This window comes from Oncorhynchus gorbuscha, linkage group LG17 (assembly GCF_021184085.1).
Source record: "Oncorhynchus gorbuscha isolate QuinsamMale2020 ecotype Even-year linkage group LG17, OgorEven_v1.0, whole genome shotgun sequence".
NCBI lineage: Eukaryota > Metazoa > Chordata > Actinopteri > Salmoniformes > Salmonidae > Oncorhynchus > Oncorhynchus gorbuscha.
Genome location: NC_060189.1, coordinates 58,690,541 through 58,762,629, shown reverse-complemented (window position 1 = coordinate 58,762,629; position 72,089 = coordinate 58,690,541). Strand labels below are relative to the sequence as shown.

The 72,089-nt window shown below is 43.8% G+C and overlaps 2 protein-coding genes, 1 non-coding gene and 2 pseudogenes across 3 annotated transcripts; 2 read left to right on the top strand and 3 right to left on the bottom strand.

The window, feature by feature from the left end:
- Window positions 1-11,941: 11,941 nt before the first annotated feature.
- On the bottom strand, window positions 11,942-41,452 carry LOC124001177 (annotated as a pseudogene).
- On the bottom strand, window positions 13,571-15,467 carry LOC124001180. The gene is made up of 7 exons (XM_046307784.1): window positions 15,324-15,467; window positions 14,926-15,123; window positions 14,685-14,867; window positions 14,529-14,627; window positions 14,224-14,421; window positions 13,935-14,132; window positions 13,571-13,825 (listed from the first exon to the last, which is right to left on the bottom strand). Exons 1-7 carry the CDS (start codon window positions 15,332-15,334, stop codon window positions 13,693-13,695), a joined length of 1,020 nt encoding a protein of 339 aa, XP_046163740.1. The 5' UTR covers window positions 15,335-15,467; the 3' UTR covers window positions 13,571-13,692.
- A 916-nt stretch (window positions 41,453-42,368) lies between the features above and the next one.
- Window positions 42,369-66,194, top strand: LOC124001179 (phosphatidylcholine:ceramide cholinephosphotransferase 2-like). Its single transcript, XM_046307783.1, has 6 exons — window positions 42,369-42,571; window positions 56,469-57,074; window positions 57,479-57,596; window positions 59,782-59,935; window positions 60,631-60,797; window positions 65,363-66,194. The coding sequence occupies exons 2-6, from the start codon at window positions 56,620-56,622 to the stop codon at window positions 65,546-65,548; spliced, it is 1,080 nt and encodes a 359-aa protein (XP_046163739.1). The 5' UTR covers window positions 42,369-42,571; window positions 56,469-56,619; the 3' UTR covers window positions 65,549-66,194.
- On the bottom strand, window positions 59,545-59,619 carry trnaa-ugc. The gene has a single exon. It is a non-coding gene; the product is annotated as a tRNA-Ala (tRNA).
- Window positions 66,195-66,304: 110 nt separating the features above from the next.
- Window positions 66,305-71,178, top strand: LOC124001181 (annotated as a pseudogene).
- Window positions 71,179-72,089: the final 911 nt, after the last annotated feature.

Below are 72,089 nucleotides of genomic sequence, written 5' to 3'. Positions count from 1 at the left end.
TCTCTTGAAAAACCTGAAAATAGTTGTGCAGCAATGCTCCCCATCCAACCTGACAGAGCTTGAGAGGATCTGCAGAGAAGAATGGGAGAAACTCCCCAAATACAGGTGTGCTAAGCTTGCAGCATCATACCCAAGAAGAGTCAAGGCTGTAATCACTGCCAAAGGTGCTTCAACAAAGTACTGAGTAAAGGGTCTGAATACTTATGTAAATGTGATATTTTGGTTTTTATTTTTAATACATTTGCAAAAAATGTCTAGAGACCTGTTTTGTCTTTGTCATTAAGGGGTATTGTGTGTAGATTGATGAGGGGAATAAGGCTGTAACGTAATAATAGAATAAGGCTGTAACGTAATAATAGAATAAGGCTGTAACGTAATAATAGAATAAGGCTGTAAACGTAATAATAGAATAAGGCTGTAACGTAATAATAGAATAAGGCTGTAACGTAATAATAGAATAAGGCTGTAACGTAATAATAGAATAAGGCTGTAACGTAATAATAGAATAAGGCTGTAACGTAATAATAGAATAAGGCTGTAACGTAATAATAGAATAAGGCTGAATAAGGCTGTAACGTAATAATAGAATAAGGCTGTAACGTGATAATAGAATAATAAGGCTGTAACGTAATAATAGAATAAGGCTGTAACGTAATAATAGAATAAGGCTGTAAGGCTGTAATAATAGAATAAGGCTGTAACGTAATAATAGAATAAGGCTGTAACGTAATAATAGAATAAGGCTGTAACGTAATAATAGAATAAGGCTGTAACGTAATAATAGAATAAGGCTGTAACGTAATAATAGAATAAGGCTGTAACGTAATAATAGAATCGTAATAATAGAATAAGGCTGTAACGTAATAATAGAATAAGGCTGTAACGTAATAAAATGTGTAAAAAGTCACAGGGTCTGTATACTTTCCGAATGCACTGTACATGGTTTCCATTCAGTCCGCTTCGGCCATTATTATGGGCCGTCCTGCCCTCAGAAGCCTCCTGTGATATGTACCTAGAGCAAAGGGTTGACTGGCTGACACAAGGCACCCAGGGAAGCGTCTTTGAGACTGGTGAATCCTTTGTGGATGGCATCTGATTCTGAACATACCACATCATAAAGTAATGACCTCCCGGAGGATGTATATCTGATACTGTTGACGGGTCTATATTTTCATTACTGTTACCAAGACGATTCCCATAAATAAATGCCACGGTAAAGAAACTGGAACCATGTTATTTAGCAATATGCACAATGTTCAAACTCAAAGACAGAGCATTTCTACAAAGTAAAGAAACCAGCTGTTGCATTTCATAATTGTTGTGGGCGCCGAGGTCCCTTTTGAAATTGCAGAAAGTAAGGTTTTCAATTAACATCAGTTATTTTTTGGGACAAACTACGAGAGAAGTTTCGTCCCCGGCAACCAGAATGCATTTTCAGAGAATTCTGCTTTTGTAGAAATGTATGAATCATTGTGCTGTGCAGTAAGGATGAACATTCTGCAGGCCTACAGGCCAGAAAAAGCTGTTTCGTATTAGTCTTGGATATGAGAAATCATCTCTTCTGTGTTGTATTTTACTACCATACATCAAGAGAGGTCATACATTTGGACAAAAAAAGTACAACTTCTTTTAATCCTTTCCAACACATTCAACTGATGATAACACTTACCATTTCAACGTAATTACAGGCCCAGTCCAAGTCATATTTGTTATACTAGATCAGGGCATGTCTCATAATATTGCCTTTTTCGGTAAGTGGCTGAGAATGAAAAGACTGAGAGAAAAATAACATTGGAGATCAATTTGAGCCTGGGACAGTGTTCCGTTCCAAACTGTGATTTTCACCATCTTGTTGTCTATGTGCCACACCATGTCTCTCCTTTTCTCAGTTAGTCATCGGCGGTTTAAATCCTGCGGATCAAAATTGAATTTGCTTTTACACTTAACCTTGAAAATTGGCTTACGTTAACTGTGTTATAGTGTAAACATCAAAATTTCTGCTCAGCTCGTCTGTGGGCTCCAGTCCTCTATGGAGACGAGTGATTAACTAACTGTGAGGGATGAGGGACTTTCTGGACAACGGAAACGAAAACATGCGTAATACAGCCGGCGGACGTGGCCTGTGTATTGCTAAAGAGGAGGACGACGGTATAGGACCTTTTGTTGATGATCAGTAATGAGCCAGTCAAGATGTAACGGATGTGAAACGGCTAGCTTAGTTAGCGGTGTGTGCTAAATAGCGTTTCAATCGGTTACGTCACTTGCTCTGAGACCTTGAAGTAGTAGTTCCCCTTGCTCTGCAAGGGCCGCGGCTTTTGTGGAGAGATGGGTAACGATGCTTCGTGGGTGACTGTTGTCGATGTGTGCAGAAGGTCCCTGGTTCGCGCCCGGGTATGGGCGAGGGGACGGTTTAAAATTATACTGTTACATTGATGCTGTTGACCCGGATTACTGGTTGCTGCGGAAAAAGGAGGAAGGTCAAAAGGAGGGTGAGTGTAACGGATGTGAAACGGCTAGCTTAGTTAGCGGTGTGCGCTAAATAGCGTTTCAATCGGTTATGTTACTTGCTCTGCGACCTTGAAGTAGTAGTTCCCCTTGCTCTGCAAGGGCCGCGGCTTTTGTGGAGCGATGGGTAACGATGCTTCGAGGGTGACTGTTGTCGATGTGTGCAGAGGGTCCCTGGTTCGCGCCCGGGTATGGGCGAGGGGACGGACGTAAAGTTATTCTGTTACAAAGACAGCTGGGCTACTTCAGGAGCTGCTCAGACAGTCATTCAACCTGCAGCCACGAGTCCCAGTGGGGAGCGATCAGAATGGCTGTACCACAGGGAGGCTGCATGCACTGTCTCTCCAAGGAACAGTGAAAAGGGAATCCCATCATTCTCACAGCAATAAAACCTTTTTATGGGAAAAAATAGAGAATCACTGGAATTTCTCTCTCCATATTTCTGGATAACCACACTGACTGAACAGACCAAGTCTTAGTGCTTTAACGACCAGAAAACAATGCCAGTAAGTGGTCTGCAATAAATGTCTGATGGAAATAAATGACGGTCTAACTGGGAAAATATTTCAGCGACATGCAAATTATAAACATATCACTGATGCTGTGAATTCGTACATGTTTGTTGCATATAATAACAAGTTAAGAAAGGGTAACGCATCGTGCCGAACAACAGCTCTTAGCTGTGGTACATTCACAATATGTTATGCCCCCTTGGGTCTCATTGCTTACATTTTTATTTCACCTTTATTTCACCTTTATTTAACCAGGTAGGCTGGTTGAGAACAAGTTCTCATTTACAACTGTGACCTGGCCAAGATAAAGCAAAGCAGTTTCGACACATACTGTACAACAACAAAGAGTTACACATGGAATAAACAAACATACAGTCAATAACACAATATAAAAAGTCTATATACAGTGTGTGCAAATGAGGTAAGATAAGGGAGGTAAGACAATAAATAGGCCATAGTGGCAAAATAATTACAATATAGCAATTAAACACTGGAGTGATAGATGGATGTTTGCATTGTGTACAAGTAGTGATAGGGGGAAAAGTTGCTAGTTACATAGTGTGATATTATTTTGGATGATATGAACCGGAGGGGGCTGAAAGGGGGGCCGAAACTGTGGACATATTTTAAAGAGATCTTCAAACACATATCTTTTGCGTTGCTTTTCCTCAGGGTGCTTTTTAGTGTCAGTTTGTGTCATTCTTTTGTTTTTTAATCTTATGTTTGTTGAGTAGTAAATATTTCACCTTTTATTTTCACCCCCCTGTAAAACATATTGCATTGCATGTCTGAAATGTGATGTATAAATAAAGCTTGATTTTACAATATCACAATATTATTTTTACACAAGTTGGCTGTACCTGCAAACTCCAGTATTTTTCCTTCATAGCTCGTTCTCCATCTTTTTTAAATAAGGAGCCAATTTATTTTCAGCACTTTTATTTCCATGACTGATCCAAACTTGATTTCTCATGTCTCTCTATTGTCCCTCTGCAATAGACATATGGAGAGCAATATGTTTGGAGCATCGAATCGCACTAACATTTCAGTATCAAATCATAATACATATAGAATCGTGAGAATCGCAATACCTATCGTATCGGGAACAAGGTATCGTGATAATATCGTGTCGTGAGGTCCTTGGCAAATCCCAGCCATATATACAAGAGGGTAGAAGAAAGACAAGCGACACAGTAGCCCATGTGATTATGGTAAGGTGTGGGCTGTGGGCACTCTAGGGTTAAGTGTGTGTGTGTCACTATTAAAAGCCAAATGAGTCAGTCAAACACCCCCAATTTAAGTCCTGATTTCTCCTGTTTTCCGGAAACCGCAAATGAACAATTCCCTGCATTCACCTCTCAGGTTCTCTTCATTTATTTATTTGTGTTTCGGAGATGAAAGAAAAATAGGAGAATGGAGTGAGGGAGGAGGTAGAGAAAAAAAAGCTGGTTCAATTTCACCCTCGGTTCGTTTACACATCCGGACTCAGTCATGAAGAGCCTGAGAGACGACGCCGCACAATAGCAGCAGCAGCAGCAGCAGCGAGAGCTGCAAAGTGCATTGCTGATGAAAAACATAAAAGACGCATTTAATTGGGCCCATTTATCCAGTCAGGTAGGCCACTCCCCTTTCCCCCGCTGTGCTTGTGTACTGTACAACTACCACAGCACCGGCTTCTCCTGTTCCATGAATTGTGTTTCTTACGGGAAGTAGGCTGGAAAGTATAGGCCACCGGAATAATTACGGCAATTTATGATCAAAGCTAGAACAATGTCCAAGACAAGTACAAGGTGACATCGGATAGCAGCACATCTGATGATACGCGGGGAATCTGAGATTGCCAAAAGGTGCCCTGCCAAGGTAGAGGCTGCTGAGAGCTGAAACCGCATCACTACACTTTATTACTGAAAAACAAGCGTCTGGAAGTCACTCACACAGGTAGGTACCAATTATGCCATACGACGTGAGTATTACCTTGTGAACTTGGAGTGAACTCAGGTGCCTGTGTTGAGTGATCTACGTCGCACAGGATATGATATGGGGTCAACACACAGATGTTGTATAAGGAGCTATTGTATAGCGGCTGTATGGCGGTAAAGTGGATTATTAAAAACACTAAAAACATGTGGTCGGGTTGATTTATTTCCAGGTGCAAAGATGTAGTAGGGATCATGTCAAAAGACACGTGTGTTATCTCAATGTGGATAGATTGGATTGACATTCATTATACTATAGCTTGATCACGTGACCTGGGCCTATACTTCAACATTCTTTCCCCCATATTCTATGCATCAAAATGACCCATTCACTCTCTCTCTCTCTCCAAACCTTTTTAAACTTTGAGACAATAACAGGCTGACTGCTGTAGCAACCCTATCTCTCCTGTACCCCTCAGGCATACGGTATGTCCACTCTCTACAGTCTGACTACAGTTCTGAGATTGGTTTAGGAAAGATATATGTTCAGATCCTACACTACTTATGCATTGGCTGTGGTTTCTTGAGAGAGAATTAGGAAGATATATATATACACACACACACACACACACACACATATATACAGTTGAAGTCGGAAGTTTACATACACATAGGTTGGAGTCATTAAAACTCGTTTTTCAACCACTCCACAAATGTCTTGTGAAACTATAGTTTTGGCAAGTCGGTCTGGACATCTACTTTGTTCATGACACAAGTCATTTTTCCAACAATTGCTAACAGACAGATTATTTCACATATAATTCACTGTATCACAATTCCAGTGGGTCAGAAGCTTACATATGCTAAGTTGACTGTGCCTTTAAACACCTTGGAAAATTCCAGAAAATGATGCCATGGCATTGGAAGCTTCTAATAAGCTAATTGACATCATTTGAGTCAATTGGAGGTGTACCTGTGGATGTATTTCAAGGCCTACCTTCAAACTCAGTGCCTCTTTGCTTGACATCATAGGAAAATCAAAAGAAATCAGCCAAGACCTCAGAAAAATAATTATTGACCTCCACAAGTCTGAGTCACCCTTGGGAGCAATTTCCAAATGCCTGAAGGTACCACATTAATCTGTACAAACAATAGTACACAAGTATAAACACCATGGGATCATGCAGCTGTCATACAGCTCAAGGAAGGAGGCGCGTTCTGTCTCCTAGAGATGAACGTACTTTGGTGCGAAAAGTGCAAATCAATCCCAGAACAACAGCAAAGGACCTTGTGAAGATGCTAGAGGAAACCAGTACAAAGTATCTATATCCACAGTAAAACAAGTCCTATATCGATAAACCCTGAAAGGCCGCTCAGCAAGGAAGAAGCCACTGCTCCAAAACCGCCATAAAAAAGTCAGACTACAGTTTGCAACTGCACATGGGGACAAAGATCGTACTTTTTGAGAAATGTCCTCTTGCCTGATGAAACAAAAATAGAACTGTTTGGCCTTAATGACCATTGTTATGTTTGGAGGAAAAAGGGGGAGGCTTGCAAGCCGAAGAACACCATCCCAACCGTGAAGCACGGGGGTGGCAGCATCATGTTGTGGGGGTGCTTTGCTGCTGGAGGGACTTGTGCACTTCACAAAATAGATGGCATCATGAGGTAGGAAGATTATGTAGATATATTGAAGCAACAGCTCAAGACAGTCAGGAAGTTAAAGCTTGGTCACAAATGGGTCTTCCAAATGGACAATGACCCCAAGCATATTTCCAAAGTTGTGGCAAAATGGCTTAAGGACAACAAAGTCAAGGTATTGGAGTGGCCATCACAAAGCCCTGACCTCAATCCCATAGAAAATGTGTGGGCAGAACTGACAAAGCATGTGTGAGCAAGGAGGCCTACAAACCTGACTCAGTTACACCAGCTCTGTCAGGAGGAATGGGACAGAATTCATCCAACTTATTGTGGGAAGCTTGTGGAAGTCTACCTGAAACGTTTGACCCAAGTTAAACAATTTAAAAGCAATGCTACCAAATAATTGAGTGTATGTAAACTTCTGACCCACTGGGAATGTGATGAAAGAAATAAAAGCTGAAATAAATCACTCTACTATTATTCTGACATTTCACAGATGTCAGAGATGAGAGACAGAGAAAGAGCATGACAGAGAAAGAGAGACTGACCCTTCTTGGCATGTGGACAACAGTAGAGGAGTACACTATGTGTCAAGGTGTGAAGTTTTGGGGAACCCCAGCAGACAGGAGATATCATGCAGACAGAGGCACTGTGCAGTGGGGAACAATCCATGTGTTGTCGTCCTCTTATGTGTCCAGGTGCTTTAAGTCTATTCATTCATGCCATTCAAATGCACCTGCAAACAGTACAGTGGATTGAATGGTTCTCTTGTTAGGGCTTGTGTTGTTTCAGAGGCGTGGTACTATGGTGCAGGTGTGAAATACGCAGGAGGTCATTGGACATGGGCCTAGACTAGAGACAAAGCTAAATTATTCGATATTGAGAGCTAGGAGCCAATGACAATAGTTAGCAGTCACAGCGAGCCAAGTTTGCTTACTATAGAGCATGATAAACTATAGTTTTAAACATTCAGGTTTCTATTCTATTTCATTCAGATACTCACCTTTCAAAAGTCCTCCGTTGCTCGCCTTAGTAGCATCCCTTCACTGCACAACTTCCAAGTATCAATAGTAACAGTAGTGAAATCAAGTGAAATCACAACTCCAAGTATCAATAGTAACAAGTCACAACTCCAAGTATCAATAGTAACAGTAGTGAAATCAAGTTCACAACTCCAAGTATCAATAGTAACAGTAGTGAAATCAAGTTCACAACTCCAAGTATCAATAGTAACAGTAGTGAAATCAAGAAATCAAGTTCAATAGTAACAACTTCCAAGTATCAATAGTAACAGTAGTGAAATCAAGTTCACAACTCCAAGTATCAATAGTAACAGTAGTGAAATCAAGTTCACAACTCCAAGTATCAATAGTAACAGTAGTGAAATCAAGTTCACAACTCCAAGTATCAATAGTAACAGTAGTGAAATCAAGTTCACAACTCCAAGTATCAATAGTAACAGTAGTGAAATCAAGTTCACCCAGAACAGCTTCAGTGCATCTTGGCAGAGATTCTACAAGTGTCTGGAACTCTATTGGAGGGATGCGACACCATTCTTCCATGAGAAATTCCATCATTTGGTGTTTTGTTGATGGTGGTGGAAAACACTGTCTCAGGCACCGCTCCAGAATCTCCCCATCAGTGTTCAATTTGGTTGATGTCTGGTGACTGAGACACACACACACCCTCTAAGCTCCTTTGAGACCCTCTTTCAAAGGCACTGAGATCTCTTCTTCTAGACATGGTAGATAAAATAATGGGCCATTGGGCATTTTTCTACATGACCCTCAGCATGATGGGATGTTAAATTCTTAATTAACATTTGTGCTTAAACCGTTCAATATACTTTGTTTCCCTCATTTACGGAGGCCTTTCCTTTATTCTGGCGGCTACATGTGGTCCGTTGTTCAACATGAGAGGCGTGTGGGGAGATTGATAGAGATTATGAGCGGGAATTCTTCACAATGACTACCGGTGTGCCAGCCTATCACGGTCATCCCCTCTGTGTGGCAGTGTCATAAACGGTGTCATGCTATCAAAGGCTACTTACTATCAACGATTCATTCATCTTTGAGTGAATCATGTTTGTTAATAGGCAGTTGACAACTTGCATTCAGCAAGGCTCATTGAAAACCTGCCATTATAAACAACCAAAGAGAGAGAGAGAGAGAGAGACAGAGAGAGAGACAGAGAGAGAGACAGAGAGAGAGAGAGAGAGAGAGAGAGAGAGAGAGAGAGAGAGAGAGAGAGAGAGAGAGAGAGAGAGAGAGAGAGAGAGAGAGAGAGAGAGAGAGCAGAGAGAGAGACAGAGATCCAGAAAGAGAGAGAGAGAGAGAGAGAGAGAGAGAGAGAGAGAGAGAGAGAGAGAGAGAGAGAGGAGACTGGAGAGACAGAGGAGAGAGAGACAGAGAGAAAACCAGAGAGAGAGAGACAGAGCCAGAGAGAGATGTTGGTTAGAATGGCAATGTTGTTAGAACTAGGCCCCAGCATGCTTAGGACTGCACCCAGCAGTGTCATCATGAAAGTCCCCATTTCTCCCAACTTGTTGTCCCCATACCAGGCGTTCTATGACATCACATGTAGGGACTGCACCCAGCAGTGACATCATGAAAGTCCCTCATTTCTTTCCTCCAGGTAGGTGGTAGGCAGGCATACCAGGCAGGTGGAATGTACCCATTGTTAGACAGCTAGTGCTCAGTAGGTAGGACTGTAGGGGGAAGGCGATTGGCTGGGTAGATACAGCAGGCTGAAGCTGGCCTGGAGCTAGGCTGGTCTCAAAGCCCACCTCAGTACGTGCCTGTCAGGCAGCTTACCCCTGTGTGGTAAAACAGCCTGGAAGAATTCCTCCTTGGTCCTCCCCTCGTTCCCTGCCTGAAACAGATGCATATCCTTTTGATGTGCGGCGGGCCAATGCAGGATCATTTGATGAATGATATTCTCCTCTTCATATGTTCTAGTCTTCCCCCTCTACTGAGGTAATGGTCTCCCGGCCTGTCCCATCTCACTCTGACACGACGAACAGACAGGATATCATAATGAACCTTCATGGATTTATCCCAGCCGAGATGTTGTAGTAATAACATGTCTTCAGTATCATATATCAACAGCGAATAGAAATAGCAAGGCTACACGATGTGTGTTTACATGACAGCGGCCAATCATTTGTCATTAACCCCCAGGCTGATGTTATCAAGTCTTTTCATAGCGATTTATGTCCACTTTGGATGACATCACTACACTAATTCATGACGGGAGCCAAAAAAAGTAATAGGATCACATAGCTACAGTGTAAACACCGTGGTGACGATACTCCGATAAAGAGAAACGATCATTACACAACTACAGCTGTCTCCACAACACCCCTTAATGGACCGCCAAGCTCCAAGACTTACTTTGTATACTGTATTTAGCCTGGATCCTGATCGTTGTCATGCAAATGACCATAGGAGTTGGCTACACAGCAGAAACAGATCTGGAGCCAGGCTAGCCTACTGTACTATGCTGTTATTATATAGTCATCTCTCTAGACCATGTGACCAGGATGCTATGGAGTCAGTATGGACTTGATCTGGGAACAGAGACATAAGGATGACAATCCCCCCTGTCCCATTTTATGACAGGCTGGAGTTGGCTTTGCTTTGATTCATCTGTCCAGAGTCCCCAGACATCCTGGTGTATATACCAATGTATTGCATTTTGCAGAGAAGAAGAAGAAGCCTATTTTTATAATGGCTGGCTTTGAATGGGAACTAGAACCAGATGGGGGGAAATTGAAGTTAAATGCAGCTGGAATCCATGTAAGTGGCAGAATCTTTTGGCGATGGAGAGGGGTGTGAGGTCATCATATGTGCCACGCATGGGTCACTGTGCATTTCTATGGACTGGAGAATCTCTGGGATAGCAGAGATATTGGTGTCAAGTCTAGCATTTATGGAAATCTCAAACTGTATTGTACATAAAACTGTCTGGAAACAGTTTCAGCAAAGTTGTTCTACAGTTTTAGCCAAGATAACAAAAAGTAAAATGGTGAGACTGTCCTGTCGATGTGAGACTGTAATTCAAGTCAATATGAATAAGTGATATAGGTGAGTAGAGTAGACAGACAGGTGAGGTGAGTAGACAGACAGGTGAGGTGAGTAGACAGACAGGTGAGTAGACAGACGGGTACATGGCACAGTAACATTAGTAGAAGCATTAGCATCTTTCTAGTAGTATATTTGGGGCTGGCAGCCAGCCATGTTGTAAAGGAATACTCTTTGGCAAATTTGATGAAATCAGAGATGACAAAAGTTCAAAGCCACATCTGATTAAAGGTAGAGCCATCTGAAAAATGGTCTCGATTCTTCATACAGATGAAAAGGAGTGATAGATGGTATAATCACCTCTTATACAATGTGTGTGATCCATCTAGAACATCACAAGGGTTGAAGGGAATCTGCAGTATAACTCTGCACACCTGACCCCCCCCCCAGAGAACTACACCCCCTCATTCCCTCAGAGAAAGTTAAAAGGACAACCAAAATGTAAGGCAAGCTTCCCAATCCCTACAGCATTCCTTCATTTACAGCTAAAAAAACAACAGCACTCCCTTTGAAGAGGTATCGAGGTCCGAGCTTGATTACCATTTGAGATTGAACAAGGTCTGGCAACGCGGTGTAGAAAAATGACTGCTGGCAGGCAGGTCTATTGGTTACGGAGGTCTCCATGAGGTGGCTTAGATGGAATATCCAGGGTCCTCCTGTCTGAGAGGGGCGACTTAAGGCCATGCATTTACACTGTGTGTTCCACTTTCACAGGGCCCGCGCATCTGGGCCACAGCTGGGACTGTGTGTGTGTGTGTGTGTGTGTGTGTGTGTGTGTGTGTGTGTGTGTGTGTGTGTGTGTGTGTGTGTGTGTGTGTGTGTGTGTGTGTGTGTCAGAAACAGAGACGGGGGGATAGACAGAAGGAGAGATTGAGCACGAGGGGGCTCTTTACCATGATTGAGCAGTGAGCACAATGTACCGGGTCTGAGAATATTAAAAACGAATGGAAATTCCTATATAAAAGGTGTGGACATGAGGCACTGAGACGTACAACAGGACCAGTTGAAACATTACAGGTTGTCACACATACGTCAGCACTATATGTGCCTGATGGGAGATGGCAGGGTATTTTAACGGTATACATTGGGAATGAGATCACCTACTCTGGTTTAAGTCAGTAAAAGCTCATCAATGGTAGTTCTTTTTGAAGCAAATTAGATTTCGTTCTGAGTTAAACATGAATTCTTTGATGACACAATATTTTTGAGAGTCTGGAAGCATTTTATTTATATGTATCTATCATGGCCTGTGGCTAACCAACAAAAAAATAAAATACAAAATATATCCATTTGCTAAAAATGCTTTATTGGAGAACATGGACAATAATATATAAACCGATCTCTTTTCTTCCGGCCATACTGGCAGAGCAGACCCATGTTTGTACAGTAGTAACCAAATGGAAAATATCATAACTCAGTACAAAGAATATTAAAACAAGCAAACAAACTAAAATATATATAGTGACAGACCACAGGGGGCTGCCGAGGGAGGACAGCTCATAATAATGGCTGGAACAGAAGAAATGGAATACCATTCCACCTATCCTGCTCTAGTCTCTATCACCAGCCTGTCCTCCCCAAGTAAGATGCCACCAACCTCCTGTGTGATAAACATCAACTAAAAAAATAAATACTGATAGTTCACTAAAACAGTCATAGGTGGTAAACACTTCACTACATGCTACATCAAGGTGAAAAGAGAACATCATTTATCAGTATGGAGAAATAAAGCTAATGGTAAAACAGGAAGGTTTTCTAAAGGTTTAGTCATTAGTTCGGTTCTCATCTGCTTTGCAGATCACTTCCTGGATCTATTGGACCGCTTTAATGTAACAGAGGCAAGTGGGAGTATGAACAGGTGTGTGTGTGTGTGTGTGTGTGGGGGGGGGGGTGCAATGTCTCTGTGTGAGAACGATTGACAAAGACAAGGCACTCAACTTGACCGCAAACTCCAATTCAAACCACAGTTCCAGTCAGGTCAACAACCTCAGATGACAGTTACCCACATACTGCAGCTACACGGCGATGGCTTGTTTTCAGATTACTAAATGAGTCTACGCTTTCCACTGACTTATTTGAAGTGTGCATGGGGACAAAGGGACAAAGCCAAACACTCAAAAGAATCAATATGATCACGTTAGCCATGGACACGGTAAGAGTTCTAGGAAACAGTACTAAGAGGTGCATTGACTTCCTACATGTATCATGTTTTCATCCTCAACTAAACCACATCTTGTCACATCATGAGGAAACTTTAAGCATCGTTCTCTAAAAACAACAATCTTTGCCTCTTCACACCTTTTAAAATGAACATTTGAACCCAGTTTAAAACACATTTAAAAATACTGATAGTTGCACAATTAGAGAAACCAATTTGTAATGGTGAGTTGAAATAAAGTACATACTCAGTGTGGTAAGACTGAAGCCCAGTGGCAGTAGCAGCAGAACGAGAGAGAGGAGAGGAGAAAATACAGGAGAAGGGGAGAATAGAGAGGTGTGTGCGTTGGAGAGGGACATCTAGCTGTTGAGTGGTCCTCGTATTAATCTTTTAACTGTTTTAGAGGAGATAGCTGTGTCGTATTCATTAGGCACCAAACAGAGGGAAACAGACTGAAGCAGGCAGGGACTATCTGGACTTGTCCAATGACAACCGCTTGTTTTCGTTTTTCCTGGTGGAAAACATTTGAAAAAGTTTTACTATGGTGTGCCCTAATGAATACGACCCGGATGTTCCCCATTTTGACCTTTGACCACATTTGACCTTAGGTAGCCTTGTCCAGGGACTGATAGTACTCCACCAGGACAGCCCAGGCTTTGGGGGCCATGAAGCCTTCCGGAGGGTTCTGTCCTTCGCGAGCCATCTTACGCATCCGTGTCCCTGAGATGAAGTCATAGTCTTGATGGCTGAAAGAAAACGAAGAAGAAAACAAACATGTAGAAAGCACCGTCTCATTTCAACAGCCTGACCCTGAAACGCTGTCTGGTAAGTGAGGAACAAACTTCTAACTTACTGTGTGGATGAATGGCATGACCAACTCAATTCAAGGACACTTTAGGAAGAGGTCTTTGAGGGAACTTCACAAAATGCACTTCATATGCTTGGAAAAAAAGGCCATGTATTTGGGTAATTGAAGTAAACACGCACTCGAGCCCCGTTACGCCAGGGGACCTGGGATATGAAAAGAACCTCAGACACATGAACCAGCAGCACCGTTAGCCAGGGGACCTGGGATATGAAAAGAACCTCAGACACATACGAACCTCAGACACCAGGGGACCTGGGATATGAAAAGAACCTCAGACACATGAACCAGCAGCACTCGAGCCCCGTTACGCCAGGGGACCTGGGATATGAAAAGAACCTCAGACACATGAACCAGCAGCACTCGAGCCCCGTTACGCCAGGGGACCTGGGATATGAAAAGAACCTCAGACACATGAACCAGCAGCACTCGAGCCCCGTTACGCCAGGGGACCTGGGATATGAAAAGAACCCAGACACAGCCAGGGGACCTGGGATATGAAAAGAACCTCAGACACATGAACCAGCATGAACCAGCAGGGGACCTGGGATATGAAAAGAACCTCAGACACATGAACCAGCAGCACTCGAGCCCCGTTACGCCAGGGGACCTGGGATATGAAAAGAACCTCAGACACATGAACCAGCAGCACTCGAGCCCCGTTACGCCAGGGGACCTGGGATATGAAAAGAACCTCAGACACATGAACCAGCAGCACTCGAGCCCCGTTACGCCAGGGGACCTGGGATATGAAAAGAACCTCAGACACATGAACCAGCAGCACTCGAGCCCGTTACGCCAGGGGACCTGGGTGAAAAGAACCTCAGACACATGAACCAGCCAGGGGACCTGGGATATGAAAAGAACCTCAGACACATGAACCAGCAGCACTCGAGCCCCGTTACGCCAGGGGACCTGGGATATGAAAAGAACCTCAGACACATGAACCAGCAGCACGTTACGCCAGGGGACCTGGGATATGAGAAGAACCTCAGACACATGAACCAGCAGCACTCGAGCCCCGTTACGCCAGGGGACCTGGGATATGAAAAGAACCTCAGACACATGAACCAGCAGCACTCGAGCCCCGTTACGCCAGGGGACCTGGGATATGAAAAGAACCTCAGACACATGAACCAGCAGCACTCGAGCCCCGTTACGCCAGGGGACCTGGGATATGAAAAGAACCTGGGATATGAAAAGAACCTCAGACACATGAACCATGAACCTGGGATATGAAAAGAACCTCAGACACATGAACCAGCAGCACTCGAGCCCCGTTACGCCAGGGGACCTGGGATATGAGAAGAACCTCAGACACATGAACCAGCAGCACTCGAGCCCCGTTACGCCAGGGGACCTGGGATATGAGAAGAACCTCAGACACATGAACCAGCAGCACTCGAGCCCCGTTACGCCAGGGGACCTGGGATATGAGAAGAACCTCAGACACATGAACCAGCAGCACTCGAGGACCAGGGGACCTGGGATATGAGAAGAACCTCAGACACATGAACCAGCAGCACTCGAGCCCCTGGGATTACGCCAGAACCAGGGACCTGGGAGGGGACCTGGGATATGAGAAGAACCTCAGACACATGAACCAGCAGCAACCGTTACGCCAGGGGACCACATGAGAAGAACCTCAGACACATGAACCAGCAGCACTCAGAGACGTTGCTTCAAGTCAGCGGCAAAGAAAGAGCTCAACCTAAACGTCAGACCTTCGCCGTCAAATTCAAACCTTCTGTTAGACCTCTCAGTTTAAACAACTGGTTCAAAAATAAACACGGGACAAAAAAATTGTCTAAACACAGCTAATCAGCTAGTCTCAAACCAAAATGAGAAAATTCCTGTAAAAAACAGACTAGTCTAAATACAACCTTCCATGACTCCGCCACACACAAGTAGGGGATAAATGACATATGTCAAGGATTAGATTCATTAGATACTACTGTAGATTCCTCCCTTTAGACAAAGGGGGTAACATTCAAATCACATTCCTTCTCTCGCCACCGTTACAATGCACTTTCCTCATAATAATCACATTTGTCAAATGTGGTTCTGTTTCTCAGCGGCTTGCGGTCGTGTGGACTGTTGTGCGCAGCGGAGCGGCTTGTATGGATTTGTACTGTTAGAGCCGCAGCAAGAGCCACGACGTTTACACACATTAAACCTCATGGATTCCTGACCAGCAGAGTTGTAGTAGGATGTAAACTCCAGTTCCACATATTCTGCAGTGTCCTCTCCTGTCTACCTCACTCCTGAAACTACATATTGAAGCCCGCGGACAATTTAAGGGTTGGTTTGGGGTTCAATTTCATTCAGAAAATTTCACTTTTCCCCCTCCATTCTTGAATTGGACTTTAAATTAGTCAATGAATCTCATTCTTAAGGACTCTGGGTTCTGGGTTGTCAAAGAACCCACTTGCAGATGTAAATCAGCTGTCAGCTAAATCTGATACAAATGTATCATTTCTCAAGTGTCCTGAAACGTGTGTTTTTAGTACATGGTCCCTGTTCAAATCAACTGAATAGACCAATTAAATAACCTCCCTAATTACTCCCCTAGTACTGCTGAGGTACCGTTATTTTCCTCTGCACAACAGTGAGTCCTGAGCCTGCAGTACAGTACAATGCAGACCAGGCTGACAGCCAGGTGGCAGAACCCAGAACCCTGTGTATGTCTGACGGTCCAGGTGGTGGAACCCAGATCCCTGTGTATGTCTGACAGTCCAGGTGTGCCAACGAGTCAGCTCCCGTTTCTCCATCTCCATAGGCAGCAATGGGATCACCTTCCTCCTGACCTCCGTAATGCAAACACACTGTTGAACACATCTACTACTGTATTCTCCCCATAAATGACTGTATTCTCCCCATAAATGACTGTATTCTCCCCATAAATGACTGCATTCTCCCCATAAATGACTGCATTCTCCCCATAAATGACTGCATTCTCCCCATAAATGACTGCATTCTCCCCATAAATGACTGCATTCTCCCCATAAATGACTGTATTCTCCCCATAAATGACTGTATTCTCCCCATAAATTAGTGAATTTTGTACTGGAAAATCACACCTTTTTATCATATTGTCCTATTTCCTATCAGATCTATAGCTCAGGCCATGGGGCTAACACTTGCATTCTCACTGGGAAGAAATAAACATTCTAGAATTGCCATCCAGTGAACCTGTTCTACTGTATATTACGCTCAATGTGTTCTGGTCCTAAATACTTTGATGAAATACTTTGATGAACTCTGATTGTGGAGGACTTGTATTCATTACAATAGGTGGAAATGACAGGGCAGAGAGAGAGAGACACAAAGAGAGAGCGCGAGAGAGAGAGAGAGAGAGAGAGAGAGAGACACAAAGAGAGAGAGAGAAAGCGCGAAAGAGAGCGAGGGGGGAGGGGGAGCACAAACTTCAAACTCTGCAGAGGAGGAACACTTAATATGCGGTCAAATGAGAAACAGCTTGCGCTGATTTTAGCCATTACACTATAGAGGCAGACTTTAAGGGCGATCGTTGGCAATTAGGCCTAGCATCTATATTCCTCTCACATTTGGCAGCGCCGGCCGGCACAATGTGCACAAGGAGTGGTCGAGAACAGACGGAATGCCATACATTTCACAAGGCGCCAACCAGAGCCTTTGAAATTGTGATTTAGCGTTTACTTTCTCTCAGCTCTCCCTAGCTGCTAGCCTAGCACTGATACGGTCAGAAAGAGACGGTCATTGCGGCTTTGAAATTTTCTGGCGTAGCTCTTTTCGAGTCTTCAGGTTTCATATTAATAAAAACAACACAATTGAGCTGAAATGAAGTCGCCTGTTATATAATGTTATTGTGACAGTCAGAAAACTGACAATTACTTTCCTGGACGGAGTAGAATATAACGTGGTTACGGTTCTTGACAAGCCAGACTGCTGACTCGGCAGTTCTTAAGGGGGCTCGTTGAGAAGAGCACAAGGGGAATTCTAGTAGTGGTGACATAGTAACCACTATCGGACCTTTGTCCCATTACTCTTACATTTCCACTGAGTCACACTGCAGAATTCTCACGCTTTAGCAGGAAGATTTACTGCTATCCAAACGGTCTTATCCAACTGTAAAACTAGTCCAAAAACACTGGATAATGGACAGTTCAGCCACTCGAAGTAGAATACAAGCTGAGAGAAATACTCATCGATTGTATCTTTATAACATACCAAATGGTTCTGGAGTCAGCCTTTATCAACATACTGGACTACTGGTATGGAGAGACAGATTATACATAGAATATAAACAGCCGTGTCAGTTGTGGCTCTTACTGTCGTAATTCTCCTGCTTTCAATCCAGGAAGGATATATATCTCTGTGCTCCATTTCTGAATCCCATACCTAGGTGAAACTCAACTGGGTGTGGGGAAATATTTCCTTTCAGACTAGTTCTCCTGGCGATTGTGGTAACCCCCCCCATATACAAATACTATATTTATCTTGTCAACTCAATTTATTCTGATATCAAACCATGCGCCATGGAAAAAAAGTGTGTACTCCTTCTGATCAATCAGTTCCTACTTTTTAAGTCATCATATTCCTTTAATCAGTCAGATCAGTTCTCAGTCATGATATTCTAAGCCAGACATGGCTATAAAGTGATAGCGTGGACGGTATTAAAGCCCATAGCACACAGAGATTGCACGATTTTCATTAGTCATCGGCTGCAGTATCCGTACACAGACTTTTAATAAGACTTTAATTAATAGCAGTTCTCTGTGATTTCCGAACCACTTCAAAAGCTCAGAAAGCCACAAAACTTTGTAAAGAGCATAAGAAAGCAAAGGAGTTCCTGTTATTCTTGGCTTTGCCGTTTGCCGTAGATAAGGAAGAAAAACACATGGGAGGTTTCAGTGGAGAAGCTTAATGAATGATCAATTTGGGTTATTGGAGTTAGGCATGATAATGTTTACAGGCTGTGGAACAACATTCCTGCCACCGATGAAAAAAAAAAAAAAAAAAAGACCCGCTCATTTGTTTTCCGTTGCAAAACGTTATGTCATATGTCTTAATGAACGCACCCTGCTTACCCACATCAAGATTGTACGGCAGAGTATACACCTTTATAGTATTTTGATATCTAGGTAAAAGTGTGACTAAATGTTGACTAATTCTGATTGGTTGAGAAAGGTCACCATGACTTCGAAACATCTTAAAACCTTCAAGAAGGTAACATTTGGACTTCATTACATCCGTTGAAGAACACTGGTATTACGAGTGACATCCACGATTACATTCTTCGAACCTTGAGAGTAGAGCTTTGTTTATAAAGACACTCATTATGGGGCGGAAGGTAGCCTAGTGGTCAGAGCGTTGGGCCAGTAACCGAAAGGTTGCTAGAACCAATCCCTGAGCTGACAAGGTAAAAATATGTCGTTCTGCCCCTGAACAGGCAGGTAAACCCACTGTTTCTAGGCCGTCATTGTAAATAAACATTTGTTCTTAACTGACTTGCCAAGTTCAGGTTAAATAAAAATAAAACAATTCCACTGGGATTAATCATCCTGTCCTTCACGCAAACACAAAATGGCAGACAGACAACACACATAAGGAGATAATCTTTCTACAATATTAAAGCTGATCTACAATAACGAGATGGGATGGAGACTGAAAAACAAACGATGAGTGACAGGGCTTACTTCTTGGGGTCGTAGAAGTCCATGGCCCTCTTGGCTTTGTTGTAGGCGGCCACCTTGAAGGGTACAATCTCCAGGGTGATGAGTCCAGGCGCCATGGTGAGGACTTTAGCCCCATGGGTTGGCTCGTACAGGTCCTTGCCCGTGGCTGGGTGGGGCATGCCCGCTGGGTCGCGACCCACGATGTAGAAGTTGGCACCGGCCACCATTCGGGCTCGGCAGTGCCACTGCACCTGTGGTTTTATGGGGGAAAAAGTTTGCTTTAGTTACTCAAAACTAATGTCAACGCTAAATGTTGGCATTTCCAATGGGTGAAAATACTAGCTGGTAATTCCGATTTAGCGCCAAATCTACCTTATAGCATTTCCAATGGGAAAACCCCCTCTGGTCACTCAGAGGATGAGAACGTTTAGAACGTTTTAATGGGAAGCCAGGAGAAGGGGAAGTGGTTGGGCAGCTCTTTCAGTGGGTTGGAGAAACAAGGAAGCCTTGGCACAACAGGCACATTGTGGTGAGACCGATGGGAAGGGAAAAACAGCACTTGATTACCTTGACTGATTCGTAATCACGTACGGTGGAACACAATTCCCCTAAATACGAGTGGACATTGCTCTCGCTGCTACCGCCGATGGACATGGACGCAAGCCCCCTTTAATTACATTACAAAGCACTTTCTTCAATAATAAACAGCCAATTATGGTAATGACGTTTGGACAGGAGTGCTCAAAACCCCCCCGAACGCAGCTCCCACCGTCGACATGCGAGAATCCGGTTTTACAACACATTACAGAAACAACAATAAACGGAGCTCGATTGGAAGTTTCAAATGACTAAAGAAAACAAGACTTCATTCTTTGGGCCAATCCCACTATTTAACCACCCATACGCTCCCATCCGACTTTTAAAATTGGAAGTCTTCAACCTGAGAAACGCAAGTCTTAAACTAAAAGACCTTGATGAGAGAACAAAGGAAGTTAGGAGGAGGAGAAAACGACAGTTAAACTCTGTAGGCAGTCTGGAGAGGGAGGGATGGAGTGTATTGTTTTGTTAGCTGGTTGCCAGGTTGGAAGAGAGGCTTAAGATGGACACTCCGGGCCATGTGAACCCACTCCCTCCAACCTGGCAGCTATTCTATTTTTATGCCCCTCCCCGGCACATATCCTACTGTGCCTTCCCTGTATTTATATTCCTGCTAAATGTACTAAATGTTTTATTATATTCATCTTATTTTGTATTATTCTTAACTTGCGTCCTCTTAACCGTATCATGTAGGAACCTGTAGGTAAGCACGTCATTGTACTGCGTATCATGTGGATAGAGAACCTGTAGGTAAGCACATCATTGTACTGCGTATCACGTATCATGTAGGAACCTGTAGGTAAGCACGTCATTGTACTGCGTATCACGTGGCATCGTGGATAGAGAACCTGTAGGTAAGCACGTCATTGTACTGCGTATCACGTGACATCGTGGATAGGGAACCTGTAGGTAAGCACGTCATTGTACTGCGTATCACGTGGCATCGTGGATAGGGAACCTGCAGGTAAGCACGTCATTGTACTGCGTATCATGTGGATAGGGAACCTGTAGGTAAGCACGTCATTGTACTGCATATCACATGGCATCGTGGATAGAGAAACTGTAGGTAAGCACGTCATTGTACTGCGTATCACATGGCATCGTGGATAGGGAATCTGTAGGTAAGCACGTCATTGTACTGCGTATCACATGGCATCGTGGATAGGGAATCTGTAGGTAAGCACGTCATTGTACTGCGTATCACGTGGCATCGTGGATAGAGAACCTGTAGGTAAGCACGTCATTGTACTGCGTATCACGTGGCATCATAGAGAACCGTAGGGATTGGGAACCTGTAGGTAAGCACGTCATTGTACTGCGTATCACGTGGCATCGTGGTGGAATAGGGAATTGTACTGCGTATCAGGTAGGGAACCACGTCATTGTACTGCGTATCACGTGGCATCGTGGATAGGGAACCTGTAGGTAAGCACGTCATTGTACTGCATATCACGTGGCATCGTGGATAGAGAACCTGTAGGTAAGCACGTCATTGTACTGCGTATCACGTGGCATCGTGGATAGGAACCTGTAGGTAAGCACGTCATTGTACTGCGTATCACGTGGCATCGTGGATAGGGAACCTGTAGGTAAGCACGTCATTGTACTGCGTAACATGTGGCATCGTGGATAGAGAACCTGTAGGTAAGCACATCATTGTACTGCGTATCATGTGGATAGAGAACCTGTAGGTAAGCACGTCATTGTACTGCGTATCACGTGGCATCGTGGATAGAGAACCTGTAGGTAAGCACGTCAGCACGTGGCATCGTGGATAGGGAACCTGTAGGTAAGCACGCATTGTATCATCACGTGGCATCGTGGATAGAGAACCTGTAGGTAAGCACGTCATTGTACTGCGTATCACGTGGCATCGTGGATAGAGAACCTGTAGGTAAGCACGTCATTGTACTGCGTATCACGTGGCATCGTGGATAGGGAACCTGTAGGTAAGCACGTCATTGTACTGCGTAACATGTGGCATCGTGGATAGAGAACCTGTAGGTAAGCACATCATTGTACTGCGTATCATGTGGATAGAGAACCTGTAGGTAAGCACGTCATTGTACTGCGTACTGGCATCGTGGATAGAGAACCGTAGGGCACGTCATTGTACTCGTAACATGTGGCATGTGGATAGAGAACCTGTAGGTAAGCACGTCATTGCACTGCGTATCACATGGCATCGTGGATAGGGAATCTGTAGGTAAGCACGTCATTGTACTGCGTATCACGTGGCATCGTGGATAGAGAACCTGTAGGTAAGCACGTCATTGTACTGCGTATCACGTGGCATCGTGGATAGGGAACCTGCAGGTAAGCACGTCATTGTATCATGTGGATAGGGCTGTAGGTAAGCACGTCACGTGGCATCGTGGATAGGGAACCTGTAGGTAAGCACGTCATTGTACTGCGTAACATGTGGCATCGTGGATAGAGAACCTGTAGGTAAGCACATCATTGTACTGCGTATCATGTGGATAGAGAACCTGTAGGTAAGCACGTCATTGTACTGCGTATCACGTGGCATCGTGGATAGAGAACCTGTAGGTAAGCACGTCATTGTACTGCGTATCACGTGGCATCGTGGATAGAGAACCTGTAGGTAAGCACGTCATTGTACTGCGTATCACGTGGCATCGTGGATAGAGAACCTGTAGGTAAGCACGTCATTGTACTGCGTATCACGTGGCATCGTGGATAGAGAACCTGTAGGTAAGCACGTCATTGTACTGCGTATCACGTGGCATCGTGGATAGGGAACCTGTAGGTAAGCGTAACATGTCATTGATAGAGAACCTGTAGGTAAGCACTGTACTGAAACGTGGTCACGCACATCATTGGCATCGTGGATAGAGAACCTGTAGGTAAGCACGTCATTGTACTGCGTATCACGTGGCATCGTGGATAGAGAACCTGTAGGTAAGCACGTCATTGCACGTGGATAGAGAACCTGTAGGTAAGCACATCATTGTACTGCGTATCATGTGGATAGAGAACCTGTAGGTAAGCACGTCATTGTACTGCGTATCACGTGGCATCGTGGATAGAGAACCTGTAGTTAAGCACGTCATTGTACTGCGTGTCACGTGGCATCGTGGATAGAGAACCTGTAGGTAAGCACGTCATTGTACTGCGTGTCACGTGGCATCGTGGATAGAGAACCTGTAGGTAAGCACGTCATTGTACTGCGTATCACGTGGCATCGTGGATAGAGAACCTGTAGGTAAGCACGTCATTGTACTGCGTGTCACGTGGCATCGTGGATAGAGAACCTGTAGGTAAGCACATCATTGTACTGCGTATCATGTGGATAGAGAACCTGTAGGTAAGCACGTCATTGTACTGCGTAACATGTGGCATCGTGGATAGAGAACCTGTAGGTAAGCACGTCATTGTACTGCGTGTCACGTGGCATCGTGGATAGAGAACCTGTAGGTAAGCACGTCATTGTACTGCGTGTCACATGGCATCGTGGATAGAGAACCTGTAGGTAAGCACGTCATTGTACTGCGTATCACGTGGCATCGTGGATAGAGAACCTGTAGGTAAGCACGTCATTGTACTGCGTATCATGTGGATAGGGAACCTGTAGGTAAGCACCTCATTGTACTGCGTACCATGTGTATCCTGTACCTTCAGAAAGTATTCACACCCCTTGACTTGTTCCACATTGTTGTTGCTATAACCTGAATTTAAAATGTATTAAATGGAGATTGTGTCACTGGCCTACACACAATACCCCATAATATCAAAGTTGAAATATGTTTTCTTTTATTTTACGAACTAATAACTGAAAAGCTGAAATGTCTTCGGTCACTAAGTATTCAACCCCGTTGTTACAGCGAGCCTAAATAAGTTCAGGAGTAACAAGTCACATGATAAATTGCATAGACTCATTCTGTGTGAAATAGTGTTTAACATGATTTTTAATGACTCGTCTCTGTACTCCTCACATACAGATAACTGTAAGGTTCTTCAACCGAGCAGTGAATTTCAACCACAGATTCAACCACAAAGACCTGGGAGGTTTTTCAACGCCTCGACGAGAAGGGCACCTATTGGTAGATGGGTCAAAATAGAAAAAGCACACATTGAATATCCCTTTGAGCATGGTGAAGTTATTAATATCCCTTTGAGCATGGTGAAGTTATTAATATCCCTTTGTGCATGGTGAAGTTATGAATATCCCTTTGAGCATGGTGAAGTTATGAATATCCCTTTGAGCATGGTGAAGTTATTAATATCCCTTTGAGCATGGTGAAGTTATTAATATCCCTTTGAGCATGGTGATGTTATTAATATCCCTTTGAGCATGGTGAAGTTATTAATATCCCTTTGAGCATGGTGAAGTTATTAATATCCCTTTGAGCATGGTGAAGTTATTAATATCCCTTTGAGCATGGTGAAGTTATTGATTACACTTTGGATGGTGTATCAATACACTCCGTCACTACAAAGATACAGGCGTCCTTCCTTACTCAGAAACCGCTCTGGGATTTCACCACGAGGCCAATGGGGACATTAAAACAGTCAGAGTTTAATAGCTGTGATAGGAGAAGACTGAGGATGGATCAACATTGTAGTTTCTCCACAATACAAACCTAATTGACAGAGTTATTCTGTACAGCTTCCTTTTAAAACAAATATTCCAAAGCATGCATCCTGTTTGCAACAAGCCACGAAATAAATACTGCAAGAAATTATCAAAGCAAATCATTTGTCCTGAATATGTTTTATTTTCAAGCATAGTAGTAGCTGCATCATGTTATGGTTACGCTTGTAATCGTTAAGGACTGGGGAGTTAGAGGATCAAAAATGAACCTAATGGATCTAAATACAGAGGAAACCCTGGTTCAGTCTGCTTTCCACCAGACACTGGCTGATTACTTACCTTTCAGCAGGACAATAACCCACAACACAAGGCCAAATCTACACTGGACCTGCTTACCAAGAAGACAGTGAATGTTCCGGAGTGGCAGAGTTACAGTTCTGACTTTAATCTGCTTGAAAATCTGTGGCAAGACTTGAAACAGGTTGTCAAGCAACGATCAACAACCAATTTGACAGAGCTTGAAGAATTTTGAACAAAATAATGGGCAAATATTGTACAATCCAGATGTGTACAGCTCTTAGAGAATTACCCAGAAAGACTCACAGCTTTAACCACTGCCAAAGGTGATTCTAACATGTATTGACTCAGGGGTGTGAATAATTACGTTTGAGGTATTTCTGCATTTAATTAATACATTTGCAATAAGGTTTAAAAAAAACACATTTTTGCTTTTTTCATCATGGGGTATTGTGTGTGTAGATGGGTGAGAAATACATCTATTTAACCCAGGCTGTAACAACAAGATGTGGAATAAGTCAAGAGGTGGAATAAGTCAAGAGGTATGACTACTTTCTGAAGGTACTGGACGACAAATAAACTTGACTTATGATGGATGGGAATACAGCATATGTAGTCAAACACACAAAACATTTCATAGGGTGTTAGATGAGTCCGGAAGATCGTTCATCTTCTCCTAAATGTATGGACCTGGACTGATCTTAAGCCGGTTGTATTATTCCAGGGTGAAGAAGTATTTGATTATCTTATGGGTGAAGTCCATCTGAAGAGAAGGGATCCCTACCACTACCTCGCTATCCAACAAAGGTGACAGAATTACAGAGAACATGCAGCAACTCTTGGAGGACAATGGAATTACATTATAAAACGTTTATTTATTCTCAGAAGGCTCCAAAAAAAAAATCAGAAACGGGTTGGTTCTACTTTTAACAATGAGGATGCTTTTGTGGTGCATTTGATGTCAGGCTGTGAGATCACACAGACAGATGATGGGCCTTTCCAGGCTGCATCGTGTTCCCAGAACAGAACTCAGTCTGGTCCCAATGATCGTATTCCCATAACCCTGACTACATGATTAAAGGACAGCAGGAGACTTCAAACAGCTAGACAGGCATCAAGTAAGTACAATACAAAGTGACAGAGATTATACTGAACTTTCTAATTCTGAATGGAAATTGCCATCCATGTTAGATTAAGCTGATTTCATAAATCATGTGTGGACCGTCCCATCATATTACATCACAGTGACAGTCAGGAAATTTAAGTAGCCTCTAATTCTTGAAGTGTACTCCCAAGTGTACTCCCAAGTGTACTCATTACTTTGGCTTGTGTTACAGGTCCATAGAAATAGAATCCATAGAATGGACTTGGCTGCCAGTCCTCCCATTATTTCAACCATTGACTTGAATAGGGAAGCCCGTTCTACAGGTTCTATGGTCAGATTACTGCTAAGCTTACCTCAGTGGGGCCGGCGTACATCATGGGCGACGGGAAGATGGCCACGATGGTGTTTTCGGGTTTCAGCACGCCCTCGTCCAGCACGGCGGCGTGCTGCTTCATGCGCCACTCCAACGGCACGTCGTCGTCCTTGGTCCAGCCGCCCAGCGGGTGCAGCAGTAGGACGGGCCGGCGGTAGCCCCGTTCGATCAGACGCTTGTGGGTGTCCTGCATGAGGAGGGCGTGGCCGTTGTGCACCGGGTTACGCAGCTGGAAGGCAAACACCGCGTCTGGAGGGAGAAAGAGGTCAGAGAAAGACTGATTTAGATGCTGCATCTTTATTGAGACATCCTGCTTTTCTTAAACAGAGAGGGCAAATAGAGAGAGAGAGATTAACTCTCTACCGTTACCTGCATTCATCTCCTTGAACTTGTGTTTGAGCTCAGTGGGGGTGAGTCTGTACTGGTCCAGGCCGTCGTTCCAGCTGATCTTGTCCAGGACCTGCAGGTCTCCTCCTACCAGCCAGTCTCCACTCTCCATTACCATCTGGACCAGACAGAGAGACAACACTGACCATTAGCATCATACAATACCACACCCACTTCACTGTGACTCATATTTTCCAGGGTTCCCAATTTTCAAAAAATATTTTTCCAGGACATTTCAATGACCTTTTTACCAGAACTTATTTCAACCCGGGTATTGTGCAGATCTGAAAAGACTGGAAAGCAATATGGTGAACATTTCAGCCTATCAAAGAAGAGAGGTGCAGTAATGACCATACTGCTTAGAACTATCCAATCCTGTCAGAGGTACATGAAGAGCCTGCGGCTATGGATCAATTTGAAATTGATGCTAAACAAGTGGACTTCTCTAACTCCTCTACCATGTTCATACTGCGGTTATGACAGCCATCAAGGACTGTTTCAAAACAGTAAACCACCCCAATCTGGCAACCGCTGAAAAAGGAGCGGGATTATGGATAAAGCAATAACAGCCCCCAGACAAGTTGAAATACAACATCTAAAAAAGTTGAGACTCCTACAAATTGGAGCCCAGGAAGAATGAAGAATCCCCTTTGCTTTATGCCTTTGACCGCATCCCTCTCGACTTTAGCGGGGGAAAAACTCACGAGGAACACAAAATATGACGTGTAATGTAATCCACAACGAGACACCATCCACGATGAGCTCATGGACCACATTGAAGCGACCCCCCCCCCCCTTACAATATTGTTCTAATGTCCCCAAAGCACTGCTAAACCCAGGCAAAGCCAGCTTTGTTTCAGGCTATAACTCTTGGTCTGCCTTTCTGGGCATGTACTGTGCCTGTGCTGTAACCACTGGGCTCTTTATGGAGTACACACTGCAGGGTAGGTACTCAAGCCATCAAATCAGGACTATGGATAGACTATGGCAGGGGGGGTCCAGAAGCATATACACAAATGTGTCTTATAGAGAATAGCTATTCAATATTACTCAAGGAGTCAAAGTTAGAAAACAATACCAGCCTACTAGTGAGCAGTTCTGATGTCCCATATAAAACGCTCACAGTGGCATGTAAAGGTTTGGATTTAAAGGGGTGGGTTCCTATGGATGTAACTGTATGGGGGCTGAGTCTTAGATTCCACAGACTTTAATTCATATTCTGAGGAGGATTCCACAGTAGCACTGACTGTCTGACAGACGTTGGTAGTGCATTTCGCCCAAGTCTTTGTAAGTTGTAGTAGGACGTCTTTCACAACAGAGATGGGGCATGTATTATCCACAAGGTTGTATACACTGCATACATCTTCAGTGTTCAATAAAACATTGAGTGAACCGAAGGCTGCTAAAACTCTGCCCTCTTGTTGTTATCATCAATAAGCCAGAGAGGAAGGATGGATGGAGTTCAGTGTAACGGTGTGAAGAGGTGCCTGTCATTCCACTTGATCCAACTAGTCTGATCTACTGCATCAATAAGCCAGAGAGGAAGGATGGATGGAGTTCAGTGTAACGGTGTGAAGAGGTGCCTGTCATTCCACTTGATCCAACTAGTCTGATTTACTGGCTCCAGATCAGTGGCTAAGAAGACAAATATCCCTCACTTTGGCGGCTGAGACATGAAAGACCCATCTGAGGAAAAACGTTTCAATTCAAATCCCAAACACACAGTAGATGTTTTAAACATTGGAAGATGGAAAATGATAGTAGAATGGAATGATAGTAGAATGCTATAGCTCAGGGGTAACCCAAAGCTGCATTTACACGACAACACACACACTGTGTTTTAGATACAAAAGGGACTCCTGCTAAATTAAACAACTCAGCTTGCTGTAGTTTCCGACGTGAAGGCTCCCTGGCGGCACGGACAGGAGTAAACAGGAAAGGTGGATTGACCGCGACGTAATATGGAGCAGGTTATTCCTCGTCTCAGAGAGAGACGGAGACGGGATGAGGGCTGCCGCCTGCGAGGGTGTGTTGACGGATCGGCTACAGCGCAGGAGTTAAAGTGTGTGTGTGTTAAACGAGTGACACCTTAATCATAGCAAGCTGTACACACACACACAGCGGAGACAGGACAGGAGGCACTGCTGGAGAAACAGAGTGAGTGACAGGTCTGGGAGAACCCACTACCCAGCATACATTGCCTGCAGCAGGGCCAGAGCCACCAGACACAGACGCACTAGAGGATTATGGGTATTTGACCCTGGGTCTCGACCCCGCCCTGTGCAACTGGGTACTGGACTTCCTGACGGGCCGCCCCAGGTGGTGAGGGTAGGCAACAACATCTCCTCCCCGCTGATCCTCAACACGGGGGCCCCACAAGGTTGCGTTCTGAGCCCTCTCCTGTACTCCCTGTTCACCCACGACTGCGTGGCCACGCACGCCTCCAACTCAATCATCAAGTTTGCGGACGACACAACAGTGGTAGGCTTGATTACCAACAACGACGAGACGGCCTACAGGGAGGAGGTGAGAGCCCTCAGAGTGTGGTGTCAGGAAAATAACCTCACACTCAACGTCAACAAAACTAAGGAGATGATTGTGGACTTCAGGAAACAGCAGAGGGAACACCCCTATCCACATCGATGGAACAGTAGTGGAGAGGGTAGCAAGTTTTAAGTTCCTCGGCATACACATCACAGACAAACTGAATTGGTCCACTCACACTGACAGCGTCGTGAAGAAGGCGCAGCAGCGCCTCTTCAACCTCAGGAGGCTGAAGAAATTCGGCTTGTCACCAAAAGCACTCACAAAGTTCTACAGATGCACAATCGAGAGCATCCTGGCGGGCTGTATCACCGCCTGGTACGGCAACTGCTCCGCCCTCAACCGTAAGGCTCTCCAGAGGGTAGTGAGGTCTGCACAACGCATCACCGGGGGCAAACTACCTGCCCTCCAGGACACCTACACCACCCGATGTTACAGGAAGGCCATAAAGATCATCAAGGACATCAACCACCCGAGCCACTGCCAGTTCACCCCGCTATCATCCAGAAGGCGAGGTCAGTACAGGTGCATCAAAGCTGGGACCGAGAGACTGAAAAACAGCTTCTATCTCAAGGCCATCAGACTGTTAAACAGCCACCACTAACATTGAGTGGCTGCTGCCAACACACTGACACTGACTCAACTCCAGCCACTTTAATAATGGGAATTGATGGGAAATGATGTAAATATATCACTAGCCACTTTAAACAATGCTACCTTATATAATGTTACTTACCCTACATTATTCATCTCATATGCATACGTATATACTGTACTCTACATCATCCTTATGTAATACATGTATCACTAGCCACTTTAACTATGCCACTTTGTTTACTTTGTCTACATACTCATCTCATATGTATATACTGTACTCGATACCATCTACTGTATGCTGCTCTGTACCATCACTCATTCATATATCCTTATGTACATATTCTTTATCCCCTTACACTGTGCATAAGACAGTAGTTTTGGAATTGTTAGTTAGATTACTTGTTGGTTATCACTGCATTGTCGGAACTAGAAGCACAAGCATTTCGCTACACTCGCATTAACATCTGCTAACCATGTGTATGTGACAAATACAATTTGATTTGATTTGATTATGGGTAGCTGATGGACAGCCAACCACGCTGCTCTCTTGGTAAACTGACAGTGCCTACAACTGAACATCAACCCAGAATGGATAACAGAGACGCTGAAGATAGTGTTGGCTGTTCAACTTTGTTGAATTGAAGGGCATTTTGAGTGAAACAGGAGAAGCAAATTCACAGCATCTCACCCAGCCAATGACTCAACAGGGCAGGGCTTTAAAATGAGCCACCGTGGTGTTAGTGTGTGTCTGTTCAGTGTGTTTAAAATCACCAGACCGAGTTGGGCTGAAGACAGTATAGCACTATCCAGCTCCCTCTGTGTGTGTGTGTGTGTGTGTGTGTGTGTGTGTGTGTGTGTGTGTGTGTGTGTGTGTGTGTGTGTGTGTGTGTGTGTGTGTGTGTGTAAACCCACACTAATCCATAATAACAATGGGAGCCCAAATTGTCCCGAGACAGATAGCAAAAATAACCCTAGCCCGGCTCCTGCCACCATCAGTCTTGAAGATAGGGTTTCAAAAATGCAATTTCACAATTGTCCTCCCCGGTTATAGATCTCCAGTCCTGTTGTGTGACGTGGTGGCGTGTGTGTGACTACACTTGTGTGTGCGCAAGACAGCTTTCCCAGGTCTGATCCTCGCCACGGCTCGGCTGGCGCCTGTAGTTTTTTTTTTTAAAGCAGGGGTGGGATCATTTCAGGACGCCACGAAGTCTACCTGAGCGCCCACTGATATAATAACAGTCCATAATAATAAGACACCATTGTTGCCATCTTTGCTCAGGTATATTTGGAATGGATGAGGTGGGTGGCTGCTGGCGAGGGGTAATGTGTTCAGCAGGGCCAGCTCCAAGTCCAGGACAGCTTTACTAAAAGCCCTGTGTAAATAAAAGGCTGTTTGAAGGGGCCAGATGGAGAGAGGGGGCCGAGAGAGACTGCGATCCAAATAAAACACATGTGCAAATTGAGGGCGGTCCGAAGGCGATGGAGCGATTACACAAGCACTTCTGACAGGGGGAGCAGCAGCAGCTCATTTCTTTACGACACTACTCCACTTTATTCACTCCTTCCATAAGCAGCACTGAGGAAAAGGGTCACCTAGGATCTGTCTTCTATTAGAACGTGTGTATGTGTGTGTGTGTGTGTGTGTGTGTGTGTGCACGCACATACAAGGGGAGAGTTGGTTGGGTTGGACATGGGGAGGGTGTTTATGAAACATCACGTTAAGGGTAACCATCTCAGGGGCCATGCCTGCATTGTTCAGCATTATGACCAGGGTTCCATTTCATAATAACTACCAGTGGGACATTCTACACAGCTCTGGAGACTGAGGAGCTGTAACAGAAGGTATGGGTCTATGATAATAAACCTGGTGGAGGGAGGTGTGAGAACGCAAAGGCTCCTGCCTGTCACATGACATAAACTGTCAGATGAAGCTGTCAAGAGCACCGGTTTGAGCCAAACAAAGATAAGAAACACTCAAAGGAAAACAAACATCGTCGTTTTGACATTTTACATGACAGTTTTCAAAAGTGACAGCTTTCGTCTGAAGGTCAAGACACCCCTTGCTGTGCAGTGGAACGGTCCGTAGCCCCCCCTGTCGTTTATGTGATAGGGTCTCTGGAACTAACCACTGGCCTTGATGTAGGAGTGTTACTCAACAGTTTTCAACACAGCTTTTGCTGGCATAACACCCCTCGCGGTGTAGTGGACCGGACCATGGCTGCCCTGTCTGTCTATGTGGTAGGGGTCTCTGGAACTAACCACTGACCTTGATGTAGGGGTGGTCCTTGCAGGTAGTGCCCCACTGGCGGGCACAGCGCTCCTCTTTGCGGTGCTCATAGAACTCGGGGTTGCGGAGGATGGCCACACGGCGGCCCTCGTACACCAGGGCCATGGCCGTGACGCCGTCCAGACGCTCCTTGTCCGCCCCCGACACCGGCAACACCACCGGCACAGACAGGTTGATGACGCCACCTAGGGGACGGGAGGGGAACAGGTGGTTCGGTTCATTGAGGGGGTCAGAGGTGGAATAAAGGAAAGGAGACATGTTAGTGCTTTGAGACACAGAATAAATCAACGTCAGACTGCTGACAGAGGAAGTTGATAGGTCAGAAACCAGACAGCCCCATCAGCATCAGTTTAACTGTCTCTCCTACAATAAGTTCAAGTACAGCCTATCTACTGCATACTATGCCAGGGAATATTTAGACATGTAAGATATATGAGGTGTTTAGGGAACAAACACCATCCAGTCTTGTGCATTCAGGTGGTTTCTGACCCGCGCAGAAAGAAAGAAAAAGAGAAAAGAAAGAGAGAGGGCCCGTGTTGACATGACGTTGGCAGATTCATTTAGCCCTACACCTTGATTAAACCAACATGACCAGCACGCTTCTCACATCCTATTGGATCAGATGGTGTGTTGCTGGATGGGATGCCATTGCTGCCAACCACCCCGCCACCACTCCTCCGTCCTCTGTCACAGAGTTAGCACACACAGCTGGCTTCAATAAGACACGTGAACACACACACATGCCTGCTGTCCCAGCCTGGCCCATGCCAAACAAGGAGCTGGCACAAACACACAACACAGTCATCTACCAGGGAAATGCTGGTGTCCTTGTCAATCCTATTAACTGGGACTCCAAATCAGGGACAGATTACAATGAAGTGAGAGTAGGGTTGTAAAATTCCAGTAACATTCCCAAAATTCCCTAGTTTACCAGAAATCCTGGTTGGAGGATTCCCATATTTCCTTCTGATTTCCTCTTAATTCCAGGAATTTTCCAACCATAATTTCTGGAAAACTAGGGAATTTTGGGAAAGTCACCAGAATTTTGCAACCTTAAGTGAAAGTGAGGGTAAAAGTACAAAAGTTAAATGAACAAATGATCTGACTTCTATCCAGTCATGTTTGGTTCAGTGGTGATTGTGTGGAACAGAAGCTCCTCCAGGGCCGTAAGGGTCAGCCACTGTAAAATCCCTACAAGGAACTGGAAATAGACAAATGATAGTTTGTGGAGGCAATCAATATTGAGGCTTCATCCTTTTCCTCCGCTCACATTTCCTCGCTAGGACAAACAAGCGAAACCTGAGTGAGGGCATTGCACATGGACACGTCATTCAGCGTTCTCTACCAAGTACACAGGCCCAGTTCCACTTATTTACCACAGCATAGAGTCACCATTAGCTCTGGTCCAAAACATATTGAAATCATATCTAAAGAAAAACCAAACAAGACCTGATCCAAAAATGACTTGTTGGTGCTGTGAAGAATAGAGAGTTGTTGCTGTCAGGAACACCTGTGATATCGGACAGCTAATGAAACACTGGCTTGGTTATCATTTCTGTTGTTGAACACATTTTTATGCTGCGCGTGCGTGTGCATGTGTGTGTCAGTATGTATTGGCAACACATCACACACGTCGCCTTAAGGGTCAGTGTTATGTGGGCAATAAAAGCAAATTGACTCTTTTTGGAAATTCAAACTCTGTGTAGGAAATTGGTGTAATTACACAGTTTCACCAAAACCAAAGACTGGGCCCCGCGGTGTTCCCGCGGTGTTCCTTCAGCCCAACTCAAAAGGTACCGGTTCCATTTGTTTCCAGAGAATGAAAAGTCTTGAGCCTGAAGTGTAAAAGGATCACGATGACTCAACACAATAGCATGGTAAGATTATCCCTCTGATTCTTTCATCTAAAAATCAGACTTACTTTTGATTAACTAGTGTATTCGGTCATTTTGAGGTAATGATGAGCTAATCAAGACCACTTGTTCCAACTCTACCTGCATGTACATATTACCTCGACACATTGACTCTGTTCCTGTACCCCCTGTACACAGCCTCGGTACTGTTATTTTACTGCTGCTCTTTAACTTGTCTATTTTTGACTTGTCTACTTGTCCATTTTATTTTAACTGCAGTGTTGGTTAAGAGCTTTTAAGTAATGTCACTGCATGGTCTACACCTGTTGTATTCAGCCATGTCACAAATAACATTTGATTTGAACATGTCCTTTTGAGAGCTTTCATCTCCTCTAGTGGCCGTTATAGAGCATCATCAATCGATTTATTTGACTTAATATAATATAAATATAATAATATATGCCTAGCTTTTATGGACTTACAGTCATGTGTGCATACATTTATATGGGTGGTCGGGGGAGAACCCACACCCTGGCGTTACAAGCGCCATGCTCTCAACTGAGCTACACAGGACCATATATAATATTTGACTTCACAGAGAAATACACCTGTATTTATCACAGCACCTCCTTCTCAAAATGTCAGTGAGAAGTGAGGAGAGGATTAAGAAAGGCAGACATTTTGAGAAGTAGGCAAGGAAAGGACTCTAAGGCAGACATTTTGAGGAGAGGACAAGAGGAAAACATCAGGGATCAAGGAAAGATTATTGAGAAAGGGCCATGATGCCATCTTTACCATCCAGCAGACAGTCAAAGTGGAGACACTGCAGGAACTCCTCTCCCTCATGAAGCCGTTCAGAGGGTGGCCCAGCCCTCAGCAAGCACCTGAACCCACTGCATGTCCACCTGTGGTCAAACAGCAGTCAATCAGCACTCAAATAATGGTTCAACGCCATTCAAAGTGTGGTCGAACATGGATCACACTTTCAGAAATGTTCCCTTATCACTTTCACATAGGTCTTTAGAATCTATCCATCCCCGTAGACTCCCGGAAAGCATCAGTAGGTGTTAGTAAAAATGGTATTTGATGAGAAAGGTTACCTTTCCAATCTGCACAGCAGGTAGTGTTTCAGCATCAGTCTTGGCCAGGTCCAGCTTGTTCTCAACTACGTACAGCTCCTTCACTTCATAAGAAGCATCCACCGGCACTATATCCTACAAATATTCATTCATTATACCAGTGGAAATGCACAAAATATCACAAAACGAGAACATCCAAGACGTTGATCGCATTGGATAAGAATTCAGGGGTGTGAAAGTGGGGGTTATTCAGCTGTGAAGCGTTAGTATTTTGGAAATGTGAATCCCAATCTGAAAGTGTGAAGACACTGCCCTCTAGTGGTGGAAATTAAATATGACAGCATGCTTCCATGTTACAGGTTTCAATGAATCTGTTTATGCCAAACCTCATCAATGGATGGATGAAAGACAAGGTTGTTTCTCTCACCTTCTCATGTAGCAGGTCAATGAGCTGCTGTATAGACTCGTTGACACTGCAGGAGTCAGTCTTCAGCACCAGTTCTGGGGCCTCTGGTTTCTCATACTCCGAGTCTATCCCAGTGAAACCTGACACATGGAGAAAACAGTCACAATTCATTTATGGAATAGCTAAATCAGTCCCTCAATTGGCATGAATAACAATAGCTGAATATGAAACAATATGTCATTTGCAGAAAGGTTGTGACTTCATTAAAGTTGCAGGGAAGGTAATATCTATCCACTGAGTCAGTGGCTCACAAACGTTATTGTACCACCAACTGAATTGTGCTCTACCCAGAGTACCCCTGAAGTACCCCCTCATGTGCATTTGAACAGCAACCCTATTGTCTCATGAGTCTTCTCAAGTACCACTGTGGATAGACCAAGTAACCCCAGGGGCCCTTGTACCTCTGGTTGGAAACACTGCACAAGTCACACAAATGAACAGAAATCTAGACAGGCTTTTGGGTTCACACAGCTTATTATCCAGATTGGGCGTGACAGCAAGAGACAAGATTCTTAAAAGTGTGGTCTGAGGACACTCGAACAGGGCTGAATCCCACCCCCCCCCCATTCAATTAGTCACTCTACTACCTGACATATGGCACCTGGTAGATCATGTCTTGACCAGTTGGAGAGCTTAACTAGGCTTCGCAGTATATTGTCTCATGCCTACAGCTCAGAGCTTAGCATGAAGAAACCTGTAAGTAAGAATTTCATTGGACTGTGCACACCGTGGGGATACTGTGCACACCGTGGGGATACTGTGCACACCGTGGGGATACTGTGCACACCGTGGGGATACTGTGCACACCGTGGGATACTGTGCACACCGTGGGGATACTGAGCACACCGTGGGGATACTGAGCACACCGTGGGGACTGAGCACTCTGCAGCACACCGTGGGGATACTGAGCACACCTGTGCACACCGTGGGGATACTGAGCACAGCGTGGGGATACTGAGCACAGCGTGGGCAGCACAGCGTGGGGATACTGTGCACACCGTGGGGATACTGTGCACACTGTGGGGATACTGTGTGGGGATACTGTGCACACTGTGGGGATACTGTGCACTGGGGATACTGTGTGGGGATACTGTGCACACTGTGGGGATACTGTGCACACTGTGGGGATACTGTGCACACACTGTGGGGATACTCTGCACACCGTGGGGATACTGTGCACACCGTGGGGATACTGTGCACACCGTGGGGATACTGTGCACACCGTGGGGATACTCTGCACACGTGGGATACTGTGCACACCGTGGGGATACTGAGCACACCGTGGGGATACTGAGCACACCGTGGGGATACTGAGCACACCGTGGGGATACTGAGCACAGCGTGGGATACAGCACAGCGTGGGGATACTCTGCACACCGTGGGGATACTCGTGGGGATACTGAGCACCGTGGGGATACTGAGCACAGCTGGGGATACTGAGCACAGCGTGGGGATACTGTGCACACTGTGGGGATACTGTGCACACTGTGGGGATACTGTGCACACTGTGGGGATACTGTGCACACTGTGGGGATACTCTGCACACTGTGGGGATACTGTGCATATGACACATGAACTGACTCCGAGCTCAGCAGGGTGCAATAGACTAGATGAAGATCTTGTCCCAGCAGCTTCCTTAGCCTGTGACTCACTGTTTCACTAAGCGATAAATGACACAGCACTTCCTCTGGTAACCACAGCCAAAGACATGAGATCTCATGTTCCTGCTGGTCAAAACCAATACACAAAACCAATACATACTTTCTCTAGAGACTTCTCTCCAACTTTTTCATACATACTAATGCTATAAGAGAGTTATGGTAAAATGCCTAAAAGCATTAGAGGTCGCCCGAATATGACTTTTCAACACCGATACAGATTATTGGAGGACCAAAAAAAGCAGATCCCGATTAAAAAAAATGTTTTGTTTGTAATAATGACAATTACAACAATACTGAATGAACACGTATTTTAACTTAATATAATACATCAATAAAATCAATTTAGCCTCAAATAATGAAACATGTTCAATTTGGTTTAAATAATGCAAAAAGAAAGTGTTGGAGAAGAGTAAAGTGCAATATGTGCCATGTAAGAAAGCTAACCTTTAAGTTCCTTGCTCAGAACATGAGAACATATGAAAGCTGGTGGTTCCTTTTAACATGAGTCTTCAATATTCCCAGGTAAGAAGTTTTAGGTTGGAGTTGTTATAGGAATTATAGGACTATTTCTCTCTATTCCATTTGTATTTCATATACCTTTGGCTATTGGATGTTCTTATAGGCACTTTAGTATTGCCAGTGTAACAGTATAGCTTCCGTCCCTCTCCTCGCTCCTACCTGGGCTCGAACCAGGAACACATCAACAACAGCGTTGCCCATGCAGAGCAAGGGGAACAACCACTCAGTCTCAGAGCGAGTGACATTTGAAATGCTATTAGCGTGCATCCCGCAAACTAGCTAGCCATTTCAGATCGGTTACACCAGCCTAATCTTGGGAGTTGATAGGCTTGAAGTCATAAACAGCAGAGCTGCTGGCAAAATGCACAAAAGTGCTGTTTGAATGAATGCTTACAAGCCTGCTGCTGCCTACCATCGCTCAGTCAGACTGCTCTATCAAATCATAGACTTAGTTATAACATAATAACACACAGAAATACGAGCCGTAGGTCATTAATATGGTCGAATACGGAAATCATCATCTCGAAAACAAGACATTTATTCTTTCAGTGAAATACGGAACCGTTCTGTATTTTATCTAAGCGGTGGCATCCATTATTCTAAATATTCCTGTTATATTGCACAACCTTCAATATTATGTCACAATTTCTTAAAATTCTGGCAAATTAGGCGGCCTAAACTGTCGCATAGACACTGACTCTGCGTGCAATGAACGCAAGAGAAGTGACACAATTCACCTGGTTAATATTGCCCGCTAACCTGGATTTCTTTTAGCTAAATATGCAGGTTTAAAAATATGTTTCTGGTTAGGTATAGTTATGCAACGATTGTGCTTTTTTCGCAAATGCGCTTTTGTTAAATCATCCCGTTTGGCGAAGTTGGCCGTCTTTGTTAAAAAGAAATAGTCTTCGCAGTTCGCAACGAGTCATGTCAGCAGGCAATATTAACTAAATATGCAGGTTTAAAAATATATACTAGTGTATTGATTTTAAGAAAGTCATTGATGTTTATGGTTAGGTACACATTGGAGCAACGAGTCCTTTTTCACAAATACGCACTGCATCGATTATATGCAACGCAGGACACGCTAGATAAACTAGTAATATCATCAACCATGTGTAGTTAACTAGTGATTATGATTTATTGATTGTTTTTTAAGAGATAAGTTTAATGCTAGCTAGCAACTTACCTTGGCTTCTTACTGCATTCGCGTAACAGGCACTCTCCTCGTGGAGTGCAATGCAATCAGGTGGTTAGAGCATTGGACTAGTTAACTCTAAGGTTGCGGGATTGAATCCCCGAGCTGACAAGGTAAAAATCTGTTGTTCTGCCCCTGAACGATGCAGTTAACCCACTGTTCCAAGGCCGTTATTGAAAATAAGAATGTGTGTGTTCTTAACTGACTTGCCTAGGTAAATAAAGGATAAATAAAGGTGTAGTACAAAATAAAATAAAAATTGGCCAAATCAGTGTCCAAAAATACAGATTTCCGATTGTTATAAAAACTTGAAATTGGCCCTAATTAATCGACACATAAGCACGTGTTATTTGTCTTGCCTTACCTCTGATCTCTCCAGCCCTGGCTCTCTTGTAGAGGCCCTTGACGTCTCGCTGTTCACACACGTCAAGCGGCGCGTCGACAAAAACCTCGAAGAAGGGCAAGCCTGCAGCCTCGTGGATCTTCCTGGCGTTCACACGATCCTGGACGATGGGGAGACAAACAACGGGATAGTTAACTCCTGACGATGATGGTGTATTTGAAATCGTCAACTGGGAATTACAGGCAAAACACAAGTAGCAGCATATTAACTCTCTGCATCTTTCTTTTTGCTCTCTTTCCTCTCCTCTTTCTCATGACTTATCACCTCTTCCCCTCGGTCTTCCGATATCCTCTTCTATTGGGTCTCTACCTCCCTCTCCTCTTTCTCTCACTTGTTCCCCCCTCACTCACCCGTCCGTAGGGAGAGATGAAGCTGGCGATGCAGACGAGCCCTGCGTCGGCGAACAGGCGGGCCACCTCGGCTATACGCCTGACGTTCTCCTCGCGGTCCTCAGGGCTGAAGCCCAGGTTCTTGTTTAAGCCCTGGCGGATGTTGTCTCCATCCAGCGAGTAGCAGGGGATGCCGTGGCACACCAGGTACTCCTCCAGGGCCATGCTCACCGTGGTCTTCCCAGCCCCAGACAGACCTGGGTGGGAGAGAGTGGCGAGGAATAGGTGTTGATGGTGGTTGGTCAATATTAGTATTGAGTGTAGCCAACTAGCAATACCCCCATTTTAGCATTGTGTCAATATTAGCATTGAATGAATGATGAAAATGGTGGCCGTCAATATTAGCTTTGAATGCATGATAACAAATGGTGCCTGACAATATTAGAATTGAAGGCAGAGCGCGGATGAATGTGATGCAGTCTTTAGAAATGCTACTGTTGATTGAATGCTAATATTGTCTTTTGGTAGTATTTGAAATGTAAATACATCAGTAAACCTTGTTCAATGGTGAGTTTAGTGAGTGAATATAAAGGGACTGAAAGAAAGGCTTAAAAAAACGTTTGTATTTCTTTGTGAAGACTAACTGACGATAGCCTGGTCCCAGATCTTTTTGTGTGGTCTTGCCAACTCCTATGGTCAGTCTCACAACAACCAATGACCCTAGGAGTTGACAACACAGCCCAAACAGATCTGGGACCAGGCGAACTGAACTTTAGTTCTTCTGTATACCTGTGAGCCAGACAGTACATCCACGGAAGCCCCCTCTCGTCCCCACCACCTGACCACGCTTATTCCTGCTGACGTGATGAGCCTGGTAGGTCACATTAGTCGCCCTCTGCATTCCCTGCAATCACAATATTGTTCTGTCCTTTAGTTTCATATCAAATTACACTGACTTAGTCCCATTTGTTCCTTTGCATTTGCAGCCAACACTGACTGTGACTTTGCAACATACTGAAGCCACAATGACGTGCACTGAGTCCAGGACAGGCACATTTCTTACTCATGAAGCAAAATGTCATCAGCAATATAATGACAAAAACGTTGAAGGACTGGTTTGACCCTAATGTACAGTAAGGTGACATAGGACTACATTCCAATGCATGTGCTCGGTCACTAGGCTCCTGCTGAGTAGATTAGCAAGAAGCATTTTGAGAGTCACACAAAAATGTACGTCAAGGTACACGGGTCATCGTGATGACGACAGATCATTTTGCAGCAGATACAGTATCTCATAGTTAACTAGCTAACTGCAGCATATAGCAGTTGCTATATGGTAGAACAGCTTGCTTTTGAAATGTCGTGCAAGCTATAGCTTGCTACAAATGGCTGTCTGTCTGGCATTTGGTGGCAGGACTAAGAAGCTAACTAGTTGTATTTCTCCAATCCTAGCAACACGGCCATTCCGCGCAGCTAAGAAAGTATTGCATAATTTAATTATAGCAGTAAATGTTTTACTGGGAACAGAAATTGCAGAAACAAGAGACAACATTGATAGTTCAGCAGCATATTGTTGACGTGGCAGCGGTCGCCGGGGTAGGAATGAATACAACAACTCACCCAATTCTCGCTGGACGAGTTGCTCAGCTTCGGTTTCTTGTGAGAGTTTCCGGAAGTCTCCATAACGGTCTATAATGAAATTTTTCGTCACCAGTTAAGGTATATGCGACCTACTAAATCAATTACTAAAACGTTATCTTTTTACGGACAGTTATCTCTTTGAATGGAGGAACCTCAAACAGGAACCGATGAGGACGCCCTACGTCATCAGAATCGGAAGTGATGTCTATTGGCTGGTGAACTGTCTGTTCTTTGAAAACTGATTTTGAATCAGTTTTATCCGCGCAAGTCTCAAACGACACGGTGATGACAACTATGGATGACAGAGCTAGATTACATAACATATCCTGGACCAGTTATTTATTACCTGTGGTGTGCGTCGCGGAGATAAGGGCGGAATGCACATTGGATAAAATACATATTCATATTAGACATTTTAGTTTGTTGGCTCCAGTTCGATTTTTTCCAATTAAATTATATGATTGGAAATAACTTATTTAAATAACTATATCGCGTACTGGGGCAAATCCTACTCATGAAAAAATACATACAAAATATTATCCAACCTATAAAACAATTATCGTAAAGACAGACTTGATTACAAAACATTAAAAGCAATCTGTGAAGAATTGCACTGTAAACTTGTAGCCGACTAAATGTTGCATATGGTTGGCCCTGTAGTTTGCTTCTTTGGAAAACGCCAAACCCAACATCAAAGAAAGAAGTGTGATGATAGGCTATGTACTTATCCAATGTCCTCATTACAGAACAGGCCTGGGAATAAATAGCCTATTTTTCTTAATCATCATGCAGGACTAGTTGGCTAAGACTAGGCTTTACCTCTTTTGAAGCGTGAACAATCTGGTTTAAATAGAGCATGTTTATTTCTTAGATGTTTTGTATGAGAGTTAAAAATATATATATATTTTTTTATAAATTGAATTGCAATCAAATATCCAGTTGTATACATTGTAGTCCTAATTCATTATGGGAAGTTAGAAAAAGATTGAAATGCATATCTTGCACTTCAAAATGCAATATATCTTTGAATGGGTGAGAATTGGAAGGTTGCTTTATCATGTCTATCACCTCTGGTCAGGTGAAACAATTGTATGCTTGCTATTAAATCATCTTTATACAAAGGAGTGGGCAGGTACGTAAATAAGTGATGTTTTTGGCGACAGTTTCTGCAGCTGACTGTAGGCTAGGCTGTACAGTAATACAGAGAGGGGTTGGACCACTGTATGTTTGCATATGGGAGGAGCGCACGCTCAAAGACAGAGTTCATTTCAGCCATGTAAACATTAGGAGTTTGATCGCTGAAAGAACAAGGCGCACAACTGGAGAGGATCCCAAGCAAGACAGGTAGGTTGATAAACGATATGCTCTATATAAAATGAATTATAACCAAATGCACGTATGCTAGGCTACTAAATAGCCTAGAGTGAATTGCATCATATGGAATGAATATTACAACGTGTGAAGATAATTATTGTGATCTAGGTTGGTATCGCCAATTTATGTTATGTTGCCAGTAGGTCACGTCATTGTAGTTCGACAACAAAATACGTTTTTCTTTCATTCACTGTGTAGCCTATAGTCATGGACAGTTCCAAATAGCCTAGTTTCCAAATTAAAACATGATCTTTCACAATAGTAAATTAGCAAACAAAGATGCATGAGTGGTGAAAGAATACTAGCCTAATACTGTGCACGAAATGAGGATGTCATGTGAAGATACTTTATTAGGGCCAAGAGAACAGGTTCGTTATCATTCATTGGCAGCATGACGTGGAACAGGAAATACTGTAGACAAGGCACACTTCTACAGGTGATATGTTCTTGTTGAACGTCTAAACTATGCTAACTATACAGTATTTGAATATAATACGTTTAATGTACAAGCCAACGACGTAGGCTACAGTAGATGTTCAAATGTTTCTTAGTCTAATTACATTACATTAATCCAATACCGGCCCATTTCCAATTGCAGCAGGTCTATGAAAGTCTGGAAATGTCCTTCCATTGAGTTACAAGAGACAGAACAGCTCACAGAACCCTTAACATTATAATGACTATTTCCATGGTGGAACCCTCACCTCACCCTGGTGCCCCTTTTAGAACATGGTGGTAGGTGAAGGTGGGGGGTGCTGTGTCCTACTAACTAACCAGGGCTGTTCCTGAAAAGTAAATGTTAAATGTGGAGACCTGCTGCTCAGCACACAGACACACCCCCGCCGCAGTGCCCTGTAATCCTGGAACCCAGGCAGTCTCCATACCCTGAAATTATCCACCAGGCACCCACCCATGTGTGGCTAAGCCACCAGGGTGTAACAGAGTGGTTTCAGCCGACCGGAGACCTGCCCATGTTGGTCTTCTAAGGGGGAAAGATAAAGCTACTGCTATGTGCTGCCGGTTAATTATTTTTCCATGTAAAAGAGTTGGAACATGCACATGTTATTTGGTCCTATGTCTTGATGGAAGACAGGCTTGAACTTTACAATGCTAATCAAATCAAACTTTATGTCACATGCGCCGAATACAGTGTAGACCTTACCATGAAATGCTTCCTTACAAGCCCTTAACCGACAGTGCAGTTGAAGAGTTAAGAAAATATTTACCAAATAGACTAAAGTAAATCAAATATTTTTTAAAGTAACACAATAAAATAACAATAACGAGGCTATATGCAGGTGGTACCAGTTAGAGGTAATTTGTACATGTAGGTAGGGGTGAAGTAACTATGCATAGATAATAAACAACAAGTTGCAGCAATGTACAAAAGGGATGGGGGGGGTCAATGAAAATAGTCTGGTGGCCATTTTATTAAATGTTCAGCAGTCTTATGGCTTGGGGGTAGAAGCTGTTGAAGAGCCTTTTGGTCCTAAACTTGATGCTCCGGTACCGCTTGCCGTACAGTAACAGAGAAAACAGTCTATAACTTGGGTGACTGGAGTCTGACAATTTTATGGGCTTTCCTCTGACACCGCCAAGTATATAGGTCTTGGACAGTAGGAAGCTTGGCCCCAGTGATATACTGGGCTTTATGCATTACCCTCTGTAGCGCCTTACGTTCAGATAACGAGCAGTTGCACATACCAGACGGTAATGCAACCGGTCAGGATGCTCTCGATGGTGCAGCTGTAGAACTTTTGAGTATCTGGGGACACCTGCCAAATCTTTTCTGTCTCCTGAGGGCAAAAAGGTTTTGTTATGCTCTCTTCACAACTGTCTTGGTATGTTTGGACCATGATAGTTTGTTGGTGATGTGGACACCAAGGAACTTGAAACTCTCGACCTGCTCCACTACTGCCCCGTCAATATTAATGGGGGCCTGTTCCACCCGCCTTTTCCTGTAGTCCACGATCAGCTCCTTTGTTTTGCTCACATTGAGGGAGAGGTTGTTGTCCTGGCACCACACTACCAGTTCTCTGACGTCCTCCCTATAGGCCGTCTCATCATTGTCGGTGATCAGGCCTACCACTGTTGTGTCGTCAGAAAACTTAATGGTGTTGGAGTCATTTTTGGCCATGCAGTCACGGGTGAACAGGGAATACAGAAGGGGACTAAGTACACACCCCTGAGGGGCCCCAGTCAGGAAGTTCAGGATCCAGTTGCAGAGGGAGGTGTTTAGTCCCAGAGTCCTTAGCTTAGTGATGAACTTCGTGGGCACTATAGTGTTGAACGCTGAGCTGTAGTCAATGAACTGCATTTTCACATAGGTGTTCCTTTTGTCCAAGTGGGAAAGGGCAGTGTGGAGTGCAATTGAGATTGCGCCATCTGTGGATCTGTTGGTGCGGTATGCGAATTGGAGTGGGTCTAGGGTGTCCGGGAGGATGCTGTTGGTGTGACACATGACTAGCCTTTCAAAGCACTCCATGACTACGGACATGTGTTCTATGGGTCGGTAATCATTTAGGCAGGTTACCTTCGCTTCCTTGGGCACAGGGACTATGGTGGTCTGCATGAAACATGTAGGTATTACAGACTCGGTCAGGGAGAGGTTGAAAATGTCAGTGAAGACAGTTGGTCTGCGCATGCTTTGAGTACACGCACTGGTAATCCGTCTGGCCAGTGGCTTTGTGAATGTTGACCTGTTTAAAGGTTTTTTCACATCGGCTACCCAGAGCGTTATCACACAGTCATCCAGAACAGCTGGTGCTCTCATGCATGCTACTGTGTTGCTTGCCTCGAAGCGAGCATAAAAAGCATTTAGCTCATCTGGTAGGCTCGCGTCTGGGTTTCCCTTTGTTGTCTGTAATAGTTTTCAAGCCCTGCCACATCTGATGAGCGTCAGAGCCAGTGTAGTAGGATTCAATCTTAATCCTGAATTGACGCTTTGCTTGTTTGATGGTTCGTCTGAGGGCATAGCAGGATATTCTTGCGTACAGTCACTGTGGGAACAACGTTATCAATGGACGTATTGATGAAGCCGATGACTGAGGTGGGGAACTCCTCAATGCCATTGGATGAATCCTGGAACATATTCCAGTCTGTGCTATCAAAACAGTCCTGTAGTGTAGCATCCTTGTCATCTGACCCTTTCCGTATTGAGCGAGTCACTGGTACTTCCTGCTTTCAGAAGGAATCGGAAGGATAGAATTATGGTAAAATTTGCCAAATGGAGGGTGGGGGAGAGCTTTCTATGCGTCTCTATGTGTGGAGTAAAGGGGGTCTAGGATTTTTTTCCCTCTGGTTGCACATGTGACATGCTGGTAAAAATTTGGTAAACGGATTTAAATTGTCCGACCTTCCAATGCTGTTGCCCCTATTGTTGAGTGAGAAGGAGAAGTATCGGAGAAAGAGAGCAATCACTGCAATAAGAAGAAGACTCAATGATTAAGAGCTCAAATCTAAGAAATTTGAAGAAGGCAAAGTAAATGTGGAAATTTGGGTTGTTTCTAAAAGGTCTTATTAACAGACAACGATATGTCAATATTCCTCTGTTAGGCAGTACCTCATATTGATTACTGTGCATTTATCTATTCACTGACTGAACTTTATTTAAATCAACCGCATTGATTGGACAGTGGGAAAGGACATACAGTGATTCCTGACCTGCCATCATTCATCCCATTATTGTGTGCTGTGCCGTAAAGCCTTCACAGTGTATGTAAACCACTGTCTAAAAATGCATAATTAACTGCTCTCACATAAACATACATCCATATTTTCGAACCTGCATTTAGCATCATATTCCACTTAGAGCTCCCCATGAAATGTCTCCTCAAATATGATCATGATTGCTTTCCAAACATTTCTAAACTAAACTGCAAAGCTCTTAAATAGTGTGTGTGTGTGTGTGTGTGTGTGTGTGTGTGTGTGTGTGTGTGTGTGTGTGTGTGTGTGTGTGTGTGTGTGTGTGTGTGTGTGTGTGTGTGTGTGTGTGTGTGTGTGTGTGTGTGTGTGTGTGTGTGTGTGTGTGTGTGTGTGTGTGTGTGTGTAACTATCCTCAAGTGGAGACATTTTGCCACTCCCCACAAGGAAAAATGCTATTTTAGGGGCGGTTAGGGTTACAATTCGGGTTAGAATTATGGTTAGTGTTAGGGGTTACATTGAGGGTTAGGTATAGTTTTAGGGTTAAGGTTAGGGGTTAGGGTAAATAGTATTCTGGATGGGACTCTTCACTATGATGAGCTCTGGTCTCCACAGGGCCGAGTCACTTCTGGTACTGACTCTGCTTTATTTTTAACCCTCCCTTTGATGGTGAATCTGACTAAATAACTGGACAGCTGTCATGTAACATGTCATTATGTGGGACCCAAAATGGTGGCCGCAGTTTCACGACTCCTCTAGAGTAAAATACAGCTTTCATGGCAACTGGGGCGGCTCCTCTAGAAATAGCTAGTATAGCTAACATGAGGAGAGTGGAGTGCCATCCATTACTCAGTCTGTGAGCATGTGGGATAGGTTTGGCTGCCAGTTTTCCCATCACCACCCATCCCTGTAGACTCTGAGAGAGAACTGGGTGCAGCAGTAGGGACTGCTGGAAAACAGGCTTTGCTGTGCACATCTGGGAGGGCCAGTGGAAAACTAGCCTGGTGGTATCTGTTGACCTGCAGGTCAGTACACAGTACAGTCATGCGGAGGACACCATTGGAAAGAAATATCTTCAATCTCATCTGAAAAATATTAGTTACAGTAAATACGAATAGAAATAAATTATAGACTTATATCCACACCTTTACTTACTCATAGAAGCCCTGTAGCATATTTTAGCCCTTATGATACTCTCTGCACTGTCTGTAACCTTGAGAGAGCATTGAGGGACCTGCCAGTGATGGATAGCCTTGAGGGAAGCATCAAAACTTTGAGTATTGGCCTCAGTGCTACAGAAGGAGAGGAGACAGAGAAGGCTCCTTGACAAGGACATGTTGCCTTTGATGTGGTTACTTGTCTATATCATTTACTGATATAGGATTCCTAATAGAGCTTTGTTCAGAGAGCAACAGTCAGGACCATAGTTATTGGTTTACAGCCATCCTCTCAGAATCTTGTTACATAAGAGAAAGCGAAACATCTGTGAGTCAGGAAGGTGGTGTTCTGTCTGAAACTTGCTGATCGTGGTGACCCGTGGAATGTTGTCCCACTCCTCGTCAATGGCTGTGCGAAGTTGCTGGATATTGGCAGGAACTGGAACACGTTGTCGTACACACCAAACATGATCAATGGGTGACATGTCTGGTGAGTAGACAGGCCATGGAAGAACAGGGACATTTTCAGCTTCCAGGAATTGTGTACAGATCCTTGCGACATGGGGCCATGTGTTATCATGCTGAAACAAGAGGTGATGGCGGTGGATGAATGGCATGACAATGGGCCTCAGGATCTCGTCACGGTATCTCTGTGCATTCAAATTGCCATCTAAAAAACGCAATTGTGTTCATTGTCTCTAGCTTATGCCTGTCCATACCTTAACCCCACCGCCACCATGGCGCACTCTGTTCACAACGTTGACATCAGCAAACCGCTCGCCTATACGACGCCATACACATGATCTGTGGTTGTGAGGCCGGTTGGACATACAATGCTATTTTAGAGAATTTGTCAGGAGGCGGTGACTTATGATAGAGAAATGAACATTCAATTATCTGGCAACAGCTCTGGTAGACATTCTTGCAGTCAGCATGCCAATAGCACACTCCCTCAAACCTTGATACATGGGTTGTGTGACAAAACGGCACATTTTAGAGTGACATTGTATTTTCCCCAGCACAAGGTGCACCTGTGTAATGTTTAATCAGCTTTGTGATATGCCACACCTGTCAGGTGGATGGATTATCTTGGCAAAAATAAATGCTCACTAAGAATAGGGTTGAAATACAAATTTGTGGAACATTTTTGAGAGAAATAAGCTTTATGTGCGCATTGGAACATTTCTGATATCTCGGGGCGTCAGGTAACTTAGTGGTTAGAGCGTTGGACTAGTAACCGAAAGGTTGCAAGATTGAATCCCTGAGCTGATAAGGTCAAATCTGTTGTTCCGCACCTGAACACGCAGTTAACCCACTCCTAGGCCGTCATTGAAAATAAGAATTTGTTCTTAACAGACTTGACTAGTTAAATAAAGGTTAAAAAAATGAATTCAGCACAACACGTTGCATTTCTATATTTTTGTTCAGTATAAGATGCATTTTGGAAGCTGGAGATGCACTCACACCTTTTAAAAGGCGGCAGAAGCTTGTGAAGTGCAGGAGAATAGAAAAGGGCCATTCCTGAAGTCCTCTCACATCATGAACTGAAAAGAGGTAGAGAGCATGAACAGGCAGAGATTATCCCCATTTAAAGTACATTTTACTGGCATCCTTTTTGGTTCATGTCTCCTGTATTGGAATAGTGGAATACTATACCATGCTGTGTTGCGTTCTCTTCCTTTTTACTCTACCACTCCGTGTTGTGTCGTGCCTAAGAACAGCCCTTAGCTGTGGTATATTGCTCATGTACCACTTCCCCTCGGGCCTTATTACTTAATCCTTTTCTCTTTCCGTGTTGCTGTTGGGGCGATTTTCCCCAGTGAATGAAACCATGTTTTGTACTGTCGGGTCAATCTGCCTAAGGCAACGTTACGACACCACCGTACAGTTCTTTAAACGGTACACTAGAAGGCTCAGTTAGAACACCAGGATGCAGCCTATTTCGGGTCAGGTGCAAAGTACTCTACTTTGCTATTCAAATTCCGTGAGTAGCCCTCTCTTCTGAGGGACCTGTTCATATCAGTTTGGAAATTGTATCTAGGGTGGGTAGATAGGCAGCATGTGGACTGTTTTGGCCTAACCATTTGGTATTTTATTAGGATCCCCATTAGCCGGTGCAAAAGTATCAGCAACACATGAAACATGACATAATACAGAACATTTAATAGACAAGGACAGAACTACTACATCAATTTGAAAACCATACATAAAATTGTGCAGTGCTTCCACCTAGTGGGTAAAATACCTCTAAGAACATGGTCCACCTACGGAAATATAACATGCCTCTACAGTATATGAAACAACACAACGTATTCCTTTTAACTTGAGAATAAACACAAGGTAAAGTTCTGAATGATTATTCCTCCATGTCCTGTATCTCCTAACGTCCACGCAAGGTGGACTGACACAAGCCATGTGACATGGTGTTCAGTGAGCAGCTTCTACACTGTAACTACTTGAGGCAGTCTTGCAGAACATATAGTCTATACATGTGAAGCCTGCATTTGAATTCAGTTTCAACATGGTCTGTGAAGTCTGCATATCAATTCAGTTTCAATAAACAACTAAACTTGGAAACATGTTATAAACCAACCATTATTATCACCCCCTTTGAGTCACTAAATCAACCCAGATATATACACACTAGTTAGTAAGGACCTGGCACTAGGATTTAACACCTCAGACCTCACGGATGCTTTAAATGGGGGTCCCCTTCAACCCAAAAGAAACAAAAAAAAGGGCTCAGTCCCAAATAAACTCATGTTCCTGTGTCCAAGATTCTGTGCTTTATTCTGGCGTGTGAATGGAAACCTCTAGTCAACGGACCTGTGGCTTTAGGTAAGTCATGGTCCTTTGTTTTGGCTAGTTTGTCCACCTCTGGAAAGTGGAAGGTTGACAGTAAACTGTCTATTACTCCCACATCAAATGAACAATTCTTTATTTTTGTAGCTACAGTTGTTCACTTTTTAGAGTTTAAGCATGTGGTTGCAATAACATTTTCTCTAATGATTAAAGACTACAGAGAAAATTTCACTTTGAATTTCAGAAGGCGACCCCTTGCTCTCAGTGTGTGTGTGTGTGTGTGTGTGCCTGGAGGAATGTGACGCAGGAGAGGTGTGTCTGTCGACAGGTTTCAGTCAGTCTCAGGTTACACACACACACACACTTTGCTCTTTGGCCGTGTGAATCTCGCAGGAACACTGGAGCCTCCCTATACTAAGACTGTCATCTGTATCTGTGATAGAAGATACCAACTCCGTGGTCTCAGTCATCCATCCACCCCCTGGCTGAAGATTTAATTTGCAGTAGGCCTTGGAGTCAGAGGTTATACTTAGCTTAGGACTCTTCAATCAAGCCAGATGCCCTCAATTTGAGAGCTGGATAAGCAATGGGCTGGGCTCTCTTTTCTTAGCTCAGAGAAACCTCAAAGTACAGTGCAGTCGGTGTAATGTGTCTATGCATTGTGTGTGTTCGAACATGTGTGCATGCATGGTATTGTGTGTGTGTGTGTGTCTTTTACCTGGATTGTCAGCTGGTACAATGGGATTGTGTGTTCTTGTGCATCGGGACAAAGCCCCCCTGATTGGTGCCCTCCCTTTATGAGAGAGCGTCCATAGGTTCTAAGTCATTCCCACAGACACCCCTCTTGCTCGCTCTCTCTCGCTCTCTCTCTCTCTCTCTCTCTCTCTCCTCCCATCTGTCTACCTCTCTACCTATTCTATTTCCCTCTCTCTCTCTACCCATCTATGTCTACCTCCCTCTGTCTCTCCTTCCCTCTTCTCTCTCTTTGTTTACTTCCTCCTCTCTACCTATTATCTCTCTCTACCTCTCCACTCTGGCTCTTTTTTCCCTCTTCCTCTCTAATTCTTCCCTCTCTCTGCTCTCTCAAATCTCAGACCTAGCCTACAGTACAGTGACAGTCTGTCCAGCCAGCACACTTCATACAGCAACTACATACAGATGTACTACATGCATCTCCCAACCAATCTCCATTTCCTGTATCTCCTATCTTCCATGCAAGGCGGACGACACAAGCCATGTGACATGGTGTTCAGTGAGCAGCTTCTACACTGTAACTACTTGAGGCAGTCTTGCAGAACATATAGTCTATACATGTGAAGCCTGCATTTGGAACCGTTCCTGGCAGCTGGGGATATAGAGAGGAGGCTGGGTATATCATCTCAGGCAGGGGAGGACAGAAAGAGAACTACGTTGCCGTGGCGGAGCTACAAATGGTTTGATCAGCGTTCCAGATCCTCCTTGACAGAAGAACAAACTTGCAGTCAAATAAAAGCCCCAGGCCTGGGTTCAAATACTATTTGAAATCTTTCAAATACTTTTGAGTGTTTGCTCTAGTCTGCCTGGAATGCCAGGTGGGTGGGGTTTGTAGTTTGTGGACTATTCTATTGGTCCATTAAGCCATGCAAGCTCAATTAACCACAAATATTGTAAGTCGCTCTGGATAAGAGCGTCTGCTAAATGACTTAAATGTAAATGTAAATGTAAATAAAGCAATAGGGTTTCAAATAGTATTTGAACTCAGGTCTGAGAAGTAGGCTGTCTGGTGCAATTGTCAGAGTCACCAAAATAAGAGTCTTCAAAGAGTAAATGAGCCAGTGCTTCTGGGAAATATCCAACTACAAAAGGTTAAAATAAACACTCACGTCAACACCCTAGAGTAGCCTGCAGTTGTAAACACCACAAAGAGCATTTTGATAAAAGGAACATTTAAGCTGATACAGCCAGGAATGACTAGTACAGTAAACTCTATCTCCTTAATTTGCTAATCCTAAATATAAAGAGTAGTGGAATCACAGTAAACATCTGGAAGTTTCCACCACCTCCCTGCTCATCATCATCCTAATCCTACATATAAAGAGTAGTGGAATCACAGTAAACATCTGGAAGTTTCCACCACCTCCTGCTCATCATCATCCTAATCCTAAATATAAAGAGTAGTGGAATCAAGTAAACATCTGGAAGTTTCCACCACCTCCTGCTCATCATCATTCTAATCCTAAATATAAAGAGTAGTGGAATCACAGTAAACATCTGGAAGTTTCCACCACCTCCCTGCTCATCAACTAATCCTAAATATGGAAGAATCACAGTAAACATCTGGAAGTTTCACCACCTCCCTGCTCATCATCATTCTAATCCATCAGTAAACATCTGGAAGTTTCCACCACCTCCCTGCTCATCATCATTCTAATCTAAATATAAAGAGTAGTGGAATCAGTAAACATCTGGAAGTTTCCAACCTCCCCTAAATATAATCCTAAATATAAAGAGTAGTGGAATCACAGTAAACATCTGGAAGTTTCCACCACCTCCCTGCTCATCATCATCCTAATCCTAAATATAAAGAGTAGTGGAATCACAGTAAACATCTGGAAGTTTCCACCACCTCCCTGCTCATCATCATTCTAATCCTAAATATAAAGAGTAGTGGAATCACAGTAAACATCTGGAAGTTTCCACCACCTCCCTGCTCATCATCATTCTAATCCTAAATATAAAGAGTAGTGGAATCACAGTAAACATCTGGAAGTTTCCACCACCTCCCTGCTCATCATCATCCTAATCCTAAATATAAAGTAGTGGAATAGTGGAATCACAGTAAATTCTAATCTGGAATCAAGTTTCCACCACCTCCCTGCTCATCATCATCCTAATCCTAAATATAAAGAGTAGTGGAATCACAGTAAACATCTGGAAGTTTCCACCACCTCCCTGCTCATCATCATTCTAATCCTAAATATAAAGAGTAGTGGAATCACAGTAAACATCTGGAAGTTTCCACCACCTCCCTGCTCATCATCATCCTAATCCTAAATCATCATTATGGAGCCATGGCTTTTCATGTACTAATGTTCTATTGCATTAAAGCAAACCAGCAGCCTTGCTTAGGCTACATTCTGAAAACTTTTGGGGAAGTGGTTCCTATTTTGGTTCTGGCATCATCCCTGGACTACCTATTTAGAGAAACGACAATTTGTTTTTTTTTGCCTAGAAGGTTGGCAGGTTTTTTGGGGAGAAAATGTGGTATTTAAACCCAAACTATTTAAATCACAGGACAGGAGATGATAGTTGACGAGTTAGTAATTAAAGGGACATACAGATATAGGATTTGCTAGTTTTATATTTTATTTTATTTCATCTTTATTTAACCAGGTTAGCTAGTTGAGAAAAAGTTCTCATTTACAACTGAGACCTGGCCAAGATAAAGCAAAGCAGTGCGACAAAACAACAACACAGAGTTACATGGAATAAACAAGCGTACAGTCAATAACACAATAGAAAAAAAGAAAGTCTATATACAGTGTGTGCAAATGGCATGAGGAGGTATGGCAATAAATATTAGCAAAGTAATTACAATTTAGCAGATTAACACTGGAGTGATAGATGAGCAGATGATGATGATCAGATGATGGTGTGTAAGTAGTGATACTGGTCTGCAAAAGAGCAGCAAAGTAAATAAAAACAATATGGGGATGAGGTAGGTAGATTGGGTGGGCTATTTACAGATGGACTATGTACAGCTGCAGCGATCGGTTAGCTGCTCAGATAGCTGATGTTTAAAGTTAGTGAGGGAAATGTAAGTCTCCAGCTTCAGCGATTTTTTTTAAATTTTATTTTAATTTTTTAAATTTTTTATTTTTTTAATTTATTTATTTATTTATTTTTATTTTTTTGCAATTCGTCCCAGTCACTGGCAGCAGAAAACTGGAAGGAAAGGTGGCCGAAAGAGGTGTTTGCTTTGGGGATGACCAGTGAGATATACCTGCTGGAACGTGTGCTACGGGTGGGTGTTGTTATCGTGACCAGTGAGCTGAGATAAGGCGGAGCTTTACCTAGCATAGACTTGTAGATGACCTAGAGCCAGTGGGTCTGGCAATGAATATGTAGCGAGGGCCAGCCGACTAGAGCATACAGGTCGCAGTGGTGGGTTGTATAAGGCGCTTTGGTAACAAAACGGATGGCACTGTGATAGACTGCATCCAGAGTAGAGTATTGGAAGCTATTTTGTAGATGACATCGCCAAAGTCGAGGATTGGTAGGATAGTCAGTTTTATTAGTGTAAGTTTCGCGGAGTGAGTGAAGGCTTTGTTGCGAAATTGAAAGATTTTGGATTGGAGATGTTTGATATGAGTCTGGAAGGAGAGTTTACAGTCTAGCCATACACCTAGGTATTTGTAGTTGTCCACGTGTTCTAGGTCAGAACTGTCCAGAGTAGTGATGCTAGTCAGGCGGGTGGATGCGGGCAGCGAACTGTTGAAAGCATGTATTTGGTTTTGCCAGAGTTTAAGAGCAGTTGGAGGCCACGGAAGGAGAGTTATATGGCATTGAAGCTCGTTTGGAGGTTGGTTAACACAGTGTCCAAAGAAGGGCCAGATGTATACAGAATGGTGTCATCTGCGTAAAGGTGGATCAGGGAATCACCAGCAGCAAGAGCGAGGTCGTTGATATATACAGAGAAAAGAGTCTGCCCGAGAATTGAACCCTGTGGTACCCCCATAGAGACTGCCAGAGGTCCGGACAACAGGCCCTCCGATTTTACACACGTAACTCTAACTGCGAAGTAGTTGGTGAACCAGGCGAGGTAGTCATTTGAGAAACCAAGGCTATTGAGTCTGCCAATACGAATACGGTGATTGACAAAGTTAAAAGTCTTTTATCGATGGCGGTTATGATATCGTTTAGTACCTTGAGCGTGGCTGAGGTGCACCCGTGACCGGCTCGGAAACCGGATTGCACAGTGGAGAAGGTACGGTGGGATTCGAAATGGTCAGTGATCTGTTTATTAACTTGGCTTTCAAAGACTTTAAAAGGCAGGGCAGGATGGATATAGGTCTGTAACAGTTTGGGTCTAGAGTGTCACCCCCTTTGAAGAGGGGGATGACCGCAGCAGCTTTCCAATCTTTAGGGTTCTCGGAAGAAATGAAAGAGAGGTTGAACAGACTTGTAATAGGGGTTGCAACAATGGCGGTGGATAATTTTAGAAAGAGAGGATCCAGATTGTTGTTGGCCGGGGTTGGAGTAGCCAGGAGGAAAGCATGGCCAGCCGCAGAGATATGCTTATTGAAACTTTCGATTATCATGGATTTATCGGTGGTGACCGTGTCACCTAGCCTCAGTGCAGTGGGCAGCTGGGAGGAGGTGCTCTTATTCTCCATGGACTTTATAGTGTCCCAAAACTGGAGTTAGAGCTACAGGATGCACATTTATGTTTGGAAAAAGCTGGCCTTTGCTTTCCTGACTGACTGTGTGTATTGGTTCCTGACTTCCCTGAACAGTTGCATATCGCGGGGACTATTCGATGCTATTGCAGTCCACCACAGGATGTTTTTGTGCTGGTCAAGGGCAGGCAGGTCTGGAGTGAACTATGGGCTATATCTGTTCTTAGTTCTACATTTTTTGAAAGGGGCATGCTTATTTAAGATGGTGAGGAAATTACTTTTAATATATAGCAGGAAGATAATCCTGCAGCAACAGGAAATTTGAATTATTATGTGTATTATATTTAATGGAAATGTTTGTAGGTTTTGATTTAAAATTTTGATGGGCAGAATCAAGTCTGAAACTTCAAATTGGAAATGACAAATTTCAGAAGCCATTTTAAACTTCAAATATACTGCATATTTGAAATGTCCTGCATTGCAGGAATGTTCTCCTGCAACAGAGTGATCAGATTAAGATCCTACATATGTAGCCTACTAGCATTTCGTAATGATGACTTCCTTGCCATCTGGTATTATTAATTAGCATCTCAGTGTACAACTGTCCTTTTGCAAATGGAATGGTGGTGGATATTAGTGTACTGTAGTTGTTGTTAACTGAAGAATGAGAAGAGATTGTCATGAGTTTCCAACAGACATGTCTGTCTCCAGCCAAATTAAAGACAATGAGGGAACATTAGCCAGTAATTACCCACAGATAGGCATTCCATCCTTCCATTACGGCTCAAGTCTCTCCAGTGTCTTCTTTCTCCTGCAGGAAACAAGCACACAGTAAACACCTTTTGAACCAAAATGAAACTGAAATCCTAACCTCTTGTTCTTCTTCAGGGGGAAGACATCTTTGCCTCAGTCAAACCAAATACAGTAGGCCCAACAACAAGGACTAATTCCTATTTCTCCAGGCCCCTCAGAGGCACTAGCTGACTGAGTGAACCAGAGAGCTCTTCATTGGTGTGTGGACAGTAGACAGTGTTGGACCATGGTGCTCGTGGACCCGACTGCATCCCATCTGGACCCGGGCATGGATGGTGAGAGCGGGGTCCTTGCCAGTGTCTTTGGGGTCCTCCCTAACGCCAACTGCCCCAAACACGGGCAAAACACTCCGGAGGACACGAAACGATGCCTACGCAAGGTCATCGGGCACCACAGGGACTACGTGAAGATCTCGCTGCCCGACGCCAAGGGAAACCGGCTGCCCACGGAGTGGTGGAAGACAGCCATTGCGTTCTTCTACGCCATCTTCAACCTGGTCCTGACCACCGTGGTCATCACGGTCGTCCACGAGAGGGTCCCGGAGAAGGAGAACAGCCCGCCACTGCCCGATAAGTTCTTTGACTACATCGACCGGGTGAAGTGGGCGTTCACAGTCACCGAGATCAACGGCATGCTCCTGGTGGGAATCTGGGTTATACAGTGGCTGTTCCTCAGATACAAGTAAGAGAACGGTTATCTTGGGATATCTGTGTCACAGGCTATCCCCATGTATGTGACATTCTAACCAGACTATACAACATTCAGGTTTAACAGTATAAGACAGTGATTGCAGGCTATATGAAGTGCTACGGTATGCTGAACATGACATTTTCATTATTATTATGTCACAGGAGGTTAGTGGCACGTTAATTGGGGAGGAATTAATTGGGGAGGTGGAATGGTATCAAACACATCAAACACATGGTTGGATGCCATTCCATTGGCTCCGTTCCAGCCAATATTATGAGCCGTCCTCCCCTCAGCAGCCTCCACTGTTCTATGTCCAAGAGAAATGTTCCACGGCCCTTTTAACAGTGGCCTGTTTGATGACATCATTTATTTTCCCTTTGTGTGTTTGTTTCCAGGTCGATTGCAGGTCGGAGGTTCTTCTTCCTGATTGGCACCCTCTACCTGTACCGCTGCGTCACCATGTACATCACAACCCTTCCTGTACCCGGCAATCACTTCACCTGTGCCCCCAAGGTGTGTGTGTGTGTGTGTGTGTGTGTGTGTGTGTGTGTGTGTGTGTGTGTGTGTGTGTGTGTGTGTGTGTGTGTGTGTGTGTGTGTGTGTGTGTGTGTGTGTGTCAGCTGTGGCATGTGAACCACGTCCTACCGTGATCTCATCCTGGCTCCCTCCAGAACTCATATCGATCTGCCTGCCATGCTCAATAGCTGCTCATAAAAAAAAAAGCCATTTTGGATTCGAACCCTGGAGACACAAACATTATCGCATCCGGTCTTGAGTTCGATTGGAAATATATGCCCCAGGGAATTGAGGTTTTCTGGGTATTGTGGTACAGTGATCTGATGGGAGAAAGATGACGACACTGGCGAGTTTAAATGCAATTTCATTGGATAGGTACAATTCTATCCATTAACACAGGCTCATATTAACACTTCCAAACATTTACAATTGAAGTCGGAAGTTTACATACACCTCAGCCAAATACATCTAAACTCAGTTTTTCACAATCCCTGACATTTAATCCTGGTAAGAATTCCCTATTTTAGGTCAGTTAGGATCACCACCACCCACTGGGAATGTGAAATGTCAGAATAATAAGTAGAGAGAATTATTTCTTTCAGCTTTTATTTCTTTCATCACATTCCCAGTGTGTCAGAAGTTTACATACACTCAATTAGTATTTGGTAGCATTGCCTTTAAATTGTTTAACTTGGGTCGAACATTTCGGGTAGCCTTCCACAAGCTTCCTACAATAAGTGAATTTTGGCCCATTCCTCCTGACAGAGCTGGTGTAACTGAGTCAGGTTTGTCCGCCTCCTTGCTTGCACACGCTTTTTCAGTTCTGCCCACAAATGTTCTATAGGATTGAGGTCAGGGCTTTGTGATGGCCACTCCAATACCTTGACTTTGTTTTCCTTAAGCCATTTTGCCACAACTTTGGAAGTATGCTTGGGGTCATTGTCCATTTGGAAGACCCATTTGCAACCAAGCTTTAACTGATGTCTTGAGATGTTGCTTCAATATATCCACATAATCTTCCTCCCTCATGAAACCATCTATTTTGTGAAGTGCACCAGTCCCTCCTGCAGCAAAGCACCCCCACAACATGATGCTGCCACCCCCATGGTTTAACATTGGGATGGTGTTCTTCGGCTTGCAAGCCTCCCCTTTTCCCTCCAAACATAACGATGGTCAATATGGCCAAACAGTTCTATTTTTGTTTCATCAGACCAGAGGAAATTTCTCCATAAAGTATGATCTTTGTCCCCATGTGCAGTTGCAAACCACAGTCTGGCTTTTTTACAGCAGTTTTGGAGCAGTGGCTTCTTCCTTGCTGAGCGGCCTTTCAGGTTATGTCAATATAGAACTCGTTTTACTGTGGATATAGATACTTTTGTACTGGTTTCCTCCAGCATCTTCACAAGGTCCTTTGCTGCTGTTCTGGGATTGATTTGCACTTTTCGCACAAGTATGTTCATCTTTAGGAGACAGAACACGTCTCCTTCCTGAGCGGTATGACGGCTGCGTGATCCAATGGTGTTTCAACTTGCGTACTATTTGTACAGATGGACTTGGTACCTTCAGGCGTTTGAAAATTTCTCCCAAGGATGAACCAGACTTGTGGAGGTCTACAATTCTTTTTCTGAGGTCTTGGCTGATTTCTTTTGACTTTCCCATGATGTCAAGCAAAAAGGCACTGAGTTTGAAGGTAGGCCTTGAAATACATCCACAGGTACACCTCCAATTGACTCAAATGATGTCAATTAGCCTATCAGAAGCTTCTAAAGCCATGACATAGTTTTCTGGAATTTCCCAAGCTGTTTAAAGTAGATGTCCTAATTGTTTTAATGACAAACCTAAGTGTATGTAATCTTCCGACTTCAACTGTACGTAATTTAGCAGATGGACTTGTCCAGAGCGATTTACGGTAGCGAGTCCATACTTTTAATATTTTGTTTGTACTGGTCCCCTATGGGAATCAAACCCACAACCCTGGCATTGCAAGTGCCATGCTCTACCAACTGAGCCACACGGGAACATCGTTTGTGTTGCACTGATGTTACAATGACGTTTTGTATAATGGTCTTTATTCCTCTAACTGAAGCTGCTTGTATTGTCTGTCAAGCTAATCTCTCTCTCCTATCTCTTTCTCTCTCAACCCCCCCCCCTTCTCTCTCTCTCCCTCCTATCTCTCTCTCAGCTGTATGGGGACTCTCACGCTAAGATGCAGCGTGTGCTGACATTGATCTCCGGCGGCGGTCTGTCCATCACCGGCTCCCACCTCATGTGTGGTGACTTCCTCTACAGTGGACACACCGTCATGCTTACCCTCACCTACCTGTTTATTAAAGAGTGTGAGTGCTGGATAAAATATCACACACACACATCTAAATACTGTTCATTCTTGATAACAAACAAGTATATCATATTCTCATCTAGGTTAGATTATCTGTTAGGTCAAACAAGGTCCCATAGCTACCGCATCCTGGATTATGTAGTAATGTTACCAGGCAGATATACATTTGGTTGATGGAGGGACATTTTCCAGGTGTGGCCTGATCCTCTATTACAGTGTTTCCCAAACCCTGCCCCCCCCTCCCTTCTTCAATAACCAACTCCTCATCAAGCTTAGATCATTTGAACCAGCTGTGTAGTGCTAGGGCAAAAAACTAAATGGTCCCCCAAGCGGGGCCCAGGACCAAGTTTGGGAAACCCTGCACTATTACACGTGTCAAACTAATTCTAAGGGGCTGTCTGTGGGTTTTCACTTCTCTCTTGTCACTAATTAGTAAGGAACTCCCCCCTCACCTGGTTGTCTGGGTCTTAATTGGAAGAAGGCCCTCCATGGAATGAGTATGACAGCTCTGATCTATTACCTTCCCTCCTGTGTGGGACTTGTTCAAGAGGATGCAACGTCTGACCTTACTGACGACATTCACAACCCCTGTGTCCCCCCCTCCAGACTCATATGTTTATATGGTCATCCACTTAACATTGACCAGGTTAATGAAATGAAAGAACCTCCTGTGTTTGTTTTTGTCTCGTCCAGACTCCCCGCGGACGTTCTGGTGGTACCACCTGATGTGCTGGCTGCTGGCTGCTGTGGGAGTGGTGTGTATTCTGGTGGCCCACGAACACTACAGTGTGGATGTGGTGGTGGCCTACTTCATCACCTCACGCCTCTTCTGGTGGTACCACACCATGGCCAACGTCCAGGTGACCTGCTGACACTGTAGGATCTAGAATGATGCTGATACTAGATATAGTAATGGGGTGGCAGGTAGCCTAGGGGTTAAGAGGGGTAGGCCAGTAACTGAAAGTTTGCTGGTTGGAATACCCAACGTGAAAATCTGTCTGTGTCCTTAAACAAGCCATTTAACCCTAATTTGCTCCAGTGGCTCCGTACTACTTTGTCTGACCCTGCAAAACAACACATTTCACTGCACCTATCTGGTGTATGTGACAATGAAACATCTTAAAAATAAATGACACATTCTCTTCTGGTCATCCAGGTGAGATATTGATCAGTCGGCTGCTGAGGGGAGGACGGCTCATAATAATGGCTGGAACGGAACAAATGGAATGCCCTATTCTAGATCACCTATTCCGCTCCAGCCATTACCACGAGCCCGTCCTCCCCAATTAAGGTGCCACCAACCTCCTGTGATGTAGATAAGAGTAATCGTTTCTCTTCTGGTGATCCCACACCATGGCCAACGTCCAGGTGACATGATACTGTCATGTAGTAGAAGCAGATAGATAATACAGCAGATGATAAAGTAGATTCTTGATGATACTGCAGATGGACTGATGCTATCCAGCAGAAACGGCTTACCAGGCTTCAGAACCTTCAAACTCTACTCTGGACCTCGAAACCAGCTCCACTGCATTTTTTTTCATTGTTCCCCAAAAATCAGGGACTGATTTAGACCTGGGACACCGGGTGTGTGCAATTCATTATCAGGTGGAACAGGAAACCAGCAGGCTCTGGATCTCGTCGGGTCAGAGTTGAATACTGCTGCTTTAGAATCTTCTTTACAAGATGAATTGAATTACACCCACCAGTGAGAATGAGACAAAGTAGAAAAGGTGTCCCTTTTGACAAGCAGCTTGTTCAGTCTCTACTTCTTTCTCTGTAGACCTATTGGTGGATGAGCAAGACAACACTCACAATACAGCTGTTTAAAAGGCCCAGTGCTGTCAAAAACTTGATTTACCTGTGTTTTATGTATATTGTGACACCGAGGTTGGAATAATATGTGAAATTATGATAATGCCATTGTAATGTAAGAGCTGTTTGAAAAGGCAGGCTGAAATTTCAGCCAATTTTAGTGGGATGTAGTTTTTGCCTGCTGGTGAAATCACCAGGTGATAAGTTAATAGACCAATAAGAAATTTTGGTTCCAAACCAAAAGTCCCCACAATAATAGTAAACAAACAATCATTTGACCAACTGGGGACATGATGTTAGTCCCCACGAGGTCAAATGCTATTTCTAGGGGGTTAGGGTTAAGGTTGGAATTAGTGTTAGGGTTAGAATTACGTTAAGGGTTTGGGTAAGGAGCTAGGGTTAGTTTTAGGGTTATGAGCTAGGTTTAGGGGAAGAGTACGGGTTAGGGAAAATAGGATTTTTAATGGGACTGAATTGTGTGTCCCACAAGGTTAGCTGTGTGTGTGTGTGTGTGTGTGTGTGTGTTGTGTGTGTGTGTGTGTGTGTGTGTGTGTGTGTGTGTGTGTGTGTGTGTGTGTGTGTGTGTGTGTGTGTGTGTGTGTGTGTGTGTGTGCACGTGCAATGCCAGAAGCACTCACACACACTTCTGAACCACCTACCACAGTGTTTACACGACTGAGTACACCCTCATCCTCATCCATTAGCCCTGGCTTGGATCATGATAGATGGCTCTACCCACCCTGTGAGATTCACCTCAAAAGACGACCGCTTTCTGCATGTTTACATAATGATTAACCTAATGTTAACGTAATGACCTTCATGTTTCAGGGAAATGTTGTGTAAACCTCCCATAGTTCTGTGAATTACAAGTGTGAACGTTTGTTTGATAGAAGTGTCATCACAACGTGTAGGTTATAGAAGTGCTATAATGTGTTGGCACGGTGTTACTCCCCCTGCTGGTCAAAACTAAGACTGACGTCATAATAGGGCCTGACATTTACTATTACAGCTCCTTCCCTTGTAGTTGTGTCAATTGCCTGACTGTCAACAATTTCATTGATTATTGAATTGCACAAAATGAGATGTTCTACATATCCATATTACTACTATTGATAAATGTTTATGCCAAAGTTTACAATTGTTTTTGGCTGGTGTCACGGTGCTGACTTTTGCCCGTCGTCTGCAGCAAAAGCCTCTACCCCGTCCTCTGGTTAGACCCTTCTATGTATTCGTAATGGCCCTTCGCGTGAGTTGGGTTTGTTCCTTCGTTCACGTTGTCACTCCCTTATTTCCCGGTCTAAGCGTGGGGCCTTGGATAGATGAGTACTTTATTACTTTATGTTTATAGTCTCTTCCTATACTCCCTTACCTTTTCTTCTTCTTTTATATATCAATACCTAATAACTTATCTTCTGTTAGTTATTATGCTCGTCAGCTAGTAGTCACTTGGAAACTAGTATTGTTATATGTATTGACTTTTCCAACGACACACAATGAAATATTCTTTAGTGCAATCACTTGAACCTATAACCAGGGTCACTTTCTGTTCTGTGAGAGTGTCAGAGGCGTTTGCTCTCCAGATCGTTAATCTGGCCTAGTTGTCAAAGTTTCTAGCTTTTATTAAGTCACTCTGTTTTTTGTCTTCTACACGTTATTACAATTCAATGGTTCTACAGTTTCCTAATACATCAATAATGCTCAATCAATCCTTAATGCGCTATACTATGCCAGATAATATTGCAAATGTAAATCGCTTAACACACTTCTTATAACTCTTAAGCAAAGCAAACACCCATATATTTACCTTGAAGCTCTATTCCCTTGGTCCTTCCCGAAACTGCTCTTTATAAGAGTAGTAATATTTTGGCCTCTGCTGTTTATAATACGATAATTTTCTTATTTAGTCCGAATTTCCTATGGTTCCACTTTTTACTGCCTACTGTTTAGATATTGATTCCCTTTTATCGACCCTTGGCTACTACGAGGCTTACTTATTTCTGGGCTTTTTCAATCTTGCCAAACTGCAATTTTCACTGACACACTAAAGATGGAACTTGTTGCTCCCAAGAGTTCTCTATGCCTCGCGCTGTTGAGGGGTGAAGTTCTCTCTTTCACAACCTTGTTCTCTTATTCTTTTTATGTGGTTTGAGCTTCTAGTGTACAACACTATTCTTAAGATGTACCAGTCAATAGTTTGCTCTGCCTTGATGTCAAAGTAGCCAATACAAACAGAGTATAGTAAAGGTCATTTACCTGGTCTGATGATTCTCTATGATGTCCAAATCATATGGGTTGAGGATCATGCCGAGGCACTGATCTCTCCTAATTTTATACCTCTTTTAGACACTCAGATTGCACTCCCGAACATCTTCCCCCCTAACTATCTTAGCACAGTGTGCCATTACATTATGTCCTTGCCACTTTTCTTTGCCGCGTGCTCAAGATTATGTAGCACTTAGTCCAATGTTAGTTCCTTCAGCACCGATGCCCATAAGTATTCTTCCGTTGGGGCGTTGGTTTGGTAGGTCTGTTCCTACCACTCCTCCTCAGTCTTCCTGTAGGTTGGTTCTTGTTTAATGCTCAGTACTTGTAGTTCCCGTGCATTTGGCTCCCTCTGCTGGTCGCATGCTGTTGTGGCAGTTTCTTATTTTATTCCCCAGTCAATAGTTGGTCTTAGAGCCCATAAATGTGGCTCTGGATCTGGACCGGCCACTGAGGGAGGGGTCTGATCTTTTTTGCCTTTTGCCACACTGGGTAGTAGCCTAGCGGTTAATAGGTTGGACCAGTAACTGAAAGGTGTTGCTGGTTCCATTCCCCTAGCTGACTAGGTGAAACCTGTAGATGTGCCCTTTGTGCAAGGCACTTAACCCTAATTGCTCCTGTAAGTTACTCTTAATAAGAGCATCTGCTAAAAGACAAACAAATTAAAAAGAGGACTATTTATTCTTCAGTAAGGCTCTTGTCTTTGTTTGTTGTGCTAATGCTCCTGAGTGGTGCAGTGGTCTAAGGCACTGCATCTCAGTGCAAGAGGCGTCACTACAGTCCCTGGTTCGATTCCAGGCTGTATCACATCCGGCCGTGATTTGGAGTCCCATAGGGCGGCGCACAATTGGCCCAACGTTGGCCGGGGTAGGCTGTCATTGTAAATAAGAATTTGTTCTTAACTGACCACCAGTCATCCTCTGCACCTCCATGGTCATGGCCTCTGTGAATGGCAGGCTGCCTTTATCAGTGAGAGACGGGACCCTGTCTGGGCCCACCACTGCATCGATCTCCGCCTGCACCTCTCTGTGGTGTGAACGGGTACAAATGACATGGAAAACATTATTACAAAGCAACGAGCGTTGGGAAACAGGACACTGGATATGTTACACATAGCATTATGATTGGGCACTGTACTACATCATGCTTCAACAAGGAGTTCTCTTTAGGTTCCATTGAACTGGTCCTCCACACCCCTCTTTCTGATGTAGTACCTTGGATATCTGGATACACGACCATGTAGAGCATCATCCACAGCACTGTGTTGGTGGTGGTATCAGTACCAGCGATTTGAAGTCTCCTATGATGTAATGCTCACGTTTAAGTTGTCTGTTGTTTCTGTTGACAGGCCCTGCGGTGCTCGCCCAACAACTACCTCACCAACACCTGGTGGAACCCCGTGTTCAACTTCTTTGAGAGGAACGTGCAGACCCAGGTGCCCTGCTCCTTCTGCTGGCCAATCACCTGGCCCCCTGCCTGCCTTAAGAACTCCTGTAAGAAGTACAGTGCAGTGCAGAGCCTGCGGGAGGAGTAGGGACTCCAGTTCAGGGTCGTGTTCACCAGGCATTCACCGCCAGTGTTGCTTTGAACACCCCAACCTATTTTGTATTCACGCAGTATTTATGCTCTATTATGTGATTTAAAGTATTATGTGAAGGATAGTTGAAGTTTGTGAGGAAATGGTCATATAGGGAAAGTATGTGAGAAGAATAACATAGTCCACATTGGGTCCTTGTGTACTTCACCACTACAATGTATGTTATTTATGAGGTCCGTTTATTTGAAAATGTTCTTTATTCTTGTGAATGTTACTGTAACAAACTCAACTGAAGTCAACATGTTGCGATGTCATGCAGCGCTTTGCCACTGGTTTGCAGCTTTACTCAAAACTCCAACATCAAAATTGAATTTTATAGAGCTATACATTATTACGTTTGCATCAATTAGATTTAATGAATATTAAGTACTTTAAAAAATATATAATTTCCAAAATGTGCCTTTAAATAGAAATGCATGCAATTTTAAATTGCAAACTTTAAGATGTTTGTTTTCAATGTTTTATATTGTGTATTAATTTAATTTGCATTCAATGTGCATTTAGTCTTTAGTCTCATATGATTGTGTGTCCTAATGTACCATAATTTATACCTTCATAATAAAAAAAGAACACGTTGACTTCAGTTTTGTCCAATCAAAGTGCAGATACTACTTCAACCCCTTTGCCTTCGTAATCTATCAACGCACCAATCACACCACCCGTTCTCTCACCCACCAATAGGAAGCTAGAACTCCCCATGCGTCGTTTGCGTACACAAACAAATAACATGGCAGACCCTTGAAAAGCATATTTAAACTTTCAAAATATACTTCGAATAGTCTAAATATTCAACTCGTTTCCAAGGATTACGAGGTATTTTTTTTCTGCTTTGCAGCCGATATAAACCCCATGGTTATGGAATTATGGCACGAGCTCCTGGGCACTTCTGCGCCGTCCCATGTCTGCATTCTGGCCTTGACAGTATTCGTGGCCGTCTATTATCTAATGCACACATTTCGCAAACACCAGGATTTCTCCAATATTCCTCCTGGTCCTAAACCATGGCCAATAGTTGGAAATTTCGGCGGGTTTCTGGTTCCCAATTTCATCTGGAGGAGGTTTGGAGACTGGGGAGAGAAGGACGTCCCAAAGTCAAAGACACGAGCTCTAATTTCGCCTCAAGTTAGTATCACGGAACAAGCTAAGGTTTACGGTAACATCTACAGTATGTGGGTAGGGAGTCAGCTGGTAGTAGTACTGAACGGATATGAAGTGGTCAGGGATGCCCTCTCAAACCGGGCAGATGTGTTCTCCGACAGACCAGAGATTCCCACCGTTACCATCATGACCAAGCGGAAAGGTAAGTGCTGCTTCCAGACTCAACCTGTGCGTAATAACGCATGAAAGCACAATATTCCATAGATTTTGCTGAGTCGATTTTACTCATCGTATGAGCGCTCTTGGATGAGCGTTTTGCCCGGTGAATATTCTATTGTTCTATAAAAACAAAAATAAGTTGATGCTAGATAGTAAACAACGCCGGAAAAGCCTTTGAACTTCCAGAAGTAATCAAGCCACTCTCATGTAACAGAAGAATGTAAACGCCTTCGTTGTGGCTTACACCGACGTGTTGCGGCTATATCAGCTTTCATCAGGGTGACAAAGAATAGTGCTGTATGAACAGGTGTATATCCCAACTCTCGCAGGAAGTGACTCACTTTATTACCATATGTAATTGATCAAGTAGAAAAAAAAATGGGGGGAAAAACACATTCAAGATACAAAGATGAACAGAAATAAACATGGCATAACAAGAGAAAGAAATGCAACATCATAAAAGGAAGAAACGAACTGTCTACACGTGAGCTCGTTACCAAACTTAAGAATGGAGAACCAAAAAATAAAGCCCATCTTTTACAGGAAATGAGAATAATCCATTTCCTCATTTCGACCTGGCAATACAGTGGCCTTTAGTTTAAAGATCCAGAGCGTTTCGCATTTTAGGAGGCGTTTGAGACTATCACCCCCCCCCCCCACCTGCGAGAAATGGGAACCACTTCAATGGCCATGGCTTTAAGAGGGTTTGGGCTGGCATGGCCAATCTGTCTGTAATGTTTAGCCAACGGATATATGTCGTTAGCAGTCCTTATAGCATAGGCATGTTCAGACACCCTGTCCTTGAGCCTTCTCTAAGTACATCCTATGTAAAAGCACCCACCTGGGCAGCCTGTAGTACACCACATAGGCAGCCCAAACTCTCTGAAAGCCATGGCCATTGAAGTGGTCCCCAGTACTCGCAGGGATCTCAAACACCTCCCACCATGCAAAACGTTGTGGATCTTTAAACTAAAGGCCACTGTATTGCCAGGTCGAAATGAGGAAATGGATTATTCTCTGTTCCTGTAAAAGATGGCCTTTATTTTGTGATTCTCCAATCTTAAATTTGGTAACATGAGGTCACGTGTACACAGTTATTTTTTTCCTTTTATAATATTGCATTTATTTTGTGGTGTTGCATTCTTGTTATTCCATGTTCATTTAGTTAATCTTGTTGACTATCCAGCATCAACTTCTGTTTGTTTTATAGTATTTCATCCCATGATCAAAGAGCACCTCATGGATTAACTATAAACAAAAGAACCCCTCCTCTCCTTTGTCTCTATTCTATTGTTATATTATATTATTCTATTCAATTGATCTATTCAATTGTTCGATTTTATTGGTATGTTCTATTAGATTGTTATGTTATTCTATTGTTCTGTTCCATTCTAGTGTTCTATTATATTGTTATAATATATCGGTCTGTTCTCTTCTATTGTTATATTCTATTGTTATCTTGTATTGTTCTATTCTATTGCTCTATTCTATTGTTCTATTATATTGGTCTGTTCTATTCTATTGTTCTATTATATTGTTATAATATATCGGTCTGTTCTCTTCTATTGTTCTATTCTATTGCTCTATTCTATTGTTCTATTCTATTGCTCTATTCTATTGTTCTATTATATTGGTCTGTTCTATTCTATTGGTATTTTCTATTCTATTGTTCTATTCTATTGGTATGTTCTATTCTGTTGCTCTATTGTTATGTTATATTGTTCTATTCTAGTGTTCTATTCTATTGGTCTGTTATATTATATTATTCTAATATATTCTATTGCTATATTATATTATATTGTTCTATTATATTGTTCTGTTATATTCTATTGTTCTATTATATTATATTGTTATATTATTTTGCTATATTATATTGGTCTGTTATATTCTATTGTTCTATTATATTATATTGTTATATTCTATTGTTATATTATATTGGTCTGTTCTATTGTTATATTATATTAATCTCATCAAAAGTCTTCCAAGCAGAAAAAGAAAGAGAAATGTAATTTTGCTCTGTAAATAATTACATATGTGTAGTGACAGCACTATTAACCGTCCTCGCCTCTTATCATTTCTCTGAACCGTAGGCATAGTTTTTGCACCTTATGGACCAGTATGGAGAAGGCAGCGCAAGTTCTGCCACACCACGCTGCGGAACTTTGGCCTGGGCAAGTTGAGCCTGGAGCCCTGTATCCTTGAGGGGCTGGCTGTGGTCAAATCTGAGCTGCTGCGTCTCAGCGAGGAAGATACTGAGGGTTCAGGAGTGGACCTGACCCCTCTGATAACTAACTCTGTGTCCAACGTAATCTCCTACATCGCCCTGGGCCAGCGCTTCCACCACACTGACCGGGAGTTTGGCGCCCCTGCTGGACCTGATGGCCCGCGGCCTAGAGATCATCGCCAACAGGTAGCCTAGAGGTTAGAGATGTGGATCAGTAGCCGGAAGGTTAACTGGTTCAAAGACGTGAGAATTGAACTGACAACTGGAGAGCTGCTGGTCCTCTGATCTCAAGTAGAAGTTCCTGCTGTGTGCCCATAAGCGCTTAACACATTTCAGTTCCTCCCAGAAAACAGGCAGTAACGTATCTATTCTACTCTATTCTATTCTAACAGCGGCGGTCCTCATCAATGTCTTCCCCTGCTCTACTACCTGCCCTTCGGTGTCTTCAGAGAGGTACGGCAAGTGGAAAGGGACATCACTGCCTTCCTGAAGCAGATCATCACCAGACACAGAGAGACGTTAGACCCAGCCAACCCCAGAGATCTCATAGACATGTACCTGGTAGAGATGCTGGCCCAGGAGGCCGCTGGGGAGACAGACAGTAGCTTCTCAGAGGACTATCTATTCTACATCATAGGAGACCTCTTCATCGCTGGTACTGATACCACCACCAACACAGTGCTGTGGATGATGCTCTACATGGTCGTGTATCCAGATATCCAAGGTACTACATCAGAAAGAGGGTGTGGAGGACCAGTTCAATGGAACCTAAAGAGAACTCCTTGTTGAAGCATGATGTAGTACAGTGCCCAATCATAATGCTATGTGTAACATATCCAGTGTCCTGTTTCCCAACGCTCGTTGCTTTGTAATAATGTTTTCCATGTCATTTGTACCCGTTCACACCACAGAGAGGGTGCAGGCGGAGATCGATGCAGTGGTGGGCCCAGACAGGGTCCCGTCTCTCACTGATAAAGGCAGCCTGCCGTTCACGGAGGCCACCATCATGGAGGTGCAGAGGTTGACTGTGGTGGTCCCCCTGGCCATCCCTCACATGGCCTCAGAGACCACAGGTGAGGAGAGAGAAACCCATACTAGTCATTCTAATTCTATGGTAGAACCTGACTCTTCCGTTATGCACAGTCAGATCAATAAAGTTGTATTGAATTGCTTTCTCAACAACTTGGTTAGTCAGTTCCACCAGACCAACACTACAACAGGGACTAGGCTGCTGCAGCAAAACAGGAGAGTACAACCCTTTCGCTATGGTTCGTCTGTTGTTGTCTTGCAGAGTTCCGTGGCTATACGATCCCTAAGGGCACAGTGATCATCCCCAACCTGTGGTCTGTCCATAGGGATCCCACTGTGTGGGAGGAGCCAGACGACTTCAACCCTCTCGTTTCCTAGACGACCAGGGGAATCTCCTGAGGAAAGAGTGCTTCATACCGTTCGGAATAGGTAGGTTGTTCGGCCGTCTCTCGACAGACGTATGTGGGGTGTCCCATTAGCGACTTGCTCTACGATCGGCCAACAGGAGTGTAGTTACACGGTATACACTGAGTATGGAGCCTTTCTACTGTGAACATTTACAGTTAGGCTCCTGTAAAATCCACTGAAACAAGGTTCAAAAGGCCACGACTGAACATTTCAATAATTTGATTTCACAGTCTTACTTGATTATTGGAATGCACTTAGTATGACACATGACTTAATGTGCATCTTTACAGTGTATCTCTCCCTCTCTTTCCCAGGACGCAGGGTGTGTATGGGCGAGCAGCTGGCTAAGATGGAGCTGTTTCTGATGTTCACCAGCCTACTACAGGCCTTCAGTCTCAGACTGCCCGAGGGGCTGGCCCCTCCTCCCATGCACGGGCGCTTTGGCCTCACCCTGGCCCCCTGCTCATACACTGTGACTGTGAGGCCCCGGCAGTGAGGCCACCAGACGAACAACAACCGCTGACACTGTAATTAAGCCATAAGGCACAAGAGGAAGTGGTGTATCATGAATACAGTCACAGGTAAACAGCGTTAGCTGGCCTGATGCGACAGCATCAGCCAGTTGTGACGACCCACCCACTCTGTCTGCCGTATTTCTCTCTGTTATTTCCTTATTAGGATGCTGGTGGGCGGAGTTGGGTGAGTCGTCAGCTACATGGGAAACACCTGGGCCCGGTGTCGCCCAGGATAAATACACCACTTCCCCATTCATGGAGGAGACTCTCTCCATGCAGACACCTTTATGGATTTTGTTGTGTTTCTTGGTGGTTTTTGGGATGTTTGCGACAGCATCTTTCAACACCCTGCATTATCACATTCATGCATGTAAAACACTCACTTACACTACTGATTACTGATTACACACCATTGTATATTTTCCTTAGTTTCTTTAGTTAATAAATATATATTTTGTTACGTCTTATCTCCACGTTGTCTCCCTTTTGTTACGGGCTTTGAGCCGGTTCGTGACACAGTCAACCCATTTGTCTGTAACTGTATTCATGATACTGCCTCGTGCCTTAATGCTTTTATAAAACTGGTACTAAAATAACAATGAATAACATATTTTAATAAAAAAAAAAATATTTTGATAAGTCAATTCATACTTTAATTCTTCCACCGGAAGATATAGTCTAGACAAAAATCAGGTTTAGTTATTTTTGTCATGTTGCTACCGATGCCACATGGTCTTAATTTTTTTTTGCATAGTTGCTATGCAAAGGTATTGGGAGTTCCTTCTAAACTAAATGGGTGCAATGCAGGGGGACCATGTCTGTTCCCAGGGCCCCATGTTCCCAGGGCCTAATGTTCCCAGGGCCTAATGTTCCTAGGGCCTAATGTTCCTAGGGCCTAATGTTCCTAGGGCCTAATGTTCCTAGGGCCTAATGTTCCCTCAATTCTTTTCCTTCAGCTCTATCTTCTAAACAAGGCAACAGTAAA

Coding starts and splice junctions, on each gene's coding strand:
- LOC124001179 (XM_046307783.1), top strand. CDS start 56,620: ATGGTGCTCGTGGACCCGACTGCATCCCATCTGGACCCGGGCATGGAT. Junction 59,936..60,630: donor CTACCTGTTTATTAAAGAGT/GTGAGTGCTGGA, acceptor TGTCTCGTCCAG/ACTCCCCGCGGACGTTCTGG. Junction 60,798..65,362: donor ACACCATGGCCAACGTCCAG/GTGACCTGCTGA, acceptor TTCTGTTGACAG/GCCCTGCGGTGCTCGCCCAA.
- LOC124001180 (XM_046307784.1), bottom strand. Junction 14,628..14,684: donor ACGGGGCTCGAGTGCTGCTG/GTTCATGTGTCT, acceptor AACGTGCTGCTG/GTTCATGTGTCTGAGGTTCT. Junction 14,422..14,528: donor AGGTTCTTTTCATATCCCAG/GTCCCCTGGCTG, acceptor TTCATATCCCAG/GTCCCCTGGCGTAACGGGGC.